This window comes from Triturus cristatus, chromosome 10 (genome assembly GCF_964204655.1).
Source record: "Triturus cristatus chromosome 10, aTriCri1.1, whole genome shotgun sequence".
Lineage (NCBI taxonomy): Eukaryota > Metazoa > Chordata > Amphibia > Caudata > Salamandridae > Triturus > Triturus cristatus.
Genome location: NC_140593.1, coordinates 655770243 through 655842331, shown reverse-complemented (window position 1 = coordinate 655842331; position 72089 = coordinate 655770243). Strand labels below are relative to the sequence as shown.

The following is a 72089-nucleotide window of genomic DNA, read 5'->3' as shown; positions in this document are numbered from 1 at the left end:
TACTTCCCCTCCACATACCCGCATGCACCAAACGGCAGCGCTCTTAAAAGATCTCCGCTAAAGAGACCCTTCGGGGGACCCGTAGGGCATTGCACCGCCGGCCCGACGAGGAGCACCGCCCGATGATGAAGCATGACATCCCTCGGGATGTGTGAGGGCAACATGAGACACTCATGCTGTCTCCCCCCTTCCTAAGTACCCCACCCTAGACCTCTATCATATAGATACTTCTCTTTACTTTCTCTCTGTTGAGGTACGGTCTGGGTTAATTTTCAATCAGACCGACCCTGGAACAGTGCCTTACAGTAATTACCCAATTGACTTTTCGGAGCACAGGCACTGGACCACTAACCTGCTCCTGGTCCCCCCCCTCCCTCCTTTTTTGGATACAGTATTTAGCACGGCGGATCAGCCGAGGGACCCTCTCTTTCACCTGTCTTTCCCCCCCTTTTTTTTTTTTTTTTTTTTTTTTTTTTTTCTTCTCCCTCTCCTTTCTTTCCTCTTCCTCTCCCACTCCCTTTTCCACTCCCTGAACCTTACTCTCCCCGAGACATGTCTTTTTCAACCCTGGGGGAGAACCTAGGCCTCAGCTACGGTGAGGACATTGTGGCTGAAATCCTGAGAACTCCATCACTCTTAGATGGTGATGGCAACACAGCAGGGACCAGCGCACAAGGCGACTGGAATACCCTTACCTCTCTCAAAAAACTTCAGGTTAAGACCGCTCTTCACGGTTCTATTATGACCGAATACCTCAGAGCAAACTCAGCACCTAACGGATTGTTGGTCCGCACGGCACCAAGGATCTTTTTGGAAGACCTTATATTCAGACGCGAATGGAGCCAAATTGCATGGAAATGCACTCGAGATTGGATCATTTTGATCATCAGTACCGCAAAACGGTTGTCGGATGCCTTGATTGTCAAAATTAATATAGCTGAGAACGGCCTAAAAACCAGTATCAGCCTTTCTGCATATAAAACTCGCTTAGCAGAAATAAACTCAGAAATCTCTGACCACCGAGATTACCTGCTTAACCAGAAGATAAACAAACTACAAAAGGACCTGAAGAGATTCGATAGGGAGAAAATCTATCCCTATACAAAAGAGGATTTCCAACCCACAGAGACCGACACAATCTCTGACGATGGATCATCCACGTCCAACCGTTCAGGTCACTCTTCGGGTAGCAACTCGAGTAACAATAGCTGGGGTCGTCGTTCTAACCCACAGGGTCTATTACCACCACCACTAGGGCCACCACCTTTTTATGGTTTCCCGCCCCAACCATTCCCACAACACGGACCCATGTGGTACCCACCATACAACCCACTACAACAGGGTTTTCAGCAACCATTCCTCCATAACCCTCCTCCACCTTTTCAGAACAGAGGCAGGGGCAGAGGCAGAGGAAGAAGAAGAGGGAACAAACAGGTACATTGGCAAGATCCGGACAACCAACAGAGAACAACGAGAAGCATGGCACAACACCAACAAAAAAACTGATCGTCAACCTGTCTTCGAGACCTCTGAGCACCGACGAGACCACAGCCTTGGAACTAGGACTTGGGTTTGTGCCCACCCCACAGGAGGATAACTTCAGAACCAACGAGGAACTGCATCAACTGTTTCGCAAAGTGAGACTGAGGGCCTTTTTCAAAGACAACCAAACACAGACTGAGGACGACACTGGCCTGAGACCTCCGTCGAAATTCACCCCCAGCGCTGGTATGGTCCCACACGAGGTCCTCACTTTCGAAAAAGCTGTCCTCAAGGAGGTTAACCGACTAGAACCTCCTAACGCCTACAACAACTTCCCCAAAAAACTACGGAGGGCGGTGACCACCCTTCAGAATGATGATTCCATCATAATAAAACCTGCGGACAAAGGGGGAGCCACTGTGATCCTCGACATACAGGATTATGATAAGGAGTGCTTGCGCCAACTCAACAACACTGAGTACTACGAGATTCTAGAGACCGATCCCACTTCAAGGCTACTGAATCAGATCAGGACCATGGTCAACGAAGCAGCCACAGAGGGATGGATCACCTCAAAAGAAGCAGCCTTTCTGGTGAATTCGTCTCCTAGGATGCCCTACTTCTACCTTCTACCTAAAATTCATAAGGGGGTTACCCCTTGCCCCGGCCGTCCGATCGTGTCAGGGATAGGCTCCCTTCTGGAACCCTTGAGTCAGTTCAGTGACTTCTTTTTGCGCCCTTTGGTCCAGGCCACTCCAGCTTACCTCAAAGACACCAGAGATGTGCTCAACCTCATCCAAACCATCAATGATGAAAACACTGAGGAAATCAACTTACTGCTCACATTGGATGTGGAAGCACTGTATACAAATATCCCGCAGGAAGCAACCATCGAAGTGGTAAGCAGTCTGTTACATAACTCAGAACTTCCAACTTCGACACCGGCAAGCTTCATCTCGGCCCTCATTACCCTTGCTCTCACTAACAACTATTTTATGTACAAAACCACCATCTACCACCAGGTACAAGGGACCAGCATGGGGAGCACTTTTGCGCCGAGCTTGGCGGGACTGTACATGTCACACTTTGAGGCCAACCACATCTTCACAGACGCCAACCCATTTCATCGACATATGGTCACTTGGAAACGATATATAGACGATGTGCTGATCCTATGGAGAGGACAGGCATCTAAGACAATAAAATTCTTTGAGTGGATCAACAATCTGGACCCCCATTTACGCTTCACCATGACTTCCAGTGACGAGAAAATCCCCTTCCTGGACTTATTGATCCAACTAGAAAATGGGATACTTCACACCAGCACGTACAAAAAAGAGACTGACTGCAACAGCCTCCTGAGCTTTAAGAGCCACCACCCTAAAGCTCTACGGGAGAACCTACCCTATGGCCAATTTCTCAGGATCAGGCGAAATTACAGCAAACTACAGGACTTTGAGAGACAAGCCTACACCCTATCTGACAATCTGGCGAAGAGGCACTATCCAGTAAAAGTAATTAACCAAGCCAAAAAACGGGCTAGAAACAACACTCGTGAGGGCCTCCTGGAAACAAGAGAGCCCGAGACCAACAACGTGATCACCTGCGTCACAACCTTTACCCCCCTCTCCAACAAAATTAAAAAAATCATCAACCGCAACTGGAAAATCATCAATAGTGATACACTTAACATCCCAGCACCTCGGTTTGCCTTCAAAAGAACCAGCAATTTGAGAGACCAACTGATCAATACACGGCCACGCCAAAAACCAGCGAGAATAGAGAACACTCTCTGGGATTTGCCAGCAGTCAAGGGGCACTACCCGTGTGGCTCATGCAGTGCTTGCACCACGACACGACACACGAAAGTCTTAGAAATTGGCGAGCTGAAGTGGGAACAAAGGAAGCACACGAATTGTAACACCACAAATTGTGTATACTTGATCTCGTGTCCCTGCGAACTTTACTATGTAGGCATGACCACCAGACCCATCAAAACTAGGATCAGCGAACACAAAAGTACCATCAGACGAGCGCGCGCAGCCACAAAACTGACAAACCACTTTCTGGAAAAAGGACACCCGTGCGAAGCGATCCAATGGACCATTCTGGAATCCAACAATAACTGGAGTAGTGAGTCGCTCTTTAGGCGTGAACAACGCTGGGTGCACCGTCTGCACACAGACACCCAGGGGCTTAATGACGATATCCCATGGACTGAGCTCTGACATTGACACTGTTGTGTGCATGTACTATGTGTAAACCGCTCTACACCAGCCTGAAGCAACATAACTGAATAATTAGTGTGTCACATTAGCGTTTAGGTGCACTGCTCAATTGAAAACATTAGCCTGCAACGGATGTGAACTTTCTCATCTTTTACACCCGTGAGCAAGTTCACATATGCCCCCGCCCACATACCATCACCTCCTCGACCCGGGCAATCTTACAGGATGGGCAGACAATGTCACACCCATGTTTTGCCACTTTTTTGTGATCTGGTCTCTGGCTCCTGGCTTTACATTTTGTAAACAAGGCCCGCATGCACTAGTAACTAACACACACCACGCATGCGCCAAAAGCACCTCCTCACGCATGCTCAAGAGAACACTGGAAACATCTTAGTTCACCGCGCATGCGCAGCTCCGGCCTCTCATGACCTTCCGTGCCGTCAGAACCGGAAACAGGTACCTCCTTCAATCACGGGGCTCAGTCTTTAAATACAATGGGGAAGGCAAACAACATTCACCTTCGAGCAGGCGTCAGGACCGGGCAGGTTTCCAGTGCCGTCACCTGAGCAACCCGTGAGTATGATTCGAGGCTACCCAGATCACTACGTAAGCAAAATCTCCTGCTCTACAAACGGCTATGATGTAAGTTAAATCTAACGCCTCACTTTTGTTCTTTTTACCCTTTGGGTATTTCCTACTGTTATGCTTTCTTTCCAACTTACAGCCCTAGATGGTGTGGGCCTCCTACGCCGCTTTTTAAACTCAAGGAGCAACTCCAGCTCCTACTCTAGGTAAGATTACTCTAAATGCACCTTTCTGTGTTGTAACTACGATTCGAGTTGGACATACAACACACGTGTCTACTTGACTCTCCCAGTGGATGACACGCCGGGTGAGCCCGTTGCACAGCCAGGTTGGAGGTGTCTGGGCCCCGCGGGGTACAGCAGTTTACCTATCGAACCTCTAGCTGGGTTCTGTGACCGCCACCGGGGCCCGGGACCAACCACATCTTGACTGGCATGGGACCACACCCACGCCTCCTCGCTCCTATAGAAATCTGAGAATAGCCTGGGCTTCAGGGTGCACGACATTATGACTGTCTCATTGTAAAAGTGTGATCTCTCAGGATCACTATGTACTTATGCGGACCGACAAGGCCAGTCCGCATATGTTTTTAACTTCTGCATTTCTCCTTCTTTTATCTTCCCTTTGATCTAGGTCTAATTCAAAGGGGGCATAACATACCTCTCCCTGCAGACACCACCTGTTTAGGAGACACTAAACCCCCCCCCTTTATTGCCGAGTGGGAGGGCGATATTTTACCCCCCGCCACTACACATAGTCTGGGCACCTCTCCCCACACTATTCACCTCTACTGGTCCTGATGAAGCGCCCCGGATCATTTTGACCACCACTAGGCGCGAAACATGTCGACCATTTGACCTGTACCTTTAGTTACTACTAAACACATCACGTTTTAATTAGTAACACTTTTGCCACGTATTTTAATGTACCAAGGGTACCTTCGTATTAAACTAGCTTCCCTGGTAACCCTTAGGTATTTTTATTCCTGCACACACCACTAGCACCACTGACCTTGGTACTTCCCCTCCACATACCCGCATGCACCAAACGGCAGCGCTCTTAAAAGATCTCCGCTAAAGAGACCCTTCGGGGGACCCGTAGGGCATTGCACCGCCGGCCCGACGAGGAGCACCGCCCGATGATGAAGCATGACATCCCTCGGGATGTGTGAGGGCAACATGAGACACTCATGCTGTCTCCCCCCTTCCTAAGTACCCCACCCTAGACCTCTATCATATAGATACTTCTCTTTACTTTCTCTCTGTTGAGGTACGGTCTGGGTTAATTTTCAATCAGACCGACCCTGGAACAGTGCCTTACAGTAATTACCCGATTGGAGTAGAACAACATTGTGTGGCCTGGGATATCACTCTGTGGCCTGCAGTGGAATTGAGTGGTGTGGAGTGGAATTGTGTGGTGTGGAGTAAAGTGGATTAGCACTGTGAGACATGGAGTGGAGTGACATCTTGTGGATTGCAGTAGATTGACATAGTTTGGTGTTGAGTGGCATTGTGTGGTGTGGAGTCTAGTGAAGTGGAGTAGAGTGTGATGGTGTGGCATGGAGTGGAGTGGCTTGGAGTGCAGTGGAGTACAGTGGCATAGTATGGTGTGGAATAGAGTGGAGTGGCATTGTGTGGTGCGGAGTGGCAGTGTATGAACTGGAGTGGGTTTGTGTGGAGTGGAATAGCATTCTGGGGCATGGAGTGGAATTTTGAGGAGTAGAGTGGTGTGAGGTGGAATTGCGTGTACCAGGGTGCATTGGAGAGGAATTGTGCACTGTGGACTGGCATGGAGGGGCATGAAGTTGGGTGGAATTATGTGGCCTCAAGTGTAGTAGAACTGTGCAGCATGGAGCAGAATTGTGTTGCATAGAGTGAAATTGTATGGAAGGAGTGGGGTGGAAGTATGGGGCATTGAATATAGTAGGATTGCGTGGAGTGGAGTGGAATTGTACACTGTGGAATTACGTGGCCATGGAGTTATGTGGCGTGGACTGGAGTGGAAACATGTCTAATGGACTAGATGAGAATTGTGTGGAATGGGCTGGTGTGGAATTGTGTGGCATGGAATTGTGCGGCAGTGGAACCGTTTGGCGTGGACTGAAATTGTATGAAATGGACTGGAGTGGCAGTGTGTGGAATGGACTGGAGCGAAATTGTGTGACATGGAATTGTGAGGTGTACATTGGAATGATGTGGAATTGAGTGAAACTGTGTGATGTTGAGTGATGTGTGATGTGGAATGGAGTGGAGTTGTGTGGCAAAGAGTGGAGTGACTGTGTCGAGTGAAGTGATATGGCTTTGTGTGGAGTGGAGTGACATTGTGTGTCATGGAGTGGAGTGGCATTGTGGGTCATGATGTTAAATAGAAAGGCACTGTGAGGCATAGAACAGTGTAATTTTGTGGAGTGGAGTGGAGTTGAGGCATAGAACAGAGTAACATCATGCAGCGGATTGGGGAAGAATGACACTGTGGTGTGGGATAGAATTGTGTAGTGTAGAGCATAGTGGAGTTGTATTGTGTGGAATAGAATGGAGTAGAGTAGCACTGAGTGAAGTGGAGTGGCATTGACTGGAGTGGCATTGTGTGGAGGGGTATTGTGCAGCATTGAGTGCGGTGGCATCATATGGAATAGAGTGCCATTGTGTTAAGTTGAGTATAGTGGTATTGTGTGGAGTGGAGCAAAATGATGTTTTGATGATGCTTAATATTTTTAAAAAACATTTCACAACACATTTACCAATTTTAGACATAGAAACATGAGCGTGGACATTGCACTTGTTAAATGAAGAAATACAGCAGTTGAGACAAGTAAAGTAACAGCAGAGTAAAAGTGCTGAAAAGTACTAGTAAAAGAGAAATTCTGTGATAACTGATTATAATTCTTATTATGTTTTCATGACAAGATTACTTACGTAAATAATGTTCTATTATTTTGATGAAACTAATGATTCTAACGGTGTGGCTTAGCATTTCCATTGCTGTACATTGAAATGCAATGTGAATAGATAGTGGTGCAATTATGCGATAAAATTAGTTAGGGAGCTGAAATTTACAAATGTGATAGTAGAGACCATAATTATTATAGAAAACAAAAAATTATTTAACTTAAATTATTTTTAAAAATAATTTACATTTATTATGGATGTTGAAAATTGTGGCAGTAGGCTATAGTTAACGTTAGTCAATTTTATGTGATAATACAGTGGTGAAGCATTACTAATTTTCTCTTATAATGAAATGATAATTTAAAGCATTGTATTGATTTTAATTTAGTGTTATTCATTTAAAGCTGATATATGCATTTTCTGGTGGGAACGTGAGCCATAACCCAATGTCATGGATTGATACAATGTAAACTTCTTACCATTGACAAACCTGTGAGGCCCGGAAAAAATGTTCTTTCGCATGATCAGTATAGGAAAGTATGCTGGAATGACCAAATTGTACTTAGTGTTTTCATATGTACACTAATCATGCGATGAATTGACTAGTGGAGTGATGTTACATCACTAAATCGTCCTAAAGACTATAAAGAAGAAACACCAAAAGAGGGCCAACGCCAGGCACCATACTTTTCTTTCCTTTGTGAGGCAACACAATTATTTTCACTGGAAGACTTACTCTATGCCATGCTTTTGTTTTTCCTTTGCTAGAGCTACACATGGTCTATTTTTCTATGTGAGAGGACTGAACGCTTTTCCTATGATTTTGTAAACCATCCTCGATCTCTTAATTTGGACTGCCTTTTGCCAATACTGCTTTCTTAAGCAGTTGAGCTGTAATCCTTCATTGCCAAACTAATTGATTTTGCTTAGTTCCCCTTTTTGTCCAACCTAATGGAACTGCCTTTAGTGGATTTTAATTTGATTTATTTTTGCTTTAGAACCTGTGGATGATGTTATAGAAATGAGCTATCCTTCTGCCTTTAATGGTGATAGGAATCTGTAACCTTGTATCTGAGATCCTTTTTAAACCATTCTCTTTGGATTTACATTTCTCACAAAATGTGTAGTATTGTACTACATGAGGCAATATTCCTGTCTGAAATGCTTAAGAAATTGCTTGTCTGTATTGATTTCAGATCATTAGTACAATAACCACATTCTCTAAATTGCCTGAGACTATTATTGTGTCCTGATGTTCTTTAATTTAACTGTGTTATTTTCCATTTATAAATAAATGTGTAGAATCAGAAAATCTTTTTAGAGTATCAAGTTCTGCTTCTTTTATTCTGTGTCGCTGTAGCAGAACTCCTAGTGTTCATCATTTTAGTTAGACTTAACTTCTTTAGGAGGTTGAGATTTCCCATTGCAATACTTTATTTCAATAGCATGGTTGTTAGAGTGTTATATTTGAACCTGGTCTCAAACTTGTGAGTTGGTCATCAATTAATGGTCCTCATTGGGTGGCTAACATTGTGGTTTGGACACCCTAATACCCACGCCTCCGATCGGCAGAGAAAGATCCATCAGAGGACCATTTGTGTTAGACTTGGCATCTTTGGCGTGGTTTCTCCTGACTTTTTGCCTCTACCTCCTATATTTTTGATGCTGTGCTGGATTTCGTGTTGCTGGCTTAGATGCTTTTGACACTTTGCTACTGCTGATCAGTGTCAAAGTGCAAGTGCGCCCTGTGTAAAATGTTGTTACAATTGGTTGTCCCTGATTGGCATATTTGATTTACTGGCAAGTCCATAGTAAAGTGCACTGAAGTGTGCCAGGGCCTGTAAATCAAATGCTACTAGTTGGCTTGCAGCACTGATTGTGCCACCCACATGAGTAGCTCTGAAAAGGTAACTCAGTCCTGCCACTGCAGTGTCTGTGCGCAGTTGTTAACTGCCAGGTCGACTTGGCAAGTGCACCCACTTGCCAGGCCCTAACCTTCCCTTTTTCTACATATGACACCCCTATGGTAGGTTTATTAGTAAAGGTGGTTTTTAAAGTGTGTGTTTCAAAATGCCACTTTTAGAAAGTAACAAAATATGAAATACAGCACAAATGCACTCAAGAGTAATCTAATTAAACACAGTAATCCTTTCTTCAAGACTCTACTGTAAAAGTGTGCACCCTGTAGGGGGCTCTGACAGCCTCCTAAATACAAAAGTAAACAAACAAAAGCCCGGAAAAATGTCCAGGAACTGTCTGTATGAGCACCATAACTTTTAAGCACTATTAATTTTGTCTAAAGCTTGATATCATTTTATTGATATTCATAGTAATTATTGATATTGTAGATACACCTGACGAAGGGCAAATTCCCGCCCGAAATTCATTGGGAAATTAAATAACTATTGTTACCCGATCTAACATGCTGAGAAAAGCATCATCTCACTTCTTTTGAAGAAATTCTGCTATGGACTGAATAAAAACCAGATTTTGGATATTGTCTATGCCTAATATGATTTGGAAATGTATTGAAAAGTAGTGTAGAAAGATCAATGATTCTTTGACTACTTGTCTGAAATTGCTATAACTGTTTACACTATCCTCGCTATTATTACTGTACACTTTGGATTAAGTGACACTATAGTAGTGCATCTTGAGTTCCTGGACATGTTTCCGGGTTTTTTGTTTTGTTTACTTTTTGTTTACTTTTAGAAAGTAGGCATTTTATTGTTTAGCCATTCTGTGTGCCTCTGCCTGTTTGTGTATTGACTGTCTGGTTTTGGAATGAAAGGGGCTGGGGGTGTTCATTCACTGTAGACAGCCACTGGGGGGTTGCGGTGTGCCTGGCCCTTCCTGGATGACTCAGAGCTGGGCTGAATAGACTCTGGCTGAATTGAGTAGTAGGAGGAGATTTCCTTGCACCTGAATAGGGCCTGTCTCTCTTGCACAATGCTGTCTCCACCCCCTGTGGTCATACTGCACCAGTGAGGACAGAACTGGTTTAGACTGGGCTCAGAGACCCTTGAACAAAGAAAACAAAGACATTTTGGGGTATAAGTATTAGACCTAAAACACCTGAACTTTAGACTACTTCTGGAATCAAGATGAATCTTTGCCAAGGAGAAGAGCTGGAGAAACTCAGGAGAAGTACTCCCCCCTTTGCTGTGTGTCTGGGGTTGCCCTGCAGTAGCTGTCTGTTTCTGCCAAGTAAAGGAGAAGGACTTTGCTGTGTGCTGTGTCCCCTGCTTGAAGAAGATCTCCAAGGGCTTGAATAGAGCTTGCCTCCTGTTCTGAAGTCCCAGGGACACAAAGACTTCACCCCCAACTCCCTTGAACTTCCTTGTTGAGAGTTCTGACCAACTAAATAGGATTATCAATACAAAAAATGGTAATAAAATTACTGTAACATCCAGTAAAGGTGAAAATTGGGGCAAGTTGCTCAATCTTAAAAAGAAGCTTATACGCACAGAAGCTCATGCCGAATTCCTGATTGAATATGTGAAATCGGGCACGATCCCAATTGGGCTACAGGTTCGGAACGAACCAGGCCTCTTTATAGAAAACAAAAAATTCCTGGAAACATGGGCTATGATATCGAATAGATGCAGCCGTGATTGGATGCTCCTTATCATCGAGACCGCCCAAGAACTGATTGTTATAGAAAAAGAGGCAATAGATAAACTGGAGATTGAATTAAAAAACTGTCCAGCACTTGGGGAAGCAATGAAAAAACTAGATGAAATAAATAGAGATGTGGAAGGATACAGAGACTATTTGTTTAACAAAAAAAACAATAAGTTAAGGAAAGATATGGACCGGTTTTCTCAAGAAAAGGCGTATCCCTTTCTGAGAGAAAACTATTTTCAACAAAGAAATGAGACAACCTGGGAAAGACCTTCTCAAAGACAAATCTACAATAGAGGTGGTAGAAAACAAATTACTTTCTCAGAGACCTCTGGATCCAGCAGTGAGGATGATAACGAAATGAGAGAAGATCCCATGAACAGGGTAAACACTAGAGACTATGTACCTTATTTAGACTCGCGCCCGAGGAGAGCACAGCGTTTCAATGGGAACTCGGGGAGGGGTCAAATGAACAGAGGTCCTCCACAACAACAGGAGTACATGCGTACGAGAAGTCAACGTTACTGGCGACAGACAGAGCACCAGTAATAAATCTGTCAGATAAATCCCTAAATGACATGGAAATTAGCATCCTCAGCAAGGGTTTTAGTTTTGTCCCATCCACCATTGTAGAAAGGTTTCAGTTGGAGAAAGATTTACGCTCTTTTTTTCGTAAAGTGAGACTGAGGAGATTTTTTGAGAATCGGGAAACCCTTGAACGTATTAATCTGTCGGGCTTCAAACCCAAGTCATCATTTACTCCCACTCTGGCTATGGTTGGGAAAAATATCGAAGTCTTTGAGAAAGTGGTCGAGAGTGATATCTACAATATCCTTAGTAAACAGAACAAAATGAATCTTGGACATAATATTAATAGAAATGAGAGGCAGGCCCTGAATTCCCTTAAAGTAGATAGGAGTTTAACAATCAAGCCTGCAGATAAGGGTGTTGGGGTAGTGGTCTTCAACACCATAGACTACGAGTGCAGAATGCTCAAACTGCTCAATGTTGAGGAACACTACAAGCAAACTAATGCAAATAGCTTAGAAGCTGTGCCTAGAGAATGCCTTGATCTTCTGAGAGAAGCAAAGGAAAATTCCTGGATCTGTGAGGATGAGTTCAACTTTTTGAACAACTTGGAGCCTAGGACCCCTGCCATATACAGCCTACCTAAAATCCATAAGAATGACAATGATCCACCAATGAGACCAATAGTGAGTAGTATTGATTCCATTTTGGAACCTGTGAGCAAGTACGTTGACCATTTTTTACGCCCTATTGTCTGTAGCCTTCGATCCTATGTGAGAGATTCTGCCCACATCATTTCCCTTATTGAGGGAAGACCGTTCTGTGGAGAGACCCAGTGTCTAGTTACTCTGGACATTGAGTCTCTCTACACAAACATCCCACAAGGTGACACAGTCGATGTCATTCGTGATATTCTCAGGGATCAGGATTTGGGTGGAGCTAACGCTGACTTCATTGTTAGCTGTGTCAACCTGATTTTGAAAAATAATATCTTCTTATTCAAAGATGATTACTTTAAACAGCTGAAAGGGACCAGCATGGGGGCTACCTGTGCTCCGAGTCTGGCCTGCCTCTATGTAGGCCAGTTCGAGACTAAGCACATCTACAACGAGGTGGCCCCCTTCTTTGAAAATGTAGCGGGCTGGTACCGCTACATAGATGATATCTTTTTTATCTGGGAGGGTGACACAGAGAAATTAAAAGAATTCCTAGATTGGTTGAATCTGGGTGACCCTAATTTGAGGTTTACATTCCATCACACTAGAACCAAGGTAGACTTCCTAGATATCACGATTAAGGATTCCAATGGTATTTTGGAGGTTGAGCTGTTTACCAAACCCATGCCTAAAAACACTCTCCTCCATTTCTCTAGTTTTCATCCCAAGTCCAGAGGGACAGTATTCCCTTCAGCCAATTCCTTCGACTTCGAAGGAATTGTTCTGACTTACAGGATTTTTATAAACATGCGGATGACTTGAAACGCAAGTTCAAAGACAGAGGCTATCCAAAAATACTCTTATCACACTCCCTTAAGCGCGCCAGGTTTTATGACCGTGATGCACTGGTCAATAAACCTGTAGCCAAAAAGGAACCACCCAACAAGGTAGTGTTTGTTAGTAAATTTTCCAACTTAAGTAATCAGATCAAGAACATTGTCAATAAGAACTGGCATATTCTCAACCATGATGAAGAGGTGAAACTGGAAAGACCTCTGTATGCGTTTAAGAAAAACAGCAACCTGAGGGATATGTTGGTGCATACATATCGTGAAGGTAGCACTCATACACAAAGGACGATTACTAATATTCCAGCAATCGGTAATGTCAGATGTGGGACCTGTAATATATGTCCTCAATGCATACAAACCAAAGAAATCTCACACAATGACTGCACGATTCGATCCAGAACGCTTGACAACTGCAGAAGTAAGAACGTTATCTACTTTCTCCGATGCCCCTGTGGTCTGGGGTATGTAGGGGAAACAGGGAGAGAGGTGCGAGTTAGGCTACAAGAACATAGGTCAGCCATAAAAACTATAAAACTCACGGCACCTCTCGTACCGCATTTTCTTGAATTTGGACATGGAGAAAATGACTTCTTTTGGTTTATCCTGGAGAAAGTTAAACTAGATAGGAGAGGTGGGAAAATCACTAGCAAATGGAGGGCACGTGAGCAATGGTATATTTCCCATCTCAATACAGTACGTAGAGGTTTAAACTCAAGAGAGGAATGGGAACGCCTCCTAGTGGCATGATAAATATTGAGTTTCTCATCTTACCTACGTATATGTGGTCAGATTACGGAAATTAAGCCTGTATTTATTACTGTGATGAGCGCTGGTGAAGCGGGCATTTTTTCACCTTTTTTATTGCTTCCGTCTCTCCTAAGTATTCTCGATCTTTTTCAGCATTCTCCCAATCTTTCCCCTTAATTTTTCTATACTCTTTTGGAAAGAGGTGAGCAGGGAGATTCGGTGAATTAACCAGAACAATAAGAGAGAGCGATACAACGGGAAATCTTTTTCGTCCCTTGCTTTCCCACTAAGAATCACTGGACTCGGCTTAAAAAGAGTGCACAGAGGTGAAAGAGAGTAGGTCTCCTTAAATTTATAGTTTCAGTTAATCAAGGAGTATTTAGATAGCCCGTATTAGGATGTATTTATAGTTCAAAGATGGCTACCTATTTGGGTGATGCACTTTCTCATCGTGGAATTTGGGTCCCGTGAATGAGCTATATACTTGTCTTCGAAGTTATAAGTTTATAGGTGTAGTTTTGGGTATAAAATAAAGAAATAGGTATATTAGCAGTGGATACCCTTACAATTGATCCTATAGAATGTTTAACCATACTCAAGTCGTTTGTTCAAGCGGTTTTTGACACTTTCAAGATGACGGCCCATTTTTCGGTCAATTCAATCTGGGTTCCGTATGGTATCTTTGACCCGGCAGAACTTCGATAGTTCCGGGCCACTAGTTATATGCCGGTGTGTATTTAAGGCGTATCGCTGTCTTGCACCTCGTTCAATCGAATTGGAGGAAGTTATTTCGCGGACTTTACCGGGCCCCATTCAGGTATGTGTGTAGACAGGACGTTGAGTAGACCACGGATGCTGTGGTAGTTAGATATTTCTCCTAATGGATTTTTTTGTTTGTCTTCTCTTTGGTGTAGGGAAAGAACAGATCCTAGATTTGGGACGTTCTTATCTCCACTATCCTTGTCGTAGAATTTTTAAAGGTAAAGGTTGATCTGTTGTAGATATTCTCAAACAGCGGGTGACTAGCTTAAGTATTTTGGCATTTGTTTATCGTGCAGAGAAGGCTATCTTAGACAAACATTATAACTGTAGCCGTCCGATAGTGGAAATAATAGAAATGTGCAGTCAGCTTGTGTATTAGCCTATCCCTTAATTAGTGAGCAACTGAACGAGACAGTTGCATCTGTACAATATTACGATCATTCCGTTTATTATACAGAGGGAGATGTTGTTTTGTCACAGAGAAACCGTAATTGTTGCCTGTGCATCAGAGGTAATAAAAGAGATAGGTCATGTGCTAATTTCTGCCGCTGTAAAAGAAAGGAAGTAGCCGAGCGTATATGATGCTAATACTATGGTTCAATTAGGTCAGTATAAGTCTCTACTTTGTTTCAGAGATCGAGTCAACAAGTACCTGGTGCTATTTCTGAATTAATGCGACGGTCGGAACATATAAAAGACATCTGCATCTAGCACATACTAGAGGTAATGATTAGCTCAATTGTGTGTTAACAGCTAAATTGGGTGTACCAAAAGGGATGTTTAGTACTCTATGTGTTCCCTTCATCTATTAGGTATCATACTCCTATGAGATAAATACCCATGAGGACACCAATTGAATAATCCGCATGAGGCGCTATGATACAAGCTACCAGAAAACGTATATGAGGTAAATCTAAGAAAGCCCATACACAGTATGAATAAACTACAAATCCTATTATCAGTGGATTGTAGCGCAGCTATAGGATGTCATGTTGTTATTTAAAACAGGCTTTTCTTGTCTAAACAGACCATTGGTGGTGCTTGTGTGTGAAGTAGCGGACCAGGCTCATGCAAGAGGAATCGTGAAAATATCTAAAAGTAAACTGTTCTGCATACACTCTGGTGCCGATTCGGATCCTGGAAAAAATTTCCCCATACGAATCGTATCCGGGATTTTTACCGTACGAATCGTACAAGTAGCGTACAAACTGCCAAGTACGATTCGTATGGGAAAAAGTCCATACGAATCGCATTGGGAAAATATCCCCACACGTCCTCGGGTCGGAAAATGTGTCCGACACATCCTCGGACGATTTACCCTACGAATCGGAAAAATGAAGTCCGACCGCGCAAGTACGATCCGTCCAGTCCTTCCAATTTTACAACTGTATGGAAAATACACCGTACGGACAGAACTGCAATAGCAACCATGGAGACATGTGCCCGCATACGCGCCGAACCCCCCCCAGACCCCGCGGATGTACGTGCCGTACCCCCACCCGTGTATGTACGAGTCGAACCCCCACCTGTGTATGTACACCCGTGTATGTACGAGTCGTACCCCCACCCGTGTATGTACGGTGCGTTAGGGGGTACGCACCGTACATACACGGGTGGGGGTACGACTCGTACATACACGGGTGTACATACACAGGTGGGGGTTTGACTCGTACATACACGGGTGTACATACACGGGTGGGGGTTCTACTCGTACATACACGGGTGGGGGTTCGACTCGTACATACACGGGTGTACATACACGGGTGGGGGTTCGACTCGTACATACACGGGTGTACATACACGGGTGGGGGAATGGCGCGTACATCCGCGGGGTCTGGGGGGGGTTCGGCACGTACCGGGCCCCCAATTCCGCTCGCATCGCGCCGTACTTCGCTTTTCCGGCACTTTTTGGGTGCCGTAAAAATATTGCCGTCCGGACTGGTGTTGGTACGATTCGTACTTCCTGGTTCGTGAAATGCAGCCTGCATGCGTCCCGACGTCACGTCGGCGCTGTCCCGGATCACATTGGTATGTGTTTTTACAGTCAGTCGGTGTTTTTTCCGACTCGTACGGAAATTGTGTTTCCGTACGAATCGTACTTGCAAGTTTGTAGGGTTATTTTACCGGGTACGAGTCGGACGGAGAAAACCCTCCGACCGATGGTTCGTACCCGGTTTTTCCAGGATCGGAATCGGCACCAAAATGTGAGTTTAATAACTCGATAAAAAATCACAGTTTGTTGAACATTACATGTTTTGAACTACCAGTCAAGAAAGGATATCTCCATAAAATGACTTAGCTAACATTATTACTATGAAGTAGCTGCTAAACATGATCCATGTGCACTTTAACCATCGCCCGTGAGAGCTTAGTTAATTCTCACCAACCAATGAACAGTATCAGTACTTACAGATCATCGAGTGTGTGTGTGTTTGTTTCATATTCGTTAATGCATGGGATGAGTTTGGGACATCAGAATGTATCAAATATTGTTTAAAGGAATGTACTTTGGTAGTTACTTACACTACTTTATGTAAAAAAAAAATCAGATTTTAAATATATAGAAATTGGGATCTCATGCAATAAATCCTGAGGAAGGTGTTGGCTGTGTATGAGGGCCTACCGAAATGCGTCGATGCTTAAATGAGAGGAAATCATACAAAATCTGTGATGACAATGGTTTTGTGACCTGTATATTATGATTGTGTTTCACTGTGGTCACAACCGATGAATCTTTGATTTGGCGATTTCCTTGCTTGAATAGGATTAACTTGTCCTTTCTTTCCCAATTTGCAAATGCACTGTTTTGTATGAATATTGGTGTATTTTTTACATTATCTGTGTTTGAATCACGAAAAGAAGTTTTAATTTATTTTTATTTCTATGTGTATGAAATCTGGAGACTGTCGTTTTAAAAAAAATATCTTTGTAATATTTTACATATTTTGTGACATATGTGACTATTTTGAATAAATTTGTGAACAAATATTTTACATTCTTTTTTTGATTGCATTCTTGATGTCTATTCTCATCCGGTTAATTTGAGATTTGTGTGGTCGACTGGTTGCTGAAACATATAGATCCAAGGGAGGTCTGTTTTTTGACTAAGGGAGTTCTGAACTGCCAGAAGTTGCCTGTGACTGTCTTGGGCCTCTGGAGGTTGCTTCTCTAATTTGGGAACTGGCAAAGCAATGCAACTACAAGAAAATTGACGTATCGCTCTTCTTGCAGCAGTTTTTCCAAAACAGCTCCGCGGTGCGAGAAGAATCTCCACGCATCGCTATGCCGCTGCTGAAACTGACGCAGCTCCTGTCACCGTTGCAAGGACCAACACATTGAGGGGTCTCAGCTGAAAAAACCGACCCTGGACCGCTCGACGCTGCTGCATCGATGGGCGCCGCATCAATCGCCGACTTATTCCGGATTTCCACGCATTGTACCTGTGTGGCAAGTTTTCCATACTCATCACCTGCGGATCGGAGTCGCCTCAGAATCGATGCATCACTTTCCCCCTACAGACCGGACCCGATGCACGGCTCTCCTGTGTGCAGCAGAACTGTCACATGGCATCCATAGGGTTTCAGGAAACAATGCATTTCTTTGTTTTTCAACACCTCCCATCGCTGCCGCTGTTTGGCCTTGTGAATATTGTCGCAACTACAGGTACTTTGAGAGAAATCATGCGTCCATAGTTTTCTCTGGACCCAGTTGCTTAAAACCTTTCTAAAGTCATTTTATTAATACTTGTATGTTGGATTTTTGTCGTTTTGTTCTTATTGAGTTTAGATAAACATACCTTATTTTTCTAAACTGGTGTGGTGTCCATTTGTGGTGGTATCACTATATTACTGTGTGTTTTGAGTACAAATACTTTATACATTGCCTTTGGGATAAGCCTATCTGCTCATGCCAAGCCACCCAGGGTGTGAGCAGGGGTTATCTAAAGTATGTATCCCCCTTGCCCTAACTAGGAGCAAGGGTCCATATTTCGAAAAAGGTACCTACATCTGCCAACTAGAGACCCCCATTTCTAACATTGGTGGTCAGTGGTGAGGATTTGAACCAGTATTTTTACTTGACCCACATTGATTGGTGCACATCACTAGTTTAGGGCAGACCACTACGCAACCACATACTGTGTTTTATATTTGGTTCTATTTTTGATCTGACCCTTGAGTTATCCACGCATTATGTCTCTAAATGGTAAATCAGCAAGTGAGCTGTAGAATTAGGGTTTGACTTTGAAATGTTAGACAGTTACAACGTAGAGCAACTCAGGCACTTCTGCAAGTACTTTGAATGTCCCATGAAGAGCCACTTTAGGAAAGAGGAGCTACAGAAGGCCTTAGGGGCATGGGGAGGCCAGACAAGCTGAAGAGGCAGGGGGTGCAGATGTGGATGGGGGTGAACGAGAAAATGGTTTCAGATCCCAAGATTTGCCTGTTGGGAGAGCAGCCTCTAGGGCTGAAAGCAATCATTCTTTCAGAAATTGGGTGCCAGAGGAAATGGAGGAAAGGCGCAAGGGTAGAGATCATGAGTTGGAGGTCTTGAGGCTCCAGACCAAGGCAGAGGAGAGCAAGAATGCTTGTGCTTTAGAGGAAAATAAATTGATCTTGGCCCATGAGTTGAGCATGAGAGAACTGGACATTAAAGCTAAGCAGGTAGAGTCCGGTACAAATGGTGGCAGTGCACAGCCAGTGCAAAGAGGCAAGGTTTACATTCCCAAGGACTTAGTCCAAAATTTCCAGAAGGTGGAGGATATTTATGCATGGTTTGCATCTTCTGAGGCTGCATTGCATATGAATGAGGTCCCAGAGAAACATTGGGGGCGGGCCTGTGGAAACAATTCGAGGCCAATGGGAGGGACACCCTGCCACCTTTGGAGGAGGCGGGTACTTTGACCTATCCCAATATGAAGGAGGTTTTCTGTCTCAAGTTTGTGCTCACACCGGAGCAGTACAGAGACAAGTTTAGAACCTTCAAGAAACTTGAATCTAATACTTGGGTTGAATGTTTAAACATGCATTGCAGAACACTGGATGGTTGGATAAAGGGCAGCAAGGTAACTGATTACCAGGGGTTGTACAATCTGATTAGTTGGGAGCACTTGAGTAGTCTGTGTGTTACAGAGCTGCAACCATATCTGATGAATAGTAAACTGACTGACCCCAGGAAGCTTGCTCAGGAGACGGACAGCTGGATGAGTACCAGGGTCCACAATGGGTTTGTGGGAAACCCAGCCAAAGGTGGGCAGAGTCCACCTTTGGCAGGGGACAAGGGTAACCAAAAGGAGTTCATTAAAAAAGGTCACCATAAATGTTCCCAGTGTTAAGATCCCCATCCCCCCAATTCTAAGAAGCAATGGCCCCCTAAGAGTAGGCCAGACTACCGGGGTCCCCGCAAGTGTTATTGACATGGTCAGAAGGGCCACCTGGTGAATGATTCCAAGTGCCCCCAGGCACCACCAGCACCCACTGGTGCACCGTCACCGGGATTAGTTAGTGTAGTGCTGGGGGAGGGGTTGGTTCCTATTAAGGGTGGGGAGCCAGCTGTGATGACCCTTGTCTCATTAGGAGATATAGAGATGGTCCAGGAAACCAGCCTGCCTGGTCACACTAAAAAGTACCTGCAGTAGGTGACCATCAATGGGAGGAGGGTGGACGCTCTGAAAGACACAGGAGCCAGTGTGACATTGAGTGTCTGAAGAGCAGGTCATTCCCAATGTACTTCACCCTGTAGTTGCTGCAGACAACTCTGAGAGTCAGTGTAAGGTGGTGAAGGTTCCCTTTGAGTGGGGGATCTCAGGTTCCTAGAAGGTCGTTGTTAGTCCATCCATGCCCGATGACTGTCTGCTTGGCAATGAACTGGAGAGCTCACCTGGGAGGGAGGTGGAGCGCGAGGCTCAATTAACGATGTTGGGACTGCCTGAGTGGACCACTCGGTCAATGGTAGCCAATAGGGGTGATCAAGAGGACCTGGAGCTTGAAACAGTGGGCCAGGTGCCTGCCTGAAAGAAGAAGGGCAGGGGGCATGGGAAACCAGCCCCCAATGTTCCCACAGTCCAGGAGGAGGCAGAACCCGAGGGGGATGCCCTGGAACCTACAAGGAAGCAAGTGGCTGAACTGGCCAACCTGCCTGAGCTGACCCATTTGCAGCTGGAAGGTGGTCCCTCCAGGGAGGAGTTTTTCAGGGCAGAGATGGCTGAAGATGGCTGAAATGCCAGAAACTGGTCCTAGGAAGCTTGTTTCCGGTCCAGGGAAGGCATGGCTTGGCAGTTCGGGCTGGACTGTTCCCATGAGGCACAGGGTCAGACTGATTTGCATATGGCCATGTCTGAACTGGGGTGGCAGAGTGGGCTAAAGAACGGTGATGGATCAAACCCAGATCTGTTGACTGGGTGTGAGTGTTTGATTGGTTCTGATGCTCCGTCCATCACCACCCCCTTTTGTACCGCTTTGTTCGCCATAAGTTGGCAGGGTATGCTCAGACGTGAGTCCCTTGCTCACTTTGCCACTGGATTCAAGCAAGCCTGGCTGAAGATGGCTGAAATGCGAGAAACCGGTCCTAGGAAGCTTGTTTCCGGTCCAGGGAAGGCATGGCTTGGCAGTTCGGGCTGGACTGTTCCCATGAGGCACAGGGTCAGACTGATTTGCATATGGCCATGTCTGAACTGGGGTGGCAGAGTGGGCTAAAGAACGGTGATGTATCAAACCCAGATCTGTTGACTGGGTGTGAGTGTTTGATTGGTTCTGATGCTCCGTCCATCACCACCCCCTTTTGTACCGCTTTGTTTGCCATAAGTTGGCAGGGTATGCTCAGACGTGAGTCCCTTGCTCACTTTGCCACTGGATTCAAGCAAGCCTGGCCGAAGACGGCTGAAATGCCAGAAACCGGTCCTAGGAAGCTTGTTTCCGGTCCAGGGAAGGCATGGCTTGGCAGTTCGGGCTGGACTGTTCCCATGAGGCCCAGGGTTAGACTGAATTGCATATGGCCATGTCTGAACTGGGGTGGCAGAGTTGGCTAAAGAACGGTGATGGATCAAACCCAGATCTGTTGACTGGGTGTGAGTGTTTGATTGGTTCTGATGGTCCGTCCATCACCTCCCCCTTTTGTACCGCTTTGAGTTGACCCATTGGCAGCTGGAAGGCGGTCCCTCCATGGAGGAGTTTTTCAAGGCAGAGATGGAATGCCCTACTGTTGTGGGTTAACGGCAGCAGGCTGCAGACCATGCAGCAGATGGTCTGTCCAGATCACATTTGATTTATTGGGAGAATGGTCTCCTTTACAGTGAGCCTAAGGATGCTGAGCCCGGGGCAGCCCGTGTGGTGCTGGTACCCACGTTCTACAGGACCTTCCTACTGGGTCTGGCTCATGACGTGCCTTTAGCAGGACATTTGAGGTGCGACACGCTTGTCACCCACTTTTACTGGCCCCAAATACAGAGGCACATTAGCACACATTGTAGGTCTTGTCAGACTTGTCAGGCAAGACAGGAGGGAAGTGTGAGGCTCCCCTCCAACCCTTTCCAGTTGTGAACACCCCTTTCGAGGGGGTGGGCATCGACATTGTGGGGCCACTGTAACCCAAGACAGCCTTAGGACACAAGTTTATTCTGGTGTTGGTGGACCATGCCACCCAGTACCCAGAACCTGTCCCTTTCAGGACAATTACGGCCCCTGTGGTGAGCTGTGTATTGATATGGATCTTTACCCATGTGGGTTTACCCAGAGAGGTAGCTTCTGACCGTGGTACAAACTTAATTTCTAGGTATATGAAGTAACTGTGGGAGGAGTGTGGTGTAATGTACAAATTCACCACTCCTTACCATTCCCAAGGGAATGGGTTGGTTGGGAGATTCAACCGAACCCTGAAAGGAATGGTAAAAGGTCATGTCGAACTCATGATACATAAGTGGGACATCTTTCTACCATGCCTGTTGTTTGCCTGCAGGGAGGTACCACAGAAATCCTTAGGGTTCAGTCCCTTTGAATTGCTGTATGGGCACCCTGTGAGAGGAGCTCTGAGTCTGGTGAAGAAGAGCTGGGAGAAAACGCCTGGTAAGATCCCCCAAGATGTGTTCAGCTACATGCTGGCCTTTAGAAACCAGACTCAATGCTTCAGGAAACTTGCTCAGGCAAACCTGGAGGCCAGCCAGGACGAGATGAAATGATGGTACAACCAGAATACCACACTGGTTGAGTTTCAACCTGGCCAAAACGTGTGGGTAATGACACCAGTGGAGCCTTGTGATCTCCAAGACAGGTGGACTGGTCCATTTGAGGTGGTGGAGTGCAAGAGTGATGGAATCTACCTGGTTAACTTGCAGACTCCCAGGAACCCTTTGAGGGTCCTGCACGTGAACCGCCTCAAACCTCACATTGAGAGGTCTGAAGTGACAATGCTCCTGGCTACAGATGACAGAATGGAAGAGGAGAGTGAGCCTCTTCCTGACCTCCTGTCAGCCAAGGAACATGATGGGTCAGTGGATGGAGTGAACCTCTGTCCCATCCTGACCACAGAGCAGCAGAGGGACTGTAGCCAGGTGCTGGGACAGTTTGTCTCCCTGTTCTCTCTGACTCCAGGAGTCACCAATTGGTGCGTCCATGATGTGGACACTGGGGACAGTTTACCTGTGAAGCACAAAATTTACAGAGTAACTGACAGAGTCGGGCCAGCATTAAGGAAGAGGTTCCCAAAATGTTGGTGTTAGGAGTGATGGAGTCCTCCAGCAGTCCCTGGGCTAGCCCAGTGACTTTGGTTCAGAAAGCTGCTGCACCTGGTGCCACTCCTGAACGCAGGTTCTGCATGGACTACTGTGGGCTCAATGCGTGTCATCAGGACTGGCGTGCACCCGATCCCCAGAGCTGACGAGCTAACATCCGCTGGGAGCTGCCCGGTACCTTAGTACGTTTGATCTAACGTCTGGGTAATGGCAGATTGCCTTGACCGATGGGGCAAGAGAGAGGTCTGCCTTTTCAACGCCAGAAGGGCACTATCAGTCCCTTGTCATGCCCTTTGGGTTGAAGAACGCTCCTGCCACATTCCAGAGACTGGTCAACCAGGTACTGGCCCGGCTGGAGCAATTCAGTTCTGCTTACCTGGATGACATTGCTGTGTTCAGCTCCAGCTGAAAGGAACATTTGCAACACCTCTGTGAAGTGTTGAAGGCTTTGCAGAAGCCAGGCCTCACTATCAAGGCCAGTAAGTGCCACATAGGGTAGGGTTGTGTGATGTACTTAGGGCACCAGGTAGGAAGCTGGCAGGTGGCACCTCTACAACCTAAGATTGACACCATCCTGGCTTGGGAACCCCCCAGACCCAGACAGAGGTGAGATCCTTTTTAAGACTCACCGGGTACTACAGACGGTTTGTCAAGGGATATATGGCACCCTTGTTGCCCCCTGAACAGAACTGACTTCAAGGAAACAGACAAGGAAAGTGATCTGGACCGATGTCTCTCAGACCGCTTTTGATGCCGTGAAATATGAAATGTGCACGGTGCCCGTGCTCAAGGCACCCAACTTCTCCCAAGAATTTGTTGTGCTGACAGATGCTTCAGGAAAAAGGGGGTGGTGATGGACAGAGTTTCTGAATGATGCAGAATACTCTTACCAAGTCAAGAGATCATGGTTTTAATCCATCACCGTTTTTTAGCTCACTGCACCATCCCAGCTCAGAACCTGGCTACATGCAAATTAGTCTGTACCTGTCCCAGTGCATGATGGGAACAGGGCAAACCAAACTACCAAGCCAATTCTTATACTGGGAAGGAAACAAGCTTCCGGGGACCGGTTTCTGGCATCACAGCCTTCGTCGGCCCGGCTTGCCTGAATCCTGATGGTGCAATGAGCAAGGGACTCACGTCTGAGCATACCCTCCCACACTGAGTGTGGATAAAATCGATTTGGGAAAAAGGGGGTGGTGATGGACAGAGTTTCTGAATGATGCAGAATACTCTTACCAAGTCAAGAGATCATGGTTTTAATCCATCACCGTTTTTTAGCTCACTGCACCATCCCAGCTCAGAACCTGGCTACATGCAAATTAGTCTGTACCTGTCCCAGTGCATGATGGGAACAGGGCAAACCAAACTACCAAGCCAATTCTTATACTGGGAAGGAAACAAGCTTCCAGGGACCGGTTTCTGGCATCACAGCCTTCGTCGGCCCGGCTTGCCTGAATCCTGATGGTGCAATGAGCAAGGGACTCACGTCTGAGCATACCCTCCCACACTGAGTGTGGATAAAAACGATTTGGGAAAAAGGGGGTGGTGATGGACAGAGTTTCTGAATGATGCAGAATACTCTTACCAAGTCAAGAGATCATGGTTTTAATCCATCACCGTTTTTTAGCTCACTGCACCATCCCAGCTCAGAACCTGGCTACATGCAAATTAGTCTGTACCTGTCCCAATTTAAACCATGATCTCTTGACTTGGTAAGAGTATTCTGCATCATTCAGAAACTCTGTCCATCACCACCCCCTTTTTCCCAAATCGTTTTTATCCACACTCAGTGTGGGAGGGTATGCTCAGACGTGAGTCCCTTGCTCATTGCACCATCAGGATTCAGGCAAGCCGGGCCGACGAAGGCTGTGATGCCAGAAACCGGTCCCTGGAAGCTTGTTTCCTTCCCAGTATAAGAATTGGCTTGGTAGTTTGGTTTGCCCTGTTCCCATCATGCACTGGGACAGGTACAGACTAATTTGCATGTAGCCAGGTTCTGAGCTGGGATGGTGCAGTGAGCTAAAAAACGGTGATGGATTAAAACCATGATCTCTTGACTTGGTAAGAGTATTCTGCATCATTCAGAAACTCTGTCCATCACCACCCCCTTTTTCCCAGACAGATGCTTCAGAGCATGTTGTGGGAGCAGTACTTTCACAATTGAATGATGAGGGCTTGGACCAGCCCATAGCTTTCATTAGTAGGAGGCTAATTCCCAGGGAATAGAGGTGGAGTCCAATTGAAAGAGAAGCTTTTGCTGTGGTCTGGGCACTGAAGAAGCTAAGAGCCTACTTGTTTGGGACTCAATTTCGGGTTCAGACAGACCATAGGCCCCTCAGATGGTTGATGCAGATGAGGGGTGAGAACCCAAAACTTTTAAGGTGGTCCATCTCTCTACAGGGAATGGACTTTACGGTGGAACACCGCCCTGGTACAGAACACGCCAATGCTGATAGTCTGTCTAGATTCTTCCGCCTAAGTGATGAGAACTCCCAAGAGGGTGAGTAGTTCTCCTGGAGGGAACATGTGTTAGACTTGGCATCTTAGGCATGGTTTCCCCTGACTTTTTGCCTCTACCTTCTGTATTTTTGATGCTGTGCTGGATTTAGTTTTTGCTGGCATAGATGCTTTGGGCGCTTTGCCACTGCTGATCAGTGCAAGTGCTCCTTGTGTAAACGGGTGTTACGATTGGTTGTCCCTGATTGGCATATTTGATTTACTGGTAAGTCCCTAGTAAAGTGCACTGAAGTGTGCCAGGGCCTGTAAATCAACTGCTACTATTGGGCCTGCAGCACTGATTGGGCCACCCACATGAGTAGCTCTGAAAAGGTAACTCAGGCCTGCCACTGCAGTGCCTGTGTGCAGTTGTTAACTGCCAGGTGGACTTGGCAAGTGCACCCACTTGCCAGGCCTTAACCTTTCCTTTTTCAACATGTAAGACACCTCTATGGTAGGCCCAAGGTACCATCCTGGGCAGGGTGCAGTGTAGGTGAAAGGTAAGACATGTACTACTGGTGTGTATATGTCCTGATAGTGAAATCCTGATGATTTCGTTTTTCACTAGTGAAAGGCTATCTTGCCCCATAGGACTGAATGGAAGATTATTTATAATATCTCATAAATATAACTTCCCATTGGAACAAGATAGAGAGATAAAGTTTAGGCTCTCTGAACTCAGAATTTAATAACACATTTTTCAGTAAAGATGGTTTTAAATTGTTTGTTTGAAAACACCACTTTTAGAAAGTAAGCATTTTCTTGTTTAACCATTCTGTGTGCCTCTGCCTGTTTGTGCATTGACTGGTTTTGGAGTGAGAGTGGCTGGGGATGTGCATTCACTGTAGACAGCCACTGAAGGGGGGGTTAAGGTGTGCCTGGTCCTTCCTGGATGATTCAGAGCTTGGCTGAATAGACCCTAGCTGAATTCAGAGTAGTGGGAGGAGATATCCTTGCACCTGAATAGGGCCTGTCTCCCTTGCACAATGCCATCTCCGCCTTGCGTGGTCATACTGCACCAATGAGGACATAATTGGTTTGGACTGGGCCCAGAGACCCTTGCACAAAGATAATAAAGACATTGTGGGGCATAAGTATTAGACCTAAAACCCCTGAACTTTAGACTACTTCTGGAATCAAGAGAAACCTTTGCCACGGAGAAGAGTTGGAGAAACTGTGGAGAAGTACTACCCTTTTGCTGTATGTCTGGGGTTGGCCTGCATTAACTGTTTCAGCCAAGGAAAGGAGAAAGACCATACTGTGTGCTGTGTCCCCTGCTTGAAGATCTCCAAGGGCTTGAGTAGAGCTTGCCTCCTCTTTTGAGGTCTCAGGGACATAAAAACTTCACCCCCAGCTCCCCCAAACGTCCTTGCTGGGAGTTATGCCCTGCAAGGAGGTGCCTGTGGCTGCTTTGGGCCTCTGGAGGTAGTTTCTGCTGTTGGGAGCTAGAACAGTAACGCAATTAAAAGAAATTCGATGCATCACTCTACTTGCGGCAGTTTTCCTGATGCAGCACCACGGTGTGAGAAGAATCTCCATGCATCGCCGCAAAGCTGCCAAGACAGACGCAGCGCCTGTCGCCGCCACAAGAACTGACGCATCACCTGCAGATCAGTCACCTCAGAATCAACGCATCGCTTTCCCCCTACAGATCGGACCCGACAAACCGTTCTCCTGCGTGCAGCTGAACTGTTGCATCGCATCCCCAAAGTCTCAGGAAACAATGCATCTCTTTGTTTTTCGACACCTCCCATTGCTGCGGCTGTTTACCCTTGTGAATTCTGTCACAACTACAGGTACTTTGAGAGAAATCACACATCCATAGTTTTCTATGGAACCAGTTGCTTAAAACCTTTCTAAAGTTATTTTATTAATACTTTTAAGTTGGATTTTTGATGTTTTGGTCTTGTTGAGATAAAGATACTTTATTTTTCAAAACTGGTGTGGTGTTATCACAATATTACTGTGTGCTTTGACTACAAATACTTTACACATTGCCTTTGGGTTAGGTCGGTCTGCTTGAGCCAAGCTACCCAGGGGGTTAGCAGGGGTTATCTAAAGTGCGTATCCCCCTTACCCTGACTAGAAGCAAGGGTCCCTATTTGGACAAAGGTACCTACTTCTGCGAACTAGAGACCCCCATTACTAACAATTTGCCTCAGTGGTAAGGGTGAGGCCCAGTACGATTAGAGGAATAAATTATTGAGTAGCTGAAGTAAGAGATACATTTAAAACTATTATAACACTTCTGCTGGATCAGTGTCATTGTGTGTAATGGAGTAGTATTGTGTAGAGTGGAGTGGCATTGAGTGGAGTGGATCACTTTGTGCGAAATGAAATATAGTGGAGTTGAGTGGAGTGGCACCGTGTGGAACGAAGCAGAGTGGCATCGAGTGGAGTGGTATTGTGTGGAGTAGAGTGGTATTGTGTGGCATGGAGAGGCATTATGTGTAGCAGACTGATGTGGCATTGGGTGGTGTTGAGTGACATTATGTGGGGTGGAGTGGCATTGTGTGGCACAAAGGGGAATTGTGTGGCACTGAGCAGAGTGGCAGTGTGTAGCATGGATTGAAATTGTGTAGTGGAGTGTAGTGGAGTAGAGTAGAAAGGGATTGTGTGGAGGGAAGTGGCATTGAGTGGAGTGGTATTGTGTAGTGTGGAGTAGCATTGTGTGGAGTGCAGTAGAATGGAATGGAGTGTATTAGAGTGCCATTGTGTGGTGTGATTGGAATTGTGTGGAGTGGAGTGAATTGGAGTGGGTTTGTGTAGACTGGAATAGAATTGTTTGGAGTGGAGTAGAATTGTATGGAGTTGAGTGGAAATGTGTGGCGTTATGTGGTGTGTGTGAGAAGTTGGCCAGGTATATGCTGTCCACTAGTTATAGTGGGCACCTTGCACCAGTCCAAACAACCCCTTATTGATGATAGGTTAAAGACAACCTTTATTGAAAACTATTGTAGTGGTAGCTATGGAGAGCAGCCTTCAGGCTAAGTCTTGCAGGAATGTAAAGCAGCTTGTTTTACCAGTCTATAATCTCTTGAGTGGCTAAACGAAAGGAGACCGCACCAGGTATATATATAAAATATATGTATTTATTCCTAAACACACCCTACTAGTCTCTTTATGAGGCTAGAGGTAAAAGCACATAAGTTACACTTCAAAATATTACAGTAAAGTAGAACAATACATGTTAGCCCCTAGGGGCGGACCAAACCATTTACTAAAATAGTGGTATAAGAACCACGACTTAACTAGACACAAGGCCTAGAACCTGTAGAATCGCTGGGACCCAAAGGAACCACCCAAGGTAGTGACACAGGGGGCCCACGGGGGCTGTGTGCAGTGTGAGAACACAGCCGTAAGCTTACGTTAGCTTCTATGGGGAAAGTCGCGATTAGATTTTTAGAGTTAAAGGACACTTAGGAAAGGACTAGGACTAAACCCTCTTGGACTTAGACAGTTCTAGGGTCAACACCCACGGGAGCACTGGAGTACTCGTGTTACCTCACCCAGGGAAGCCTTGTGCATAGGTGTCAAATGGTGTCGGGTCGCGTCATCGTTTTCAATGGCCGCTGGCGAAGAAGTGCTGCCGCCGGGAAGATGCGAAGTGTCCGAAGAGATCCAATCCTGGATCAGAGATGTGAAGAACCTGAAAGCAGAGGGGACAGAGTCTCGGTCACTTGCCAGTGATCAGGGGCACGATAGACGAAAGCGAACCGATGTCGGGTGTTTCAGGTAAGGGTGGGCGTAGTGGGCGTAGTGGGGCTACGTGAAGCAGCGCATAGTGTGCCCAAATCTATGCACACTTGCGTGCTACGCGTAGCCCCACTACGCGCCACCTGCCTCCCGCCCGCCCTCCTTTTAAATCAAACCCCGCATGTACAATAAATAAGAAGTAAAGAAACTTACCTGAAGCGCGGCGTCTCCGGGGCTCCCTCTTCCATTTCCAACTTCCGCCCGCGCATGCGCATTTCTCGCAAGAAATGCGCATGCGTGGGCGTCCGCGCATGCGCATTTGTCAGAAGAATTTGGAAATGAGGAAGAGGGAGCCCCGGAGACGCCACGCTTCAGGTAAGTTTCTTTACTTTTTATTTATTTTACATGCGGGGTTTGATTTAAAAGGAGGGCGGGCGGGAGGCGGGTGGCAGCGGCAGGCAGCTACGCTTTGCCCTGGGTGTGCGTAGCACTAGCCTGCTTCGCCTACTTCAAAAACTGCGAAGCAGGCAGCGCTACATACACTACGTGGGCGAAGCGTAGTGTCACGCCCAGGGTTAGTTTCAGGGTGTTTCAGGCGAAGAAGGTGAAGCTTGACTCTTCAGCCACGAGGACCAGGAGGTGTCGAGGACAAGAAGGAGCTGGATTCGAGCTTGCCCACAAAGGATGTCGAGTGCTGCAGCATCGGTCCCCGGATTCGACACAACAAGCCTTGGCAACAGCAACCCACGCAGAAAGGAGAAAGATGCTTTGGTGCGGACCAGCAAGGTCCGAGGGACTCCCCCAGCAAGGAGAAGTGAGGGCATGTCTGGGGCAACCAGGGAAGCCCAAGGAAAGTCAGAGTTACCTTCACAGGGACCCACCAGTCGACGGACCAGGGATCGCGAAGGGACCTCGAGTGGGAATGCAAGGAGCAGGCTCATGGAACACTCGTGGAGTGTAGGCCCACAATCTTCGGTGCTTGGGTATGGGCTACAAGTAACCCAATGCACAGCCTCGAGAGTCATCAAGAAGCTGATGCACTTGCAAATGTGCACGGTGTCCAGGGGTTCCGGTTCCACGGTATCCACGTGGGCTACGGGTCTCAGCTTTGCTGGGGACTCGGTTCGGCCTCTGGGAAGTCTGGAAATCCACCTCTGGTGTTGCAAAGTCTTCGGCGTCCGGCAGGAGCGTTGGAGATACAGACCGGACAGATGTGTCTTTGGTGCCTGCCAAGCAGGGGAGTAACTTCTTTACTCCAAGGGAGATTCTTCAGTCATCTGGCGTTGAACAGATCGTTGAAGTTCCAGGATTCAGTTTCAGAGTTTCGTCCAGGGATATCTAAAGTTCTGGTACAGAGGTTCCTTCTTTATACCCAAGGAAGGGGTTGGACTAACTCAGGGAACCCACCTATGGGAGGGTTTGGAAAGAGGGGTGGCTACACCCATTTCCTTTGTCCAGTTTTGCACCAGAGCAGGGGCTGGTAGCCCCTGCAACCAGTTTGAGCTGGACTATGCACAGGAATACAAAGTGTGCCCCCAGTGCAGGACTTCAAAGCACTCCTGGAGTGCTCCCACCCAGCCCTAATCCACAAAGGCCTGTCTTGGAGGTGATAACACCTCCCTGTGACAGGAAACCTATTGTTCAGGTATCCCCTGTCAGAGTTTCAGTCAGCAGCAGAAGGCCAGACTCGTGTCTGTGGCTGCAGCATCTATTTTGTGATACCAGGGCTCTTTTAAACTGGTACCGGGTATACCGGTGCTGTCATGTCTCTCCCTCTAGAAGGGTGGGATCATACTCCCACACCAGTTACTGGTGTGGGGGTATAATTCCAAAGTGTTTGACACCAAACACGACATGTTTCCGTGCAGCCAGTCCAAAGTTAGCATTTACTGTTTGATTATAATGCACTTAAGAGTATATGGTCAGGCTGCATCACAGACAACCCCGGAGAAGAGATTCCGAAGGCTGCAGAGGGGCTCTGCTCATGCATTGGCACCCTCTCACACAAAACCAAGCACCCTGCCTTCAGGATTGATAAGGCCTGCCATAGGGGTGACTGATAGGTTTCTATGTGCAGTGATAGGGGAGATATAGTGAACCTATATCTCTGTAAGGGGTGCATGCACCACCTTATCCAGGCTGCAGTAGCAGGCCTGTGGTGTTATTTTGGAGGGCTTCCCAGGGGTGGCACAATACATGCTTCAGCCCCTGGTAGGCCTCTGGGGTACCTATGCCCTGGGTACATAGTATACCATATACTAGGGTCTTATAAGGGCACCCCAGAATCCAATCTGTGGTGTACCTAAGGTACTAGGAATCAATTTAGAGAGGAAGCAGCTAGGCTGGGGTCCTGAAGAGCAGGCCCCCAGCCAGACTAAAGTCGAAAAACAGTGTTGCAGCAGCAAAAAGTGGGGGTAACCATAAGAAGCAGATCCTACTCTCCTAAAGTGTGGACTGGAATTGTGTGGCGTGCAGTAGAGTGGAGTGGCATTGTGTGGAGTGGAGAGGCAGTGAGTGGAGTGAAATGGTATTATGTGGATTGGTGTGATTTTGTTTGGTGTGAGTCTGGTGGCATTGTGTGAGTGGAATAGAGTGCATTGGCATTGTGTGGGGTGAAGTTACATTGTAGTTTAGTGGCATTGTGTGGAGTGGAACGGAGTGGTGTGTCAATGTGTGGAGTGGAGTTGTATTGTGTAGAGTGTAATGGCATTGAATAAAGTAGAATTGAGTGGAGTGGCACTGAGTGGAGTGAAGTGACACTGTCTGGTGTGGCGTGGAGTGGAGCTGAGTAGAGTGGTGGTGTATGGCATGTAATGGCATTATGTGAGATGAAGTAGAGTGGAATCGAGTGGAGTTGTACTGCATAACATTATGTGGAGTTGTTTGGAGTGCCATTGTGTGGTATAAAGTGGCATTATGTGGAGTGGAGTGGAATTGTGTAAAGAGAAGTCGAGCTGTGTGGTATAGAGTGAAATTATGTAAAGTGGAGGGTGTGGGATTGAGTGCAGTTGAAGGTGTGCTATTGTATGGAGAGGTGTGACAATGAATGAAGTGGGGTGGCATTGAGTGGAGTGACTGTGTGGCATGGATTGAAATGGAGTGGCATTGTGTGGCAGGGAGTGGAGTGACATTGCGGAAGTGGGGATGAGTAGAATGACACTGTGTGACGTAGGATGGCATTGTGTGGCATGAAGCATAGTGTAGTTTCATTGTGTGGAGTACAATGGGTAAAATAGCATTGAGTGAAGAGCAGTGGCATTGAGTGGTTTATAGCGATGCTGTGTGGTATGGAGTCTAGTGGAGTGAGCAGAGTGTCATTGTGAGTCATGGAGAGGCATTGAGTGCCATTGTCAGGAATCAGGACCTGTTTGCAGTGTCCCACCACTGTTTGCCCCATTTGAAACCCCTGGATGATAGTTACGTGACTCTGAGAGTACCTTGGTCTCTGCTCAGCAGGTTCAGGGTCAGTGCTATGTTGAAAACACCCACTGTTATGTTCAAACACACACATGCATTATGGTACACAGTGATTAGGGTACACTTACCGTTGGCATGACCTACCCTATAACTCCCTAGCAGATAATAGGGTAGGGAGATTAGAACTGCCTATAAGTCCATAGTATATAATAAGGAATGGCAGTTTAGAGGCCTTTTATTCACTTGATTGTGTGCAAGGTTGAGCACCTGAGGTCATTTCAAAAGCAGCCCTATGTTGCAGCACTGGTTTTAAAGTAAATTCATTGAAAAATCGACTTTGCCGGTAGGGGCACTTAGAAAGGGATAATCTACAATATTTTGGCATATTACATACCCCCAGGGACTCTCCAAGGTGTCCCAGGGGTGTTGACCATGTAATTAAAAGGAGGTTCCTTATAAAAGATATTTTATATTCGCAGGGGATGGAGAAATTACACATTTCACTTCCTCATTGTAGCAAATTGCCTCCAAAAATCAACTTTGGTGCTAAGAGCACTGTGGAGTGTGAATCTACATTATGTTTGCATATTCAGATCCCCCAATCTTTTCCACAGGAGTCCCAGCAGTGGGGGGTCATGTAACTATAACCAGGGTCCTTATAAAATATGTTTTATATGAACACCCATACCAGTACTTGCATACCCATTCACTGATTCATAGGTCTACACACACATCCGCTCAGTTACCCAGACAGCCACTCACTTATTAACAAAGCCACTGATTTATCTACTCATACAGCCACACAATCACTCACACACTCTCTTTCTTTAAGTGAACCTCTAAGATTTCTTTCTATAATTGGATATTGCATATCATATGTATATAACACACCACTCATGTTGTTTTATTTCATATGTGTTTATCAGCAAGTACATTAAAAACTGGTTTTATTTTTTACAATTTTGTAAGTCGGCACAACATTGTTGCATTTATTGTGGAGAATCTGTCATCTGTAAATGTATTTCACCTGCTGAAAAACACATATTAAGACATTTTTTTAAATAAAGTTTGTCTAAATATTTAGTAAAATATTATTTTAACTTTTCTTTCTGTGATCAATTTTGAAGAAAGCCACCTTTACAAAAATAAAATTGTATTAGCGACTATCGATGCCATACCTCATTCAGCTCACCCTTCTCCTGACTATTATTGCTCCTTCACTTCTAAATGCTTAAAGCATGGATTGTAGGCCACAGCTATATCTATTGGGCTAAAGAGGCTGCAAAAAAGAGAGGTATTGACAGGGACTTGGGTTTGCAAAATGTGGAGATTATTTGGTTTGGCCAGAGAGAGTTAAAGTCTCATCAGTTGCTGGCTTTGGTTAAAACCATTGTGGATTGCCGAGCTCCTTACCTCATGATTGTGCACTGTTGTGGTAATGACCTAGGCACATTGATTGGGTTAGGGCTGGAAATCCTATTAAAAGAAACCTTTTCAGAACTGATGTCGCTTTTCCCTCGCACACAGTCTTGGTGTACTCTCATATGTGCCAAAGACAGAAATGGAAGTGGTCAAATCAATTCTGTCCACGGATTGACAAAGCCAGGAAACATGTTAATAAAACTGTTTCTGCATTCATCAGAGATCATCGCATGGGCTGTATCTACAACAACAATCTGCTTTTTGACATGAAATGAAAGTGCATTTTACAGATAAAGGCAAAAAGGTGTTTCTAAGTAACTTGAAACTCTGCATCCGGTCTTATGTGTAGCAGCCATACAAACAACCAATGCAACAGCTCTTGTCAGAGCCATCCTAGTACCCGAAATATTGCAAAGTTTTTTTCCAAAGGTTTTTTTCTTCAGTTTTTGGGGATCTTCGCAATGGTGTCGCGATCCCCGCGGACACGTCGTGAAAACGGAAAACAAAAGCAGACATTCAATGACCACCAATACATCCCAAAATAATATTTAAAAACTATCCTTTCTAAACATTGCACTACACATATACTATATGCATATTTCTTTCAAAGCATGTTTAAACTCATATTTTTGTACTAAGGTTCTTTAAAACCCATCTTTAAGACGACTTTCTTTTTTCGCTGTTATTTGTGGAGTCGCAACGTCGCTGTTAACTGCGACAATCGCGCCTTTTCCATACCGTGAAAACACATATATGCAAACAAATTACAACATTTTACACACTAGGGGTTTATTACCATACACTTCAAACTCATGTTTTTCTAGTGTATTTCTAGAACAACCATCTCTACAACCTATTTTCCATTTTTGCAGTGAGGCCGGAGAGCACGATGACGTCGGTAATCATGATCGCCATGGTAACGTTGCAAAAGCAAAAGCAGGAATTCAATAGCCACCACTACATACAAAAATTATAACTATATAATTAATTCTAACCATCACAGTGGATAACTCACTATATAAATAACTCCATAAAAACATCTATCAGAATCTCCATACCTCTTTGACAATGCATATTAATGATTCACTGATATATTTTCTTATATTTTCACCAATATTTGCAATGACGTCATGCTAGTCCTGACATCCTGGTAACGGTACATGGGGGGCTGTGTTGTCAACGCAAATATCACACGTGATTAAAAAAAAAAATTTGGACACAACTTGTGTCACTACCACCCCCATTTCTCAAACATTGTGTCAGAGTACCTCTAGTCTGACACCTTATGTTAGCTTTTTCAGAAATTTTCAGCCCAGGGAACCGTTCCCGTTCAATAAATTGGCGGGCACAACTATCTGTTCAGGTTCTGTCTAGCCAATCAGAGCATTCCTGTTGGCGCATGCATTCGCAAGTAATCGCAAAACTGTTGCGAAATATCTGTGACCAGAGATAACTAGCAATAGCTACTGAACAGATTTACACCAAATATGAAAAAGGCACTTCCTTGAACCAACATCTACGTCCCTGCCAAATTGGGTGTAAGTCCATTCAGCAGTTCGGGCTGTAGGTGAGGCTAACGGTTCCCATGGGAATTACCATTACAAACACACCCTTATTTCGTGCCCCAACTTCTTGGTCCACACTGCACGGATCACCCACTTTCCATGACAATCAGAATCTACCTTGACACTTTTTTGGGAAACTTTCATGAAGATTGGTCACACGACGCCCAAGTTATAAGCAAGTTTTTTCTTATGGAAACCAAGTACTAACTATAACTAACTACGGACGTGGCCGAAACGCTCCATGGGCAGCACGAAAATAAAACTGAATTACTAGCACCAGCTATATATTTGATTGGAGTCAGTTGCATCTGTTTTATTGCACGCTTGCACTTGGATGTTTGCCTGGACATATATATATATTGTGAGGCCGCTCGGCAGGATCTTGGGCTCCAGTAACGTTGGAATGTTTGGTGCATAGTGACAGAGGAGCCTGATCCACTCGTGCACCTAACCTACTTAGGTGAAGCCAATGGTGCAAAAAGGATGGTGCGAGGAAGAGATTCAGACAGTGTTATTTCCTGCCATGATCGTTCTGCGAGTGGTGTTTAATTTTCAAGTCCGTTATTGTATCAGCATTTAAACACTGTTTCTACTCACCTGACTGACTCCAGTATTTCCCGTATTAAGATCAGTGCTTGTGTTAAATCGAAAAGTACCACCAAGGTAAAGACTATCGGAGGACTTCCAGTTTGAACTGTGAAATATTAACACAATGCACTATGGGGCTTGTAGTAGCTAAAATCCAGTCACGTGGTTCATCTTTGAAAAAGCGCGCCTCAGCACACCTGCAAGTTATTCATTTCCTTCTGTGAGCAAGGCCGTTAGCCGAAACGTTAGAAGATGGGATAGAAGCTGAAACAAGGCGCTGCTGTACCTGAGAAATAAACGGCATTTGCAGCAATGGGTCTCACTACTTTGTGCTACAGTGATGTATTGATGGGCTGGCCCGTGCCCATTCCTTGTGAGGCCGTTCTGCAGGATCTTGGGCTTCAGTAACGTGGGAACTTTTGGTACATAAATATATATATATATATATATATATATATATATATATATATATATGTTAACACACTGACGAAGGGAAACCCCGAAACGCCTCTGTGAAGCGCTATATATATATTATCTACTGGCGGTCGCCAGTAGATAGTTATAGTTAGGACCGTGTTTCCATAGGGAATCTCAAAATTCTATTTTGAATAACTTTGGCGCCGGTTGACGAATCCTCGCGAAATTTTCAAAACTAATGGGGCACTCCGTTCAGCTCCTACCCTGAGAGTCTCGGGGTGATTCGTCAAGCGGGGGCCGAGAAAAAAGGGGGGTCCCAAAACGCGTTTCCCCCATGCATTTTTCCATAGGACCTTTAGACACAGCTACAGCCCGAACGGCTGAACAGAATTACTTGAAATTTGGCAGAGAGGTAGCCATAAGGTCAAGGAAGTGCCTTTTGCAGGTCTGGTGTAAATCTGTTCAGTATTTCCTGAGAAAATAGCATTTAAAAGCATATCAATATCTATACGCGCGCACCGTGCGAGCACCCTAACGTGCGCGAGCGTAATTCTGATTGGTGGTTACATGTTAGTCAACGTTCGAATCGGTCGAAATCAGGAAGTGTCGGCCGCCATTTTGTTTTTTTTCAGTGTGAGAATGAAAAAGGAAGGTGTCGAACATGAAAAGGGGGAAGGGTAGAGAGTTCCTGACCCCCTAGCCTTTGTCAGGGGGTCCCTGAAGGACCCCGAAGGCAGAAAATATATATTTTTTTTTAAATCGCGGGGGTGCGCGCACGGTGAAAAAAAAAAAATATTTAATACGTAGTTGATTGTAAAATAAGTATATAAAAAAATAATAATACATAAATAAATTAGCATTTAAAAAACCGTACAAATTCACTGAAAAAACCATAGGTTTCACACACGTTATAGTTAGGAATTAGCATTTAAAAAACCTTGCAAATTCACTTAAAAAACCATAGGTTTCACACATGTTATAGTTAGGTGGATATTTCACTCGTAAAAAACCAATGAAATTCCCCCGTTATAGTTAGTTCAGATAACTATAACTCGCGCAACCGCCACTCTATCACAAGGATGATGTCATCAGTGATGTCATGAGTGATGCCACTGACCATGTCATGAGTGATGTAATATGTGACGCCATGAGCAGTGGATTGCGGGTGCGCGAGTTATAGTTAGCTGAACTAACTATAACGGGGGAATTTCATTGGTTTTTTACGAGTGAAATATCCACCTAACTATAACATGTGTGAAACCTATGGTTTTTTAAGTGAATTTGCAAGGTTTTTTAAATGCTAATTCCAAACTATAACGTGTGTGAAACCTATGGTTTTTTCAGTGAATATATATATATATACATATATATATATATACATATATATATAGATATGCAAAAAAGAAGCAGAGAACTCTGGGTAGTTCTCAAGTTTAGGTGGAAAGCAGCTCCTGTATGGAGCACTCTCAACACCAGCGACGCTCTAGATCTGCTCACCTCAAATGTCTGTTTTTCTATCAAAATCTTTAAGCATAGGATTAGCACAGTGCCATCCACGCCGAGATAGAAAAGGACAAAGTCTTTTGCCATTTGTACAGCAAAGTCTTTAAGCATAGAACTAGCACAGTGCTGTCCTTGCCGAGCTGTAAAATGACAAAAGCCAATTACCACTCCAGGCACAGTATTACAGCTTTGAGTTGGTAAAATACCAATCAAGCCAACCTGAAATGAGTAAAAGCAACCCCTGACACAGTGTTTCGCTCTAATTAGAGCTCTTCAGAGAGGTATAGCTTTGTCCAGACACAAGGGAGCACCCAGTATAAGTCAAAGAAATACCCTTTCAGGCATAGAGTGACGAATAAATTATGCAAAAAAGAAGCAGAGAACTCTGGGTAGTTCTCAAGTTTAGGTGGAAAGCAGCTCCTGTATGGAGCACTCTCAACACCAGCGACACTCTAGATCTGCTCACCTCAAATGTCTGTTTTTCTATCAAAATCTTTAAGCATAGGATTAGCACAGTGCCATCCATGCCGAGATAGAAAAGGACAAAGTCTTTTGCCATTTGTACAGCAAAGTCTTTAAGCATAGAACTAGCACAGTGCTGTCCTTGCCGAGCTGTAAAATGACAAAAGCCAATTACCACTCCAGGCACAGTATTCCAGCTTTGAGTTGGTACATAAATATATATATATATATATATATATATATATATATTCAGTGAAAAAAACCATAGGTTTCACACACGTTATAGTTAGGAATTAGCATTTAAAAAACCTTAGAAATTCAGTGAAAAAACCATAGGTTTCACACATGTTATAGTTAGCTGGACATTTTACTCGTAAAAAACCAATGAAATTGCCCCGTTATAGTTAGTTCAGCTAACTATAACTCGCACGCGCCCGCAATGCACTGCTGATGACGTCACATATTACATCACTCATGACATGGTCAGTGACATCACTCATGACATCACTGATGACATCTCAAATGACATCACTGATGACATCATCCAGTGAATGTGTGTTTTTCTGAAAATTAAATATGTTTTATATATGTATATCTCAAGCTCGATGGAAGAATAAATGGGTATATAAGTGTCTAAATGGATGATTTGTTTTTGAAAAATTGATTGTGTAACTGACTGATTAAGTGTATCATAGTGAATACATGGCTTAGTGAGTAATGTTTAAATATGTAAATATCTGTATCAGTCTCTCACTTTGTGTATAAGTGGCTGCATGGGTTGGTGAGTAGCTACATGGGTGTCTATATAGGTTATTAGTTGGTTTTGTGAGTGTCAGTCTGAGTGTCTGCATGGTTCGGTGGGGGGTATTATGTAGTGCATAGGTGCATGAATGAGTCACTCACTGTTTGTATGTGTTGAAGACAGCATGTGTGCAGGACTGTATGGGTGGATGAGTGTGTGTATGGGTGTGTTAGTGAGTGAATGACTGTCTCAATAGTGTCTTTATGAGTAACTACATATGTTTTAAACTAGTATATGTGACTATTGGTGTATATAAGTGAGTATATGTGAGAGTGAGAGATTGAAAGAGTTCCTGTATGAATAAGTATGTGTTTCTATAAGTGATTGTTTAAAAGACTAAGTATGTGTAAGTTTCCGTAGAAGTAAGTGTGGTGGTGTGTGTATAACTGTATATGCAAGTAAAAGTATGTTTGATTCTTTATTAGTATGAGTGACTATGTGTGTGAGTAACTCTATGGATGAGTGGCATTGTGTAACTGGATGTATAGGTGTATGAGTACATATGATGAGTGAGTACATGTATGAGTGACTGTGTATGTGAATCTTAGAATTACTGAAGAGGTTGTTGTAACTGGTATTGGTATGTCCATTGTTTTAAAAATTTTAGTCTCTATTATTGAATGTGTGTATCAAAGGTTATATTAGGGTGAGAGGAGGTCTGCCACTCTATCACAAGGATGATGTCATCAGTGATGTCATTTGAGATGTCATCAGTGATGTCATGAGTGATGTCACTGACCATGTCATGAGTGATGTAATATGTGACGTCATCAGCAGTGCATTGCGGGCGCGTGCGAGTTATAGTTAGCTGAACTAACTATAACGGGGCAATTTCATTGGTTTTTTACGAGTAAAATGTCCAGCTAACTATAACATGTGTGAAACCTATGGTTTTTTCACTGAATTTCTAAGGTTTTTTAAATGCTAATTCCTAACTATAACGTGTGTGAAACCTATGGTTTTTTTCACTGAATTTCTAAGGTTTTTTAAATGCTAATTCCTAACTATAACGTGTGTGAAACCTATGGTTTTTTCAGTGAATTTGCAAGGTTTTTTAAATGCTAATCCCTAAATATTTCGTTTTTGAAACCTATGTTTTTTTCTGAGAATTTGTATGGTTTTTTATATGCTAAGTTATGTATTTTGTAATTAAAGATATTTTTTTTTATTTAAATAAAATTACTTTATATTCATTTATATATTATCTGTATTTTTTTAAATTATTTTTTTAAATAATTCAATTTGTTTTTTTTTTTTTAATTTTTTTAATTATTTAATGTCCTCTTTTTTTTTTTTTTTATTTATAAATTCTTGGGGTGCGCGCTCTGAGCGCGCACCTAGTACTATTTCGTATGTTTTTTATGAATTCCGGCGTACGTTATTTACGTACGCAAATATACTTATTGGTGCGCGCTGGGAGCGCGCACCCCGTACGTATGCGTACGTACGTACGCATGCGTCCTACGCCCTCGACGCGGTTTACTTCCGCATACGCTAAAATTACACGCAATAACGGTCGCATATACGCGTGTTAAACGTATGCGCGCTAGGTGCGCGTATATGACGTATGCACCTGCGCGTTTACGCGTTCGTGCATACGTCATCACGGGGTGCGCGCACGGAGCTTGCGCAGTGCGCGCACCTCGGGTTTATACATAATAAAACAACATTTCTTATTGGTTATCATTACTTTCAGTTTCTAATTGTTTCAATACCACACCCAATCCCCTCATGGCAAGTCATGTGATCAAGAATCATCACTTATGATTGGTTTGAAGTACTTTCTGTTCCAGATTCTTCCCAAACCACACCTACTCCCCTCATTATTAGTTCTGATTCCTTTGGAGAAGGAGCTATTCTGTTGTTGAGAGACAATGGCTGAACAGCAACCTACTTCAGACAGTGAGCAGGACACTCTTGAGAGGCAGAGGAACAGGAAGCAGAAGGACAGCTTTGTATGGCAGTTTTTTACTTTTCCTGAGAATGAGAAAAAGGTAAATGCACCAAAAGTTACATGTGTACTTTGTAAAAAAGTCTTATCTCGTGGGAATCCTAACAAGAAATATTCTTTTAGCATTCACACTATGTTGAGACATGTTTACAAAATGCACCCAGCATCTTATCGTCGAGCTTCTGGAGAAAACCCTCCACCTGCTCAGCCGACGACATCAGCAGCAGCTCAGCCGAGCACATCTTCGGCAGCTCAGGGGAGCACTTCAGCTGCGATGGTGCCTTCACCTGTTTCTTTACCTCTTGTTGGTCCACCTTGTTTGGCGAGGTTGTCTACACGGTGCACTGATTGCGGTTCTCTTATTTCTGTGGGGGAGACCAGTCTTGATCTCCTTCAGAGAAAATTTGATGCACATTCATGCACTAGGCCATAGATGTTTTTTCTTTTTTTGCGTTTTTCTCTTCCTGTTCCCTCCATTAACTCAAGGGCTCTTTTAAGAGCCACTTATAAACTTAACCAAACAAATTTTTTTTTTGAAAAATTTTTTTAAATTTTTTTTTGAGGTGCGCGCACCCTGCTCGCACCCAAGGTTTTTTTTTTTTCTTTTTTTTTTTTTTTTTTGAGAGACTCCCCCTTTTTCCTACTAATGCAACTGTGAAATCACCAGAGCAAAACGCAACAAATCTCTTCCTGTAATTCCTATTTGCACACAGAGTCATGTTTTCACATTAGTCACAAAACGAAAAATCTTTGCCAATTTGAATGCACACTTACTGCTCTTTTTTGTTGGCAAGTGAAAATCACTTTTACAGACTGACACATTATGAATCCACTTTTCAGATTTTTTTAAATGCCCAGACTGCTTTTTCAGACCACAAACCATGTGTATGCTGGGTGACTGCCTACACTCCAGCAAGGGCAACCAGCCTTAGTGATGCTGAATGTATTTGCATTACAGACTGAAACCTCAAAACCCCACAGCACATTATCAGAGCCAGGACCTCTGTTCTCTACACCTCTCTCCACTCAGCAGAACCAGATAATGGCAATCTTTCCCTCTATTTTTCCACACATATATATGTTAATTTCAAATCTCACTGCTTCCCCCTTTTTTTCAAATGTAATCACACATTTCTATTGCTTGAAAACCAACCCTTTTCCAAAAGTACCCTTCCCCCTACTTCACTTCTGCCTAGTTCCCTTCCCCCAACTTGACTTCTGCCTGCTACCATAGCAACAGCTCATGGAACACTGCTGTGTGGAGTTAGGTCAGAAGTTCGCCACACAATGTTTCAATTCCACAGAGCAAGAGTGCTTGACTTTTCAAACCTTACAGCAAATCCATAGTACTGTTCTTTGGTAACACATTTTTCTGAACCAATACAAAACATGCTTCTATTATTTTACACATACAGCCTAGTTTTTAGTGTAGAATGGTATGAAACAGCCAATCAGTTCTTTTTTTTTTAATAAAAAATATGTATGCCTCCATTTCCAAACTGTCTTTCATTTCTTTTTACCATTCTACTGAATTACACCTCCTGAGTGCATCCAGATCTCCTTTGAAGATGTTCACAGTGTGGATTGTAGGACACAGCTATGTCTTCTGGAGTGAAAAATTTGCAGAGAAAAGAGGTATGGTGAGAGACCTTGCTTTGCCAAATGTAGACATCAAGTGGATTGGTCAGAGAGGGTTAAAGTGGCACCAATTAATGCCTTTGGTGAAAACCTTTCAACATCTCCCACAGCCTAACCTTATTATTGTGCACTGTGGTGGTAATGATCTAGGCACTTTAACTGGGGTAGGTTTGGAAATGCTTATTAAGGACACCTTTGTGCAATTGATGTCGCTTTTTCCACAAACTGCCTTCGTATATTCTAACATATGCCAAAGGCAAAAGTGGAACTGGTCCAACCAATTTTGTCCGCAGATTGACAAAGCAAGGAAGCACGTCAACAAATCTATTTCTGCTTTCCTCAGAGACTATGGTATGGGTTCCATTTACCACAACAACTTGCGTTACGACATGCAAGACATTTATAGAGGAGATGGTGTGCACTTCAATGATGAAGGGAACAGAGTCTTCCTCTTGAACCTCAGACTCTGCGTCGGTACTTACTTGTAGGTACCGAAAAACAAACAATAAACACAAGGGCTCTTTTTAGAGCCACCTTATATCTAAACACTTAAATGCAATTTTTTTTAAATTTCTTTTTTTTTTTTTTTTTTCGGGTGCGCGCAGGGTGCGCGCACTCGGCGATATTTTTTTACAAAATATTATTCTTTTTTTTTGCCCTACAAGGTCCTACTTTGACCCCCTTACAATGCCTACTGGGTCTATTTCTACCCACTCTGCCCCCTTTTCAACTGCTCCCCCTTTGATTATCACCTCCTCTTTATGCGATAGCCAAAATGGCGGCCGCCGCTTCCTGACTTCCACCGATTCGAATGTTTACTAAGATCTAACAACCAATCAGAATTGCGCTCGCGCACGGCAAGGTGCGCGCACCCAGCGCGCACTCTGCGCGCTTACAGTTATATATATTGATTCAAAGGCTATTTTCTCAGAATCTACTGAACAGATTTACACCAAACCTACAAAAGGCACTTCCTTGACCTGAGGACTACCTCTCTGCCAAATTTCTAGTAATTCTGTTCAGCCGTTCGGGCTGTAGCTCGTTCTAAAGGTCCTATGGAAAAATGCATGGGAAAAACGCGTTTTGGGACCCCCCTTTTATCTCAGCCCCTGCTTGACAGATCCCCCCGAGACTTTCAGGGTAGGAGCGGAGCGTAGCGCCCCACCTATTTTGAGAAATTCGCGAGGATTCGTCGACCGGCGCCAAAGTTATTCAAAATAGAATGTTGAGGTTTTCCTATGGAAACGTGGTCCTAACTATAACTACCTACTGGCGACCGCCAGTAGGTAATATATATATATATATATATATATATATATATATATATATGTGATCAAGGGCACGGAGGTGCTCGAAACGCGTCATATAACGGCTTGAAAGAATAAAAACAACCTATTTTGCCACGTATTTTGGAGTCCGGGTCTCTCTTTCCGCTGCAAAGGAAGTGCAAGCTTTGGGAGATCAAGTACACTTCTCATATATATATATATATATATATATATATATTACCTACTGGCGGTCGCCAGTAGGTAGTTATAGTTAGGACCACGTTTCCATAGGAAAACCTCAACATTCTATTTTGAATAACTTTGGCGCCGGTCGACGAATCCTCGCGAATTTCTCAAAATAGGTGGGGCGCTACGCTCCGCTCCTACCCTGAAAGTCTCGGGGGGATCCGTCAAGCGGGGGCTGAGATAAAAGGGGGGTCCCAAAACGCGTTTTTCCCATGCATTTTTCCATAGGACCTTTAGACAGGGCTACAGCCCGAACGGCTGAACAGAATTACTAGAAATTTGGCAGAGAGGTAGTCCGTAGGTCAAGGAAGTGCCTTTTGTAGGTTTGGTGTAAATCAGTTCAGTTGATTTTGAGAAAATAGCCTTTAAATCAATATATATATCTGAGCCAGCTTACGGTACGCTTACCGTACGCTTACGGTAAGCGTACGGTGGCGTGCGCGAGCGCGATTCTGATTGGCTCTTAGATCTTAGTAAACATTCGAATCGGCCGAAACCAGGAAGCGGCGGCCGCCATTTTGTGTATTTCACTCTGAAAAAAAAGAGTGAAAACAAGGAAAGGGGGCAATGAGGAGAGTTACAGACCCCCTAACAATTGTAAGGGGGTCAAAGAAGGACAGAAAAGTACAAAAAAAACATTTATTGATTTTAAAAAAAATCACGGGGTACGCGTACGGTAAGCTCACGGTAAGCGTACGGTAAAAAAAATAAAAATAAATAAATGAAAATCAGATTTAAGAGTTTAGAAATTAGGGAGCTCTAAAAAGAGCTGTTGTGTTTATGGAGTCATTTTTTTAGTGGTACCTACAAGTAAGTACCGATGCAGAGTCTAAGGTTCAAGAGGAAGACTCTGTTCCCTTCATCATTGAAGTGCACACCATCTCCTCTATAAATGTCTTGCATGTCGTAACGCAAGTTGTTGTGGTAAATGGCACCCATACCATAGTCACGGAGGAAAGCAGAAACAGATTTGTTGACGTGCTTTCTTGCTTTGTCAATCTGTGGACAGAAATGATTGGACCAGTTCCATTTTTGCCTTTGGCATATGTTGGAAAACACAAAGGCAGTTTTAGGGAAAAGTGTAAACAGTTGTGCAAAGGTGTCCTTCATAAGCATTTCCAGACCTACCCCAGTCAAAGTGCCTAGGTCATTGCCACCACAGTGCACTATTATGAGGTCAGGGTGTTGGATTTGCATGAAGGATTTCACCAATGGCATCAATTGGTGCCACTTTAACCCTCTCTGACCAATCCATTTAATGTCTACATTTGGCAAAGCAAGGTCTCTCACCATATCTGTTTTCTCTGCAAACTTTTCACTCCAGAAGACATAGCTGTGCCCTACAATCCACACTGTGAACATCTTCAAAGGAGAACTGGATGCACTCAGGAGGTGTCTTTCAGTAGAATGGCAATATGAAAAGAAAGACAGTTTGGAAATGGAGGCATACATATTTTTTACAAAACAAAAAGAACTGATTGGCTGTTTCATACCATTCTAGAAAAAAAACTAGGCTGTATGTGAAAATTAATAGAAGCATGTTTTGTATTGGTACAAAAAAATGTGTAACCAAAGAACAGTACTATGGATTTGCAGTTAGGTTTGAAAAGTCAAGCACTCTTGCTCTGTGGAATTGAAACATTGTGTGTCGAACTTCTGACCTAACTGCACACAGCAGTGTTCCATGAGCTGTTGCTATGGTAGCAGGCAGAAGTCAAGTTGGGGGAAGGGTACTAGGCAGAAGTCAAGTTGGGGGCAGGGTACTTTTGGAAAAGGGTTGGTTTTCAACCAATAGAAATGTGTCATTACATTTGAAAAAAAGGGGGAAGCACTGAGATTTGAAACTTACATGTATATGTGTGGAAAAATAGAGGGAAAGTTTGCCATTATCTGGTTCTGCTGAGAGGAGAGAGGTGTACAGAACAGAGATCCTGGCTCTGATAATCTGCTGTTTGAGTGACACATTTCTTTCACAACTAACTAATTTTAAAGGTGAGTTTACAGTTTGAGAGGGGATGTATGTGGTAACTTAAGAAATGAATAATAGAAATGGGAATTGTTTTTGTTGTAGTTACACATGGTGGATTCATAATGTGTCAGTCTGTAAAAGAGATTTTCACTTGGCCCGAAAAAAAAAGAGCAGTAAGTGTGCTTTCAAATTGGCAAAGAAATTTTGTTTTGGCACTAATGTGAAAACATGACTGTGTGTGCATAGAAGAATTATAGGCAGAAATGTATTGCGTCTTGCTCTGGTGATTTCACAGTTGCAGTAGATGGAAAAGAGGAGCGAATTTTTGGGGGAAGAAGCAGAGGTTTAGCACACACCCATGTGCTTGCCATGTATAGTCATGCACAGTAATTAGAAGCGAGTGGGGTTTTCAGGTTTAAGTCTGTAATGCAAATACATTCAGCATCACTAAGGCTGGTTGCCCCTGCTGGAGTGTAGGCAGTCACAGAGAATGCACACGGTGGTGGTCTGAAAAAAAAACAGCTTGGACATGTGCATTTAAATAAATTTAAAAAAAAAGGTTTCAGAATGTGTCAGTCTGTAAAAGTGATTTCAAAGTGTAAAAAGAGATTTTCACTTGGCCCGAAAAAAAAAGAGCAGTAAGTGTGCTTTCAAATTGGCAAAGAAATTTCGTTTTGGCACTAATGTGAAAACATGACTCTGTGTGCATAGAAGAATTATAGGCAGAAATGTATTGCGTCTTGCTCTGGTGATTTCACAGTTGCAGTAGATGGAAAAGAGGAGCGAATTTTTGGGGGAAGAAGCAGAGGTTTAGCACACACCCATGTGCTTGCCATGTATAGTCATGCACAGTAATTAGAAGCGAGTGGGGTTTTCAGGTTTAAGTCTGTAATGCAAATACATTCAGCATCACTAAGGCTGGTTGCCCCTGCTGGAGTGTAGGCAGTCACAGAGAATACACACGGTGGTGGTCTGAAAAAAAAACAGCTTGGACATGTGCATTTAAATAAATTTAAAAAAAAAGGTTTCAGAATGTGTCAGTCTGTAAAAGTGATTTCAAAGTGTAAAAAGAGATTTTCACTTGGCCCGAAAAAAAAAGAGCAGTAAGTGTGCTTTCAAATTGGCAAAGAAATTTCGTTTTGGCACTAATGTGAAAACATGACTCTGTGTGCATAGAAGAATTATAGGCAGAAATGTATTGCGTCTTGCTCTGGTGATTTCACAGTTGCAGTAGATGGAAAAGTGGAGCGAATTTTTGGGGGAAGAAGCAGAGGTTTAGCACACACCCATGTGCTTGCCATGTATAGTCATGCACAGTAATTAGAAGCGAGTGGGGTTTTCAGGTTTAAGTCTGTAATGCAAATACATTCAGCATCACTAAGGCTGGTTGCCCCTGCTGGAGTGTAGGCAGTCACAGAGAATACACACGGTGGTGGTCTGAAAAAAAAACAGCTTGGACATGTGCATTTAAATAAATTTAAAAAAAAGGTTTCAGAATGTGTCAGTCTGTAAAAGTGATTTCAAAGTGTAAAAAGAGATTTTCACTTGGCCCGAAAAAAAAAGAGCAGTAAGTGTGCTTTCAAATTGGCAAAGAAATTTCGTTTTGGCACTAATGTGAAAACATGACTCTGTGTGCATAGAAGAATTATAGGCAGAAATGTATTGCGTCTTGCTCTGGTGATTTCACAGTTGCAGTAGATGGAAAAGAGGAGCGAATTTTTGGGGGAAGAAGCAGAGGTTTAGCACACACCCATGTGCTTGCCATGTATAGTCATGCACAGTAATTAGAAGCGAGTGGGGTTTTCAGGTTTAAGTCTGTAATGCAAATACATTCAGCATCACTAAGGCTGGTTGCCCCTGCTGGAGTGTAGGCAGTCACAGAGAATACACACGGTGGTGGTCTGAAAAAAAAACAGCTTGGACATGTGCATTTAAATAAATTTAAAAAAAAGGTTTCAGAATGTGTCAGTCTGTAAAAGTGATTTCAAAGTGTAAAAAGAGATTTTCACTTGGCCCGAAAAAAAAAGAGCAGTAAGTGTGCTTTCAAATTGGCAAAGAAATTTCGTTTTGGCACTAATGTGAAAACATGACTCTGTGTGCATAGAAGAATTATAGGCAGAAATGTATTGCGTCTTGCTCTGGTGATTTCACAGTTGCAGTAGATGGAAAAGAGGAGCGAATTTTTGGGGGAAGAAGCAGAGGTTTAGCACACACCCATGTGCTTGCCATGTATAGTCATGCACAGTAATTAGAAGCGAGTGGGGTTTTCAGGTTTAAGTCTGTAATGCAAATACATTCAGCATCACTAAGGCTGGTTGCCCCTGCTGGAGTGTAGGCAGTCACAGAGAATACACACGGTGGTGGTCTGAAAAAAAAACAGCTTGGACATGTGCATTTAAATAAATTTAAAAAAAAAGGTTTCAGAATGTGTCAGTCTGTAAAAGTGATTTCAAATTGAAAAAAGAGATATACACTTGCCCCCGAAAAAAAAAGAGCAGTAAGTGTGCTTTCAAATTGGCAAAGAAATTTCGTTTTGGGACTAATGTGAAAACATGACTCTGTGTGCATAGAAGAATTATAGGCAGAAATGTATTGCGTCTTGCTCTGGTGATTTCACAGTTGCAGTAGATGGAAAAGAGGAGCGAATTTTTGGGGGAAGAAGCAGAGGTTTAGCACACACCCATGTGCTTGCCATGTATAGTCATGCACAGTAATTAGAAGCGAGTGGGGTTTTCAGGTTTAAGTCTGTAATGCAAATACATTCAGCATCACTAAGGCTGTTTGCCCCTGCTGGAGTGTAGGCAGTCACAGAGAATGCACACGGTGGTGGTCTGAAAAAAAAACTGCTTGGACATGTGCATTTAAATAAATTAAAAAAAAAGGTTTCAGAATGTGTCAGTCTGTAAAAGTGATTTCAAAGTGTAAAAAGAGATTTTCACTTGGCCCCGAAAAAAAAAGAGCAGTAAGTGTGCTTTCAAATTGGCAAAGAAATTTCGTTTTGGCACTAATGTGAAAACATGACTCTGTGTGCATAGAAGAATTATAGGCAGAAATGTATTGCGTCTTGCTCTGGTGATTTCACAGTTGCAGTAGATGGAAAAGAGGAGCGAATTTTTGGGGGAAGAAGCAGAGGTTTAGCACACACCCATGTGCTTGCCATGTATAGTCATGCACAGTAATTAGAAGCGAGTGGGGTTTTCAGGTTTAAGTCTGTAATGCAAATACATTCAGCATCACTAAGGCTGGTTGCCCCTGCTGGAGTGTAGGCAGTCACAGAGAATGCACACGGTGGTGGTCTGAAAAAAAAACTGCTTGGACATGTGCATTTAAATAAATTAAAAAAAAAGGTTTCAGAATGTGTCAGTCTGTAAAAGTGATTTCAAATTGAAAAAAGAGATATACACTTGCCCCCGAAAAAAAAAGAGCAGTAAGTGTGCTTTCAAATTGGCAAAGAAATTTCGTTTTGGCACTAATGTGAAAACATGACTCTGTGTGCATAGAAGAATTATAGGCAGAAATGTATTGCGTCTTGCTCTGGTGATTTCACAGTTGCAGTAGATGGAAAAGAGGAGCGAATTTTTGGGGGAAGAAGCAGAGGTTTAGCACACACCCATGTGCTTGCCATGTATAGTCATGCACAGTAATTAGAAGCGAGTGGGGTTTTCAGGTTTAAGTCTGTAATGCAAATACATTCAGCATCACTAAGGCTGGTTGCCCCTGCTGGAGTGTAGGCAGTCACAGAGAATACACACGGTGGTGGTCTGAAAAAAAAACAGCTTGGACATGTGCATTTAAATAAATTTAAAAAAAAAGGTTTCAGAATGTGTCAGTCTGTAAAAGTGATTTCAAAGTGTAAAAAGAGATTTTCACTTGGCCCGAAAAAAAAAGAGCAGTAAGTGTGCTTTCAAATTGGCAAAGAAATTTCGTTTTGGCACTAATGTGAAAACATGACTCTGTGTGCATAGAAGAATTATAGGCAGAAATGTATTGCGTCTTGCTCTGGTGATTTCACAGTTGCAGTAGATGGAAAAGAGGAGCGAATTTTTGGGGGAAGAAGCAGAGGTTTAGCACACACCCATGTGCTTGCCATGTATAGTCATGCACAGTAATTAGAAGCGAGTGGGGTTTTCAGGTTTAAGTCTGTAATGCAAATACATTCAGCATCACTAAGGCTGGTTGCCCCTGCTGGAGTGTAGGCAGTCACAGAGAATACACACGGTGGTGGTCTGAAAAAAAAACAGCTTGGTTTCATAATGTGACAGTTTGTTATACAGATTTTCACTTGCCCAAAAAAAAAGAGGAGTTTGTGTGCATTCAAATTGGCAAAGAAATTTCGTTTTGTGACTATTGTGAAAAGAAATGTAGTAATATATTTAAATTCAATAAAGAATTTTTTTTTTAGTTTTTTTGCAGGTATTGCTGAAGAACAGTGAACAAAATTTAAGATGCCTACAAAATCTCGAGTTCAAAAAACGCTAAAAAAAAAACTATATTTGAGGACAACTGGAGGACCAAAGTTAGTAGAAGATGCTGATGTTGGGAAAAAGAAAAAATCTTCTGGTAAGCAAAAAAGACAATTCCTAAACAAAATATTGAAAACAAACAAAAATGTACAAAATGTCTGTTCTCGGAAAAATGTAACAAAACCTACAGAACAGCAAAAAATTGAGGATTTAGTTAATGCAAATATACCTTCTGCAATTGAAAAGTTTAACATAAACAGAAAAACAGCATTTAAAGAGATACGTAGAAAAATGTTTCAGAGAAGAGTTATGTCCAATTTGATAAAGGATATAAAGAAATATAAGCAAAAGGCTAAATATTATAAGAGAAAAAAAGAAATTGAAGCCATTGCAGCAAAGGCATTAGAATTAAAAAGGAAACTATTCATATTAATTTTGAATAGGATGCGTACATTAGATAAAATGGTTAATGTACTGAAATCACAAAGCAAAAGCAAAAGAGTAGTGAACAGAACAAATTTTTGTAAAGTGTTTTTAGGAAAGTGGATGCATAGCTCAAGTAGTGAACCTTTTTTTAATGAAGAGAGCTATTTTCAAAGTAATAGTTTGCTGCATGCAGTTGACACCAGAGGTCGTTCATACGAAGTAAAAAATGGTTGCATAATGGAGAAGGAGATAATGGTTCCAAGAGATGAGGTACAAGTGATGGCAGATGAGGCAATGGGGAGACGTCCTAAAGCCCCAGTGTACACTTGGAATTGTAGTAGTATTTGCACTGTGCGTCAGGAATCTATTGACAGATTTCGAGAGTTTCTAAGAGAATATAGTAAAAAAAGTGTAAAACAAAAGATTAAGGTGCTTCAAAGTCTGGATCCATGCAGAGTGAGAGAGAATACTGGTTTGCAGGGTCATTCTCTTGCTTGTCTATCTAGAAAAGTGTGCAATAGTGTTTTCCATCATTTTAGGATGCTGGCTGTTCATCATACTGAAATGAGAAAGTTTGTGAGACGGTTGTATTTTGCCAAAAGTCCAGCAATAAAGTTAAATGAATTGAATAGGGCTCTGTTCCGAGGAACGGTATCAGATGTAGAGAAGGTTGTTGATGAAATTCAGTTTTGTTACTTTGGTCCTGAACAAAACAGTGCAGAGAAGGACACAGTAAATGAGGCAGAAGTGGAAGAGAATGTAGAACCTTGTGTAAGTAAGACATTTAATGATCACATAACAAAATTTGCAATAGTCTCTAATGAAAGACCAAATGTTACTTGTATTTGTTGCCGCAGAACTCATTATAGAAAACAAACTAGGAATGTTGATCTCTACAGAAAGAGTGAAAATGAAGATAATTATAAGTGGATGGATTTTGCAACATATATATTTCTTGAAAATTGTTTTGAATTGGGTGAAGATCAGCGTATTTGTAAATACTGCTACAACAAGTTAGAGGAAAATAGAATGCCGACCAGAGCTGTACATAATAATTTAGAATTGGATGCTATTCCTGCTGAACTTTCTGAATTAAATACATATGAGTCTATACTCATTCAATGTGTTCATCCGTTCCAGACCATAGTACGTATGGAGCCCAAAACTGGTAAATTACCTCCTTCAGATTTAGTGAGAGGTTTAAAAGGTAGAGTGGTGTATTTGCCCTTGGATTTGAAAAAAAATATGGAAACTATTGATGCGGATACTTTGGAAACTGAACCATTAATTATTCTGGTTAATGGTGTACCTACAAAGAATAAGAAGATTTGGCAGGAGCTGGTAGATGTGCGGAAAGTACAAAGAGCAAATTTGTATTTGAAAAAAAATAACAAATGGTATGAATCAATTTATATAGTAGAAGAAGAAGAAGAAGAAGATTTACAAGGAGATACAGAAACACCAAGTGGACAAATTGAAAAAGTGGACAAGTCAAAGGAAGAAGAAATTTATGAACATTTTAGCATACATCCTCTCCATTCGAAAGAAGTTATGGGAGACAATATTGATCTCTTTCAGATGAAGAAAGCAAAAGGAAATCCCGTGAGTGTATGGGAGGAGAGCTTGGAAGCTCGATGTTTTCCCCAGCTGTTTCCTAAAGGAAAAGGAGGACGATACGATGAACGTCCGGAACAGATTCCAGCTTCTGAGTATCGGACTACAAGACTATATGCTGAAGATCCCAGATTTCGACAAAGTATCCCTTATTTGTTCCATCTTTTATTTGAAAGCGACTTGTCTGCACTGTCTTATGCAGTAAATCACATTTTAAAAAGTGGAGTACATTTACAAAATGTGTCTGCTAAGGATTTTATGGAGAAAGTGCAGCACCGAGATGATCATTTGGAAACACAACTGATCAATCTGATGGCTTGTCAGCGTGGGACAAATGAATATTGGTACCGACGCCATGGTGAACTAAAATGCATGTTACGCAATTTAGGAACACCAACATGGTTCCTTACCCTAAGCTGCGCCGAGTACGCTTGGGATGATTTACTGGATTTTCTACGAGAGGCCAATTCAAACATTGAAAACATCGAATACAAGACAGCAGGAGAACTGTGCTCATTGGATCCGGTTAATGTTTGCAGATATTTCAATCATAGATTTGAGGCTATGATGTCCTTCATCTGCAATAAAAAAAATCCACCCCTTGGAGAAGTAGTGGATTTCTTTTGGAGAAAAGAGTACCAGGCAAGAGGTGCTCCTCATATTCATATGCTGCTGTGGATCAAGGATGCCCCAAAGTTTGGAACAGATACTGATGAAGCAGTGTTATCTTACATTGAAGAATATGCAACATGTGCTATACCTAAAAGCACAGAAGAGTACAAGTTAAAGGAGCAAGTTCTACGTTTCCAAAGTCATCGGTGTGGAAAATACTGTCGACGGAAATACAAGAGCAAAGAAAAATACTACACTAAATGTCGATTTGGATTTCCTAGACCTGTTCTTACAAATGGAAGAGTCAACAGTTTTATGTCAGCTGTGAGACATACTATCACAAGAAAATCACCTAAGAATACCTACAACCTTAAAAGAAAAGAAGAATCAAAAAATATAAATGACTACAACCCAGTCATTTTATCCATGTGGAACGCTAACATGGATATACAGTATGTTGCTGACAATTCCATTGCTGTTGCTCGATATGTAACGTCTTACATTACGAAATCAGAAAAAACAGAATTGAAGGAAATGTGGGAAGAGATTTCTCACGAGAAGACTGTCAGTAAGAAGCTGTACAGTTTCAGTTTGAAGATGTTATCGCATCGAGAAATTGGATCCTACGAATGTTCAGATAGATTATCTTCTGCAAGTCTCTACTCGAAGTCAAGAAGAATAATTTGGGCAAGTTTAGGCCTTGCAGCAATGAGAAATCGGGTACTGAAATCTGTTGGAGAAATTGAATATTTGGCACAGTTCGAACCTGAAAGTACAGATATATTGAAAACAAACATGTTGGACACATATTATCCCAAGAGAAGTCATCATCTGGAGAACATGTGTCTCTATGAAGTGCTGCAGAACTACATTTATTCACGGAAAGCTGCAGAAGACATCAATAATGGAAAATATAAAGTCGTTGGTGAAGAAGGATGTTTGGTGAAGCAAACCAAAGGAAGTTTGATAAATCACCGGAAGCTGAGTTGCGACACTACCGACAAGAAAGAATTTTACTACTTGGCTCTTTTACAGTTGTTTAAACCATGGCGTTCAGAGGATGAACTACTGGGAGAATTCCAGAGCTATGAAGATTCTTTTAATGCTTGCAAAGACAGCATACAATGCAGTACATTCTCAACTTATCTGCAAATGTTAAATGAAGAAATTGAACAGGAAACTACAATTGCAGCAGAAATTGCTAGAGACAGTTCTCAGGACAGCCAAAGTTCAGGAACATACAGTCAAGATCCCCTAGGACAACCAATCGTTGAAAATGAAGCATCAATAGCCATGAATGAAGTGGAAACGGCTATGAATCAAGCTCAAGAAGAATTTATAGACTTAGAAAATTTGGAAAGACAACTGAATCAAGAGCAGCAACAAATTTATGAAGAGATCAAAAACAAAATTGAACACGGATTTCTACATGAAAAAAAAGAGTGCTCATGCACATCATTTCATCCAATCAGGATGTATGTAAGCGGACAAGCTGGCACTGGAAAAAGTTTCCTAATTAAAGTCATCAGAAGCTACCTAAAGCAAAAAACAGATTCTACTTTGTCTTGTGTGGTTACTGCTCCAACTGGGTTAGCAGCATATAACATAAAAGGAATCACCTTACATCGTTTGCTAATGTTACCAGTGGAGCATGAGAACAAAATACAATTCAACAAGCTAACTGGAGAAGCATGCTTGGAAGTTTCAAGAGTATTGAAGAAGATGCAAGTTCTCATTATTGATGAGGTGAGCATGGTATCAAACTTAATGCTTGCCTTTGTGCATTTAAGAATGCAGCAAATTTTGAAGACAGACTATGACGTGTTATTTGGTGGAAAACACGTCATCGTTTTTGGGGATCTTTTGCAACTTACTCCGGTTAAAGGACAACCAGTGTTTAATACTGTGACACATGAAGACACGAAGAAGTCATTGGGAAGCATCGGTAATACAAATATTTGGTCCTTCTTTGAGTACAAGGAACTTACAACTAATATGAGGCAAGCAAACGATGAAGAATATGGAAGTATTCTGAAAGATATCAGGATTGGACTACTCACAGAAGCTGGCAAAAAAGCATTACAGACTCGGCTGCTACATAATTTATTTCCAAAGGAAGAAATAGTTGCAGAGAAGATATACAAGAACATTGCAGAAAACAAAAGTGTCATCTGCTTAATGCCAACTCTACGTGAATGCTCAATATTCAATGAGGAGCTTTTGAAATTGGAAAAGGAAGAGATCATGAAATTGGAAGCAGTGGACAAAATTGAGGATGGAAGAATTACTGTCACAGTAACAGGCAAACTGAAAAATAAATTGGACTCACTAGAGAAGAACATCTCCAAAACAGCAGGATTAGAAAAAAATCTATATGTTTGCATGAACTGTAGAGTGTTTTTAAGGAGAAATTTGGATGTTGAAAAAGGCTTAGTAAATGGAGCGATGGGAAGAGTTGTGGGTTTTATTAATTATCAGAAAAAAGATGGAATTGAATGGTTAAAAATAAAATTTGATCAGATAGAGGAAGTTAAAGACATTTGTCGTTGTTCAGTTCGTTTCATGCTTGTGAAAGACTTATATGTACGTAGGAAGCAGTTTCCGTTTTCTCTAGCATATGCTGTAACTATTCACAAGTCTCAAGGATTGACTGTAGATTGTGCATTTGTGAACATTGGATCTAGTGTGTTCAAAGAAGGTATGGCATATGTTGCTTTGTCACGAGTCAAAACATTATCAGGTTTATTCATGATAGACTTCGATGACTCAAAAGTTAGTGCTGATACAAACTGTGTAAAGGAGTATAATAGATTAAGAAGAAGCTATGCTCCTCATTTAGGTCAGTATCCTGTGTTGGAGAAACGTGTAGTTTCTCGTAAAAGGAGAAATGAGAATATCTGTAATGAAGATGTAGAGAAGAGGAAAAAAAAGAGGAGTGATGTAATTGCAAGCAAAAAGAATAAGGAAAATGAAGAACAGGTTGTAGGATGTCATTTTGAAAATAGCTCTGGTGTCAACTGCTACGCAAATGTAGTGCTGAATGTTGCTTTTTATCTGGAAAGTTTGCAAGAGCAGATAATAATAAATCAGGGAAAAAGATTCTGTTCAGAGCTCAGTCTCCTTTTTCAAAAGCTGAGTAAAGATAAAACTCAAATAGAAAGTGCTACTGATATTAGAAAACTTTTAGATGTATGTTCAGGACGAACACAGTTTTCTCAAAATGAACAGCAAGATGCTCACGAATTTTTGATGTATTTTCTTCAGGTAGTGGAAGAAGAAGGAGTTCCCATTGACATTTTTTTTGGTCTCTCTTATAAATGGGAACATAGTTGTGATAATTGTTATAATATAAGTGGTTCTATTGTTGATAATGAAAGGTTTATTTATTTGACATTGCCAGAGAGTAAAACAGTCACTTTTGCAAACTTAGTTAAAGATGCTAATCATAGCATGAAATGTGGTGAGTGTAATTCTGACATGTTATCAACATTAATTTTAAGGGAATACGGACAGTATGTAATTTTAATGATGCAACGATGTAGAGCTGATGGATCAAAATTGGATACTTTAATAAAGAAGTTTACAGGACAGCAATTATCAATTTCAGGAAAAACTTTTGTAACTGTTGCAATAATTTTCCATGATGGACCTACTGTTACTTCTGGACATTACACAGTTTATCTAAAATGTGAAAAAGGATGGACACTGTGTAATGATTCCCAATTGATTTTCAAACAACGTTTGCCTTTTGATTTAGCAAATTCCTATCTAATCTTCCTGAAACCTAAATTTTAGAGAGACTTGGCAAGATCTGGACAAAATAATTTTACCATTTTACAGGATTACCATTGCAATTTTGTAGAAAAAAGATTTTTAAAATTATCATTTGGCCTAAAGGAAAGATAACCAATTGTAATGTGGACTTTTTAAATTTTTAATGCAATTTTGAAAAACCAATAATTTAGAGATTATCGGTAACTTCTGCACATTTTAAATTTTGGAATGTTATTGGACTGCCACTGGAAATTTTTTCAAAAATAATTTCAAAAATTACTATTTGGCCATGTGGAAAAGTAAGCAATTCTATTGTGGACTAAATAAATTATTCGAAAAATTTTCGTGAACCAAAATGTTACAGAGAATCGGTGAGATCTGGACAGATTAAACTTTAGAATTTTAATGGTTTTCCCTTGGAAATTTATTCCAGGGAAAGAATAAAAAATACTATTTGGCCTAAAGGAAATAAAATCAGATGTATTTTGGAGTTATTTGAGATATATTATTGTGAATGTACTTCTGAAACAAAAATATCAGACGGTATTTTAAAGAAAAAAGTATTGTTTTTAGATGACATTTTTTAAGAATAATATGCATTTCTGTAATGATAAGTTTAAGTGAGAAGAGATTCTGGGCTTTTTTAATACAATCTTTGAGATTGTTATTTTTTTTTGCCCGCTGTAAAATGATGAATGCAATTGCTTTCACAATTTATAGTGAAATGCAATATATTCTGAAAACAGCAAAAATAAGGCAAAAATATTTTTTGGGAAAAAATGTAAATATGTGTACTGTATTATAAAATGTTTTAAAAATATTAATACTTTTTTCTTTTTTTTCAGATCGATATAGAAAATTTTCGTAAACTACAACCATTTTAAAAACTATTTTTTAAAAAAACAAATGAATAAATATTTTTTTCAGTGAGTATGGTAAGTCAATAGTAATAATTGTAGTCTTTCAAGGACCTTGTAATGTGAAAAATGATTTTTAGTGTTTTTTTTAAAAAATAAAAAAAAAGGTACGCTTACCGTACGCGTACGGTAAAAAAAAAAAGTTTTTTAAAAAAAATGTAAAAAAAAGATGAAAGATAAGGTTGGCTCTTAAAAGAACCGTTGTGTTCATGCAGGGACAGAGGAAAGGAACCATGGGAAAATCATTCAAAGCTACAAATGTGCTGATCTATTTTGTTATTCACTAGGGAAACACTGGTCTCCCTATAACAAATTAGAGCTTTACAAAATGTGCAATGAATATCAACCTTCCGAAATCGAGGGTTCATTTCCAGAGGGCCAGCAAAAGGAGATTCTCCCCCCACAGATGAAGGGCTCACCTGAGCTGCAGAAGAAGGAGTAAGCTCTGCAGGTGATGGTCCAGGCTGAGCTGCTGTGGATGTACTGGCTCGTCTTTCTGAAGAGTTACCTCCAAAAAGTTGAGCATGTGTCCTTTTGTGTACATCCTTGAGGTGCCTCATCATGGTGTGATTCCCAAAGGAATACTTCCTGTCAGGATTACCTCTAGAAAGTACACGCTGACACAGCTTGCAAGTAACTAAGGGTGCATTCACCTTTTGCTGGCCTTCTGGAAAAGTAAAATAATCCCAAACATAAGAAGGTTTTACTTTCCTCGCTCTCTGCCTCAAGACAGTGCTGCTGGTGCTAGCCTCACTCTCAGAAGAGCTCTGCTGTTCTGCCATCGTATCCCAAAGACAAACCAGCTCCTTCTCCCAAGGGATCACAAGCAGAAATGAGGGGAATGGGTGTGGTGTAGGAGAGTTCTAGAACTGAAAGTAGTTTCAACCAATCAAAAGTTGTGTTTCATGATCACATGACCTACCGTACGCTTACGGTACGCTTACGGTGCGCTTACGGCAAAAAGTACGCGTGCGCGTAAAAAAGACACGCGCTTGCGCACATGCGCATAACAGTCATTTCCCGGCACTTCCGCGTAACGTGCGCGTGTTGCGTAAGCGCGCACGCGTCCCACGCGCAGTACGCGCGGCTACGCAAAGTGCGTAACTATACGCAAGCAGCGTAGATAGATTACGGACGTTGCGTAAACCGTACGCTTACCGTGAGCTTACGGTACGCGTACTATAAAAAAAAAAAAAAAAAAATCTGGAAATAAATTTTACATGTTTATTTTAAAAAATATATATAAAAAAAATATTTAAGGATTTTAAAAATTAAAGCATAGTCTTTATAAAAGATAAGAAAATTAAAATAAAAATATGTTTGAAAAAAATGAAGAATATAAAAAAAAAATAGCATTTAAAAAACCTTGCAAATTCACTGAAAAAACCATGGGTTTCACACACGTTATAGTTAGGAATTAGCATTTAAAAAACCTTGCAAATTCAATGAAAAAACCATGGGTTTCACACACGTTATAGTTAGGAATTAGCATTTAAAAAACCTTAGAAATTCACTGAAAAAACCATAGGTTTCACACACGTTATAGTTAGGAATTAGCATTTAAAAAACCTTAGAAATTCAGTGAAAAAACCATAGGTTTCACACATGTTATAGTTAGCTGGACATTTTACTCGTAAAAAACCAATGAAATTGCCCCGTTATAGTTAGTTCAGCTAACTATAACTCGCGCGCCCGCAATGCACTGCTGATGACGTCACATATTACATCACTCATGACATGGTCAGTGACATCACTCATGACATCACTGATGACATCTCAAATGACATCACTGATGACATCACTGATGACATCATCTAGTGAATGTGTGTTATTCTGAAAATTAAATATGTTTTATATATGTATATCTCATGGTCGATGGAAGAATAAATGGGTATATAAGTGTCTAAATGGATGATTTGTTTTTGAAAAATTGATTGTGTAACTGACTGATTAAGTGTATCATAGTGAATACATGGCTTAGTGAATAATGTTTAAATATGTAAATATCTGTATCAGTCTCTCACTTTGTGTATAAGTGGCTGCATGGGTTGGTGAGTAGCTACATGGGTGCCTATTTAGGTTATTAGTTGTTTTTTTGAGTATCAGTCTGAGTGTCTGCATGGTTCGGTGGGGGGTATTACGTAGTGCATCGGTGCATGAATGAGTGACTCACTGTTTGTATGTGTTGAACACAGCATGTGTGCAGGACTGTATGGGTGGATGAGTGTGTGTATGGGTGTGTTAGTGAGTGAATGACTGTCTCAATAGTGTCTTCAGGAGTAACTACATACGTTTAAAACTAGTATATGTGACTATTGGTGTATATATGTGAGTATATGTGAAAGTGAGAGATTGAAAGAGTTCCTGTATGAATAAGTATGTGTTTCTATAAGTGATTGTTTAAAAGACTAAGTATGTGTAAGTTTCCGTAGAAGTAAGTGTGGTGGTGTGTGTATAACTGTATATGCAAGTAAATGTATGTTTGATTCTTTATTAGCATGAGTGACTATGTGTGTGAGTAACTCTATGGATGAGTGGCATTGTGTAACAGGATGTATAGATGTATGAGTACATATGATGAGTGAGTACATGTATGAGTGACTGTATAGGACTGTTGGTGAATGAGTGGATGTGTATGTGGATCTTAGAATTACTGAAGAGGTTGTTGTAACTGGTATTGGTATGTCCATTGTTTTGAAATTTTTAGTCTCTATTTTTGAATGTGTGTATCAAAGCTTATATTAAGGTGAGAGGAGGTCTGCCACTCTATCACAAGGATGATGTCATCAGTGATGTCATCAGTGATGTCATTTGAGATGTCATCAGTGATGTCATGAGTGATGTCACTGACCATGTCATGAGTGATGTAATATGTGACGTCATCAGCAGTGCATTGCGGGCGCGCGAGTTATAGTTAGCTGAACTAACTATAACGGGGCAATTTCATTGGTTTTTTACGAGTAAAATGTCCAGCTAACTATAACATGTGTGAAACCTATGGTTTTTTCACTGAATTTCTAAGGTTTTTTAAATGCTAATTCCTAACTATAACGTGTGTGAAACCTATGGTTTTTTCAGTGAATATATATATATATATATATTATCTACTGGCGGTCACCAGTAGATAGTTATAGTTAGGACCGTGTTTCCATAGGAAATCTCAAAATTCTATTTTGAATAACTTTGGCGCCGGTTGACGAATCCTCGTGAAATTTTCAAAACTAATGGGGCACTCCGTTCAGCTCCTACCCTGAGAGTCTCGGGGTGATTCATCAAGCGGGGGCTGAGAAAAAAGGGGGGTCCCAAAACGCGTTTCCCCCATGCATTTTTCCATAGGACCTTTAGACACAGCTACAGCCCGAACGGCTGAACAGAATTACTTGAAATTTGGCAGAGAGGTAGCCATAAGGTCAAGGAAGTGCCTTTTGCAGGTCTGGTGTAAATCTGTTCAGTATTTCCTGAGAAAATAGCATTTAAAAGCATATCAATATCTATACGTGCGCACCGTGCGAGCACCGTGCGAGCACCCTAACGTGCGCGAGCGTAATTCTGATTGGTGGTTACATGTTAGTCAACATTCGAATCGGTCGAAATCAGGAAGTGTCGGCCGCCATTTTGTTTGTTTTCAGTGCGAGAATGAAAAAGGAAGGTGGCGAACATGAAAAGGGGGAAGGGTAGAGAGGTCCTGACCCCCTAGCCTTTGTCAGGGGGTCCCTGAAGGACCCCGAAGGCAGAATATATATTTTTTTTTTTAAATCGCGGGGGTGCGCGCACGGTGAAAAAAAAAAAATGTTTAATACGTAGTTGATTGTAAAATAAGTATATAAAAAAATAATAATACATAAATAAATTAGCATTTAAAAAACCGTACAAATTCACTGAAAAAACCATAGGTTTCACACACGTTATAGTTAGGAATTAGTATTTAAAAAACCTTGCAAATTCACTTAAAAAACCATAGGTTTCACACATGTTATAGTTAGGTGGATATTTCACTCGTAAAAAACCAATGAAATTCCCCCGTTATAGTTAGTTCAGATAACTATAACTCGCGCAACCGCCACTCTATCACAAGGATGATGTCATCAGTGATGTCATGAGTGATGCCACTGACCATGTCATGAGTGATGTAATATGTGACGCCATGAGCAGTGGATTGCGGGTGCGCGAGTTATAGTTAGCTGAACTAACTATAACGGGGGAATTTCATTGGTTTTTTACGAGTGAAATATCCACCTAACTATAACATGTGTGAAACCTATGGTTTTTTAAGTGAATTTGCAAGTTTTTTTAAATGCTAATTCCAAACTATAACGTGTGTGAAACCTATGGTTTTTTCAGTGAATATATATATATATATATATATATATATATATATATATATATATATATATATTACCTACTGGCGGTCGCCAGTAGGTAGTTATAGTTAGGACCACGTTTCCATAGGAAAACCTCAACATTCTATTTTGAATAACTTTGGCGCCGGTCGACGAATCCTCGCGAATTTCTCAAAATAGGTGGGGCGCTACGCTCCGCTCCTACCCTGAAAGTCTCGGGGGGATCCGTCAAGCGGGGGCTGAGATAAAAGGGGGGTCCCAAAACGCGTTTTTCCCATGCATTTTTCCATAGGACCTTTAGAACGAGCTACAGCCCGAACGGCTGAACAGAATTACTCAAAATTTGGCAGAGAGGTAGTCCCTAGGTCAAGGAAGTGCCTTTTGTAGGTTTGGTGTAAATCTGTTCAGTAGATTCTGAGAAAATAGCCTTTAAATCAATATATATATCTGAGCCCGCTTACGGTACGCTTACCGTACGCTTACGGTAAGCGTACGGTGGCGTGCGCGAGCGCGATTCTGATTGGCTCTTAGATCTTAGTAAACATTCGAATCGGCCGAAACCAGGAAGCGGCGGCCGCCATTTTGTGTATTTCACTCTGAAAAAAAAGAGTGAAAACAAGGAAAGGGGGCAATGAGGAGAGTTACAGACCCCCTAACATTTGTAAGGGGGTCAAAGAAGGACAGAAAAGTACAAAAAAAACATTTATTGATTTTAAAAAAAATCACGGGGTACGCGTACGGTAAGCTTACGGTAAGCGTACGGTAGAAAAAAAAAAAAAAAAAAATGAAAATCAGATTTAAGTGTTTAGATATTAGGGGGCTCTAAAAAGAGCCGTTGTGTTTATTAAATGATTTTTTAGTGGTACCTACAAGTAAGTACCGATGCAGAGTCTAAGGTTCAAGAGGAAGACTCTGTTCCCTTCATCATTGAAGTGCACACCATCTCCTCTATAAATGTCTTGCATGTCATAACGCAAGTTGTTGTGGTAAATGGCACCCATACCATAGTCACGGAGGAAAGCAGAAACAGATTTGTTGACGTGCTTTCTTGCTTTGTCATCGCACCGCGTGCCCACCGTGCGTGCACGGCACTAACTGCGTAAAGTGGGCGCGCGGTGCGCGAAGCGCACCGCGTGCTCACTGTGCGCGCACGGTGCGCGAAGCGCACCGTGCGCGCACGGAACGAACTGCGTTAAGTGGGCGCGCACGCCACGAATGGCGTAAAGTAACTTAGCATTTAAAAAACCGTACAAATTCACTGAAAAAACCATAGGTTTCACACACGTTATAGTTAGGAATTAGCATTTAAAAAACCTTGCAAATTCACTGAAAAAACCATAGGTTTCACACATGTTATAGTTAGCGGAAATTTTACTGATAAAAAACCAATGAAATTCCCCCGTTATAGTTAGTGCAGGCAACTATAACTCACGCGACCGCAATCTTCTGCTGATGACATATGTGTCTTTATGAAAAAAAAATATTTGTAATATATGTAGAGCTAAAAATGTATGGAAGAAGACATGGGCAAATAAGTGTCTAAATACAGTATTAGCATCAGCAGAGGATTGCGGTCGCGTGAGTTATAGTTGCCTGCACTAACTATAACGGGGGAATTTCATTGGTTTTTTATCAGTAAAATTTCCGCTAACTATAACATGTGTGAAACCTATGGTTTATTCAGTGAATATATATATATATATATATATATTCACTGAAAAAACCATAGGTTTCACACATGTTATAGTTAGCTGGACATTTTACTGATAAAAAACCAATGAAATTCCCCCGTTATAGTTACTGTAGGCAACTATAACTCACGCGACCGCAATCCTCTGCTGATGCTAATACTGTATTTAGACACTTATTTGCCCATGTCTTCTTCCATAAAATTTTAGCTATACATATATTACAAATATTTTTTTTTCATAAAGACACATATGTCATCAGCAGAGGATTACGGTCGCGTGAGTTATAGTTGCCTACAGTAACTATAACGGGGGAATTTCATTGGTTTTTTATCAGTAAAATGTCCAGCTAACTATAACATGTGTGAAACCTATGGTTTTTTCAGTGAATTTGCAAGGTTTTTTAAATGCTAATTCCTAACTATAACGTGTGTGAAACCTATGGTTTTTTCAGTGAATTTGTACGGTTTTTTAAATGCTAAGTTACTTTACGCCATTCGTGGCGTGCGTGCCCACTTAACGCAGTTCGTTCTGTGCGCGCACCGTGCGCGCACAGTGAGCACGCGGTGCGCTTCGCGCACCGCGTGCCCACTTTACGCAGTTAGTGCCGTGCACGCACGGTGGGCACGCGGTGCGCTACGCGCACCGCGTGCCCACGTTACGCTAGATGGGCCATGTACGCACGATGCGCTTCGCGCACCGTGCGCACATGGAGGACATATTATGCGCTTCCTTGTGATAGGTAATCTGTTGAAATTTTTTGGGGAAATGTTGTGCTCAAATGGGCCATGCACAAATGGTGGCCTTCGGTCACCATTTGCACACGGGGTGGAGAGAGTGTGGATTTTTTTTTTTTATAATTTTTTAGCGTACGGTAAGCGTAATCGGCGAAATTTTCGAAAAATAAAAAATTACCGTTTTTTGCCTTGGGGGATCTTTGAAGACTCAACTAACATGGTTATGTGCATGGGCGCTGTCTAAACAGCCCCTTTATATGTTTTTGGCATTTGTTTATCAGCTCCCCCCTCAGAGTGCGAGAGAGAAAATGGCGGCCGCCGCTTCCTGGTTTCGACCGATTCGAATGTTTACTAAGATCTAAGGGCCAATCAGAATCGCGCTCGCGCACGCCACCGTACGCATACGGTAAGCGTACCGTAAGCGCACCGTAAGCTGGCTCAGATATATATATTGATTTAAAGGCTATTTTCTCAGAATCTACTGAACAGATTTACACCAAACCTACAAAAGGCACTTCCTTGACCTGAGGACTACCTCTCTGCCAAATTTCTAGTAATTCTGTTCAGCCGTTCGGGCTGTAGCCCTGTCTAAAGGTCCTATGGAAAAATGCATGGGAAAAACGCGTTTTGGGACCCCCCTTTTATCTCAGCCCCCGCTTGACGAATCCCCCCGAGACTTTCAGGGTAGGAGCGGAGCGTAGCGCCCCACCTATTTTGAAAATTTCGCGAGGATTCGTCGACCGGCGCCAAAGTTATTCAAAATAGAATGTTGCGGATTTCCTATGGAAACGTGGTCCTAACTATAACTACCTACTGGCGACCGCCAGTAGGTAATATATATATATATATATATATATATATATATATATATATTATCTACTGGCGGTCGCCAGTACATAGATATAGTGAGGACCGTGTTTCCATAGGAAATCTCAAAATTCTATTTTGAATAACTTTGGCGCCGGTTGACGAATCTTCGCGAAATTTTCAAAACTAATGGGGCGCTCCGCTCAGCTCCTACCCTGAAAGTCTCGGGGGATTCGTCAAGCGGGGGCCGAGAAAAAAGGGGGGTCCCAAAACGTGTTTTCCCCATGCATTTTCCCATAGGACCTTTAGTCGAAGGTACAGCCCGAACGGCTGAACAGAATTACTTGAAATTTGGCATAGAGGTAGGCTTCAGGTCAGGCATGTGCCTTTTGGATATATGGTGTCAATCTGTTCAGTAGTTCCTGAGAAAATTGCAGTTAAAAGCACATACATATCTATAGCCGCGCAGCGTGCGCGCACCGTGCGTGCACCCTAACGTGCGCAAGCGTAATTCTGATTAGTGGTTACATGTCAGTCAACATTCAAATCGGTCGAAATCAGGAAGTGTCGGCAGCCATTTTGTTTATATTCAGTGCGAGAGTGAAAGGAAGGTGGCGAACATGAAAAGGGGGCAGGGTAGAGAGTTCCTGACCCCCTAGCCTTTGTCAGGGGGTCCCTGAAGGACCCCGAAGGCAGAAAAAAACATTTTAATCTTTTTTTTTTTTAAATCGCAGGGGTGCACGCACTGTACAATTAAAAAAAATATATTTAAATACGTAGTTTATTGTAAAATAAATATATATAAAAAAATAATACATACTTGACTTAGCATTTAAAAAAAACGTACAAATTCACTGACTATCTAACTATAACGGGGGAATTTCATTGGTTTTTTACGAGTGAAATATCCACCTAACTATAACATGTGTCAAACCTATGGTTTTTTAAGTGAATTTGCAAGGTTTTTTAAATGCTAATTCCTAACTATAACGTGTGTGAAACCTATGGTTTTTTCAGTGAATATATATATATATATATATATATATATATATTCACTGAAAAAACCATAGGTTTCACACACGTTATAGTTAGGAATTAGCATTTAAAAAACCTTAGAAATTCAGTGAAAAAACCATAGGTTTCACACATGTTATAGTTAGCTGGACATTTTACTCGTAAAAAACCAATGAAATTGCCCCGTTATAGTTAGTTCAGCTAACTATAACTCGCGCGCCCGCAATGCACTGCTGATGACGTCACATATTACATCACTCATGACATGGTCAGTGACATCACTCATGACATCACTGATGACATCTCAAATGACATCACTGATGACATCACTGATGACATCATCCTTGTGATAGAGTGGCAGACCTCCTCTCACCTTAATATAAGCTTTGATACACACATTCAAAAATAGAGACTAAAAATTTCAAAACAATGGACATACCAATACCAGTTACAACAACCTCTTCAGTAATTCTAAGATCCACATACACATCCACTCATTCACCAACAGTCCTATACAGTCACTCATACATGTACTCACTCATCATATGTACTCATACATCTATACATCCTGTTACACAATGCCACTCATCCATAGAGTTACTCACACACATAGTCACTCATGCTAATAAAGAATCAAACATACATTTACTTGCATATACAGTTATACACACACCACCACACTTACTTCTACGGAAACTTACACATACTTAGTCTTTTAAACAATCACTTATAGAAACACATACTTATTCATACAGGAACTCTTTCAATCTCTCACTTTCACATATACTCACATATATACACCAATAGTCACATATACTAGTTTTAAACGTATGTAGTTACTCCTGAAGACACTATTGAGACAGTCATTCACTCACTAACACACCCATACACACACTCATCCACCCATACAGTCCTGCACACATGCTGTGTTCAACACATACAAACAGTGAGTCACTCATTCATGCACCGATGCACTACGTAATACCCCCCACCGAACCATGCAGACACTCAGACTGATACTCAAAAAAACAACTAATAACCTAAATAGGCACCCATGTAGCTACTCACCAACCCATGCAGCCACTTATACACAAAGTGAGAGACTGATACAGATATTTACATATTTAAACATTATTCACTAAGCCATGTATTCACTATGATACACTTAATCAGTCAGTTACACAATCAATTTTTCAAAAACAAATCATCCATTTAGACACTTATATACCCATTTATTCTTCCATCGACCATGAGATATACATATATAAAACATATTTAATTTTCAGAATAACACACATTCACTAGATGATGTCATCAGTGATGTCATCAGTGATGTCATTTGAGATGTCATCAGTGATGTCATGAGTGATGTCACTGACCATGTCATGAGTGATGTAATATGTGACGTCATCAGCAGTGCATTGCGGGCGCGCGAGTTATAGTTAGCTGAACTAACTATAACGGGGCAATTTCATTGGTTTTTTACGAGTAAAATGTCCAGCTAACTATAACATGTGTGAAACCTATGGTTTTTTCACTGAATTTCTAAGGTTTTTTAAATGCTAATTCCTAACTATAACGTGTGTGAAACCTATGGTTTTTTCAGTGAATTTCTAAGGTTTTTTAAATGCTAATTCCTAACTATAACGTGTGTGAAACCCATGGTTTTTTCATTGAATTTGCAAGGTTTTTTAAATGCTAATTCCTAACTATAACGTGTGTGAAACCCATGGTTTTTTCAGTGAATTTGCAAGGTTTTTTAAATGCTATTTTTTTTTTATATTCTTCATTTTTTTCAAACATATTTTTATTTTAATTTTCTTATCTTTTATAAAGACTATGCTTTAATTTTTAAAATCCTTAAATATTTTTTTTATATATATTTTTTAAAATAAACATGTAAAATTTATTTCCAGATTTTTTTTTTTTTTTTTTTATAGTACGCGTACCGTAAGCTCACGGTAAGCGTACGGTTTACGCAACGTCCGTAATCTATCTACGCTGCTTGCGTATAGTTACGCACTTTGCGTAGCCGCGCGTACTGCGCGTGGGACGCGTGCGCGCTTACGCAACACGCGCACGTTACGCGGAAGTGCCGGGAAATGACTGTTATGCGCATGTGCGCAAGCGCGTGTCTTTTTTACGCGCACGCGTACTTTTTGCCGTAAGCGCACCGTAAGCGTACCGTAAGCGTACGGTAGGTCATGTGATCATGAAACACAACTTTTGATTGGTTGAAACTACTTTCAGTTCTAGAACTCTCCTACACCACACCCATTCCCCTCATTTCTGCTTGTGATCCCTTGGGAGAAGGAGCTGGTTTGTCTTTGGGATACGATGGCAGAACAGCAGAGCTCTTCTGAGAGTGAGGCTAGCACCAGCAGCACTGTCTTGAGGCAGAGAGCGAGGAAAGTAAAACCTTCTTATGTTTGGGATTATTTTACTTTTCCAGAAGGCCAGCAAAAGGTGAATGCACCCTTAGTTACTTGCAAGCTGTGTCAGCGTGTACTTTCTAGAGGTAATCCTGACAGGAAGTATTCCTTTGGGAATCACACCATGATGAGGCACCTCAAGGATGTACACAAAAGGACACATGCTCAACTTTTTGGAGGTAACTCTTCAGAAAGACGAGCCAGTACATCCACAGCAGCTCAGCCTGGACCATCACCTGCAGAGCTTACTCCTTCTTCTGCAGCTCAGGTGAGCCCTTCATCTGTGGGGGGAGAATCTCCTTTTGCTGGCCCTCTGGAAATGAACCCTCGATTTCGGAAGGTTGATATTCATTGCACATTTTGTAAAGCTCTAATTTGTTATAGGGAGACCAGTGTTTCCCTAGTGAATAACAAAATAGATCAGCACATTTGTAGCTTTGAATGATTTTCCCATGGTTCCTTTCCTCTGTCCCTGCATGAACACAACGGTTCTTTTAAGAGCCAACCTTATCTTTCATCTTTTTTTTACATTTTTTTTAAAAAACTTTTTTTTTTTACCGTACGCGTACGGTAAGCGTACCTTTTTTTTTATTTTTTAAAAAAAACACTAAAAATCATTTTTCACATTACAAGGTCCTTGAAAGACTACAATTATTACTATTGACTTACCATACTCACTGAAAAAAATATTTATTCATTTGTTTTTTTTAAAAATAGTTTTTAAAATGGTTGTAGTTTACGAAAATTTTCTATATCGATCTGAAAAAAAAGAAAAAAGTATTAATATTTTTAAAACATTTTATAATACAGTACACATATTTACATTTTTTCCCAAAAAATATTTTTGCCTTATTTTTGCTGTTTTCAGAATATATTGCATTTCACTATAAATTGTGAAAGCAATTGCATTCATCATTTTACAGCGGGCAAAAAAAAATAACAATCTCAAAGATTGTATTAAAAAAGCCCAGAATCTCTTCTCACTTAAACTTATCATTACAGAAATGCATATTATTCTTAAAAAATGTCATCTAAAAACAATACTTTTTTCTTTAAAATACCGTCTGATATTTTTGTTTCAGAAGTACATTCACAATAATATATCTCAAATAACTCCAAAATACATCTGATTTTATTTCCTTTAGGCCAAATAGTATTTTTTATTCTTTCCCTGGAATAAATTTCCAAGGGAAAACCATTAAAATTCTAAAGTTTAATCTGTCCAGATCTCACCGATTCTCTGTAACATTTTGGTTCACGAAAATTTTTCGAATAATTTATTTAGTCCACAATAGAATTGCTTACTTTTCCACATGGCCAAATAGTAATTTTTGAAATTATTTTTGAAAAAATTTCCAGTGGCAGTCCAATAACATTCCAAAATTTAAAATGTGCAGAAGTTACCGATAATCTCTAAATTATTGGTTTTTCAAAATTGCATTAAAAATTTAAAAAGTCCACATTACAATTGGTTATCTTTCCTTTAGGCCAAATGATAATTTTAAAAATCTTTTTTCTACAAAATTGCAATGGTAATCCTGTAAAATGGTAAAATTATTTTGTCCAGATCTTGCCAAGTCTCTCTAAAATTTAGGTTTCAGGAAGATTAGATAGGAATTTGCTAAATCAAAAGGCAAACGTTGTTTGAAAATCAATTGGGAATCATTACACAGTGTCCATCCTTTTTCACATTTTAGATAAACTGTGTAATGTCCAGAAGTAACAGTAGGTCCATCATGGAAAATTATTGCAACAGTTACAAAAGTTTTTCCTGAAATTGATAATTGCTGTCCTGTAAACTTCTTTATTAAAGTATCCAATTTTGATCCATCAGCTCTACATCGTTGCATCATTAAAATTACATACTGTCCGTATTCCCTTAAAATTAATGTTGATAACATGTCAGAATTACACTCACCACATTTCATGCTATGATTAGCATCTTTAACTAAGTTTGCAAAAGTGACTGTTTTACTCTCTGGCAATGTCAAATAAATAAACCTTTCATTATCAACAATAGAACCACTTATATTATAACAATTATCACAACTATGTTCCCATTTATAAGAGAGACCAAAAAAAATGTCAATGGGAACTCCTTCTTCTTCCACTACCTGAAGAAAATACATCAAAAATTCGTGAGCATCTTGCTGTTCATTTTGAGAAAACTGTGTTCGTCCTGAACATACATCTAAAAGTTTTCTAATATCAGTAGCACTTTCTATTTGAGTTTTATCTTTACTCAGCTTTTGAAAAAGGAGACTGAGCTCTGAACAGAATCTTTTTCCCTGATTTATTATTATCTGCTCTTGCAAACTTTCCAGATAAAAAGCAACATTCAGCACTACATTTGCGTAGCAGTTGACACCAGAGCTATTTTCAAAATGACATCCTACAACCTGTTCTTCATTTTCCTTATTCTTTTTGCTTGCAATTACATCACTCCTCTTTTTTTTCCTCTTCTCTACATCTTCATTACAGATATTCTCATTTCTCCTTTTACGAGAAACTACACGTTTCTCCAACACAGGATACTGACCTAAATGAGGAGCATAGCTTCTTCTTAATCTATTATACTCCTTTACACAGTTTGTATCAGCACTAACTTTTGAGTCATCGAAGTCTATCATGAATAAACCTGATAATGTTTTGACTCGTGACAAAGCAACATATGCCATACCTTCTTTGAACACACTAGATCCAATGTTCACAAATGCACAATCTACAGTCAATCCTTGAGACTTGT

General features: G+C 41.9%; 2 protein-coding genes across 2 annotated transcripts in view; one reads left to right on the top strand and one right to left on the bottom strand.

Moving 5' to 3' along the window:
• The first annotated feature begins 46432 nt into the window (after nt 1-46432).
• Nucleotides 46433-58315, top strand: LOC146789863 (uncharacterized). The gene is made up of 2 exons (XM_085630144.1): nt 46433-46542; nt 50922-58315. The coding sequence occupies exon 2, from the start codon at nt 50965-50967 to the stop codon at nt 57427-57429; it is 6465 nt and encodes a 2154-aa protein (XP_085486270.1). The 5' UTR covers nt 46433-46542; nt 50922-50964; the 3' UTR covers nt 57430-58315.
• Nucleotides 58316-70664: 12349 nt separating this feature from the next.
• Nucleotides 70665-72089, bottom strand: part of LOC146789862 (uncharacterized) — an 11259-nt gene continuing 9834 nt past the window's right edge. The window contains exon 2 of the mRNA XM_085632222.1: nt 70665-72089. This exon is cut by the window's right edge and continues 5345 nt beyond it. Within this exon, the coding sequence (XP_085488348.1) occupies nt 70927-72089 (1163 nt within the window). The 3' untranslated portion in view covers nt 70665-70926.

What these genes read in the sequence shown, in the direction of transcription:
- LOC146789863 (XM_085630144.1), top strand. Translation starts at nt 50,965, where the DNA reads ATGCCTACAAAATCTCGAGTTCAAAAAACGCTAAAAAAAAAACTATAT.